The 60,948-nt window shown below is 33.4% G+C and overlaps 1 protein-coding gene across 1 annotated transcript; it reads left to right on the forward strand.

Moving 5' to 3' along the window:
• Positions 1–38,036: 38,036 nt before the first annotated feature.
• Positions 38,037–52,070, forward strand: LOC133194134 (probable ATP-dependent RNA helicase DDX23). Its single transcript, XM_061330115.1, has 15 exons — positions 38,037–38,153; positions 39,788–39,913; positions 40,225–40,330; positions 40,933–41,065; positions 42,994–43,130; positions 45,591–45,767; positions 46,338–46,417; positions 46,916–47,144; positions 48,463–48,608; positions 48,986–49,163; positions 49,619–49,858; positions 50,139–50,290; positions 50,578–50,686; positions 51,135–51,309; positions 51,663–52,070. Exons 1-15 carry the CDS (start codon positions 38,050–38,052, stop codon positions 51,890–51,892), a joined length of 2,322 nt encoding a protein of 773 aa, XP_061186099.1. The 5' UTR covers positions 38,037–38,049; the 3' UTR covers positions 51,893–52,070.
• Positions 52,071–60,948: the final 8,878 nt, after the last annotated feature.

The following is a 60,948-nucleotide window of genomic DNA, read 5'->3' on the forward strand; positions in this document are numbered from 1 at the left end:
TATGCCTAGTATTTATTTTTATAGCAAACTTTATATAATTCTTCAGGGAGGTAGAGAAGGGGAGGGGTCATTAGAACCCCTACAAGTTTTTTCTGGATTTCCAAAATATACTTAATTGTCAATTCAATGGTCTATCTGTGAATTTGAAAAATATTGGTGTTTGTAATGAAAAAAGTATCAAATGAACATTTCAAGAAGAAAAAAAAATCTTATCCCAAAGGATCCCAGGGTTGTTTAAAAATCCCGAGTTAAAAAAAAAACAGTTAAAAATCTAGAATATATATACATGTAGGGTTCCTTCTACAACCATTAAACTTAGGTCATTCTTGGGCAAAGATCAAAAAACATGTTTTCTAAATATTACCATGCATATTAAAATTTTATTAGCCATTTTTTCCCACTCTATTAAATATTTTGAACCTCTGTTTTGGCCAAACACTGATCACAGCTCCAATGATTACAAGGTTCAATATACATGATATAAAAACACTGTTTAATAATGGCACAGTTTATTTCAACATAATTGATTACTTGTACAGAAGATCGACAGATGCTTAACACAATGAGGAAAGTTAACATATAAATAAATTTTATGCTCTTAAGCTTTTAGCAAAACAGTCATACGTTATTCAGATACTAAAAGATATTTTTCCACTGTGAACGAGGGAAATAACTCTGGGAAGACCAATAATTTGTGTACAATATATGTAAATAGTTTGATTGTAGCAATTCATTTCATCTGTGATATATACTTGAATTAAGGTCATATACTATGCTTGAATTCAAATCAGCAGAATTCAGAACAAAACCTTTCCCACTCTCTGAAATAATATTGACAAAAGATCTATAATCAAGGGTGATAATTCAATAAAAAGCCATATGAGCTGCAATCTTCATGTTAAAATTTTTTGTTGTTGTAAAATTGTAGTTTATCAATGCAGTATTTCAATGACAGAAAACAAGAAAGGATTATAAACTTCTATTTTTCATATTTACATCGGAAAGACTTTTTGGAAATTCTAATTGATGAAAAAATTACAGTTACCCTGTACAAAAACTGACTCCTATATATATAACCTATACATTTGATGCATTAAAAATAAATTTTCTTTTGATTTAATTTCATTACATTTTAATGTTATGCTTTATAAAGTTAATAAGCCATTTAAACAAAATACTTCATATTCATTGTCAACCACTTTTAAAATTGGATCAATATTATTTCAACCAGCCAGAGGATAAAATCATTCAAAATTGATCATGCATCACCATATTCTGGATTCAATTATATCAGTGTCTGTTAGCATGTGTTTCATTCTGTGATTATCCTTTTTTTTATCTTCTGACAGTGTACACAAATAAAGGTCTCAATTGGAATCTTAAAACAGTGCTGAAGCTGTCTTCTTTCATTAATGCATGATCTAGATTTAAAAAAAAACAAAACAAACAAAATCATTACCAATTCAAAGATTACATGTATCACATCAGTCTGTTCTTGTATTACTCAAATCTAATAGCTTAATAATTTCACAATAATTTGTGTAAAATGATTGACTATAGGCCTATGGACCATGACGCTCATCTGAGACAACGTCAAATGCAGATGAAATATGACCATAAATTTAAATTTAAACCAAAAGACCAAGAAATGGCAGGAATTCCACATTTTAATTCACAAATCATGCATATATCCACCCCCTATATACTGATTTGACATTGTCTACATATTGTTTTCCATTCAAGTTGGATAATATATGACTGGTTGACCGTTTCTATTATGTAATTTACTTCATTAGAAACAAATTGTCACAAAATATTGGTATGGATTTGTTTTTAATTTTTATTCGTAGTTACTAAATGGTTCCTTCTTCACATGACCAAAGAACTAGCTGTTCTCATTTGGTTGACCTACCTTTCAGCATCTGTCACATCTTTGCCTTTCCCAGCATAGCTATGGTAAACGACATTGGCTCTCTGTCCCCTGAACACAATGTACAAGAAAGCCATCACTACTTTTCTTTCTTCCTGTATAAATAATTCTATCGTTGAAGGAAGCATATGTGCTTTTGTTTACCTCTGTAACATACATTTTATTGGTTTTCACTGCATTGAGAATTCTACATGGGAGATCACTCAAAGTCACTATTTTATAAGGGAAAAAAAACCATGTATTTAACCTTTTTTCTTTGGAAAACCTTGCCTTGCCAATGTCCTTAAATGAACAAAAAGTGAAGCATTCTGCCATTTAATCCATCATTTCATCCAAACAACCTCTCAAAAAAGATTTTAGAATTTCTTTGTGGACAAAGGGATTAATGCATTAAATAATGCATGTATAGAACCTTTCTCCATATATGCAATATCATCCCATATATTTACATGCATGTTTAAAATCAACAATATTACCATGATTACCTTGTCCAACTTAACATGTACCTTTAAAAGAGTTCTTTTTCCTCATCCTTCAAGTAGTCTTAATATCTACATCCACACTGATTTCAAAGCTTCTTTGTCATAAAAACCTAAATAAATAGAATAGAATATTTAGGCATTTGAAATAGTGTGTATTATAATGATACTTTTAATGCTATGGTGACATCATAAAGTTAATGAGGTCACGTTTATGAAATTAGCAAACATTTGTTAACAGTAGTTAGTTTTGTAATTGTCTGAATTAAAAAGCCATGAAGAGATAGGAAGCATTTACAGTTAAAATGATTCATTTGTGTTTTGTGAATTTTGAATTTTTTATTAGATATACCCGTATACATGTGTACCAGTACTTTACTGTACTAAAAAAATGGATTTTTCTCAAACTATACAATATCTTCTTATTTTTATTGCATTTAGAGATCTAGAGAGAAATGAAAATATTTGAAAGACAAAATCTAACATATGTTTAAACATTTTGAGTAATTATATATCTGTCAAATTTAGAACAATAAAGGGTAAATGATTACACATGACCCATGGCTCACCTGAATCTCCTTGGCCCCTGCCCCTTTTTTATCATAATTTTTTTTTATCCCATATTGTAGTCCACCCTTCCCTCATGGTCTTGATTTGAATAATCTTCAATCTGCACTACTTAAGAATGCTTGTATACATTTTATAACATTCTAATCATGGCCCTGGAGTTCTTGACAGATTTTCATATATTTAAAATCAAATGTAAAAATTGTATTCCTACTGTGTACCTAACCTACATGTAGTAGGCTACTGCCAAACCCGCCAGGGCAATGATAACCAGTCTATGCTATGTAAGGGAGCTTTCATGTCTGGTCTGTGCTTATTGAGAAGTCTCAAGATTCTAAAGTTAAACCAACATGTTTATTCATTATTAGTATCTTCCCCTTGGAAGGGGTCACTGCCCTTCTTCGCAGGTAGGTTAAGGCTTCCCGAAGAATATGACAGTGCACTCTTTGCCTTCACATCTCTGAACTACCAAAATATGACGTCCTAATGGAAAATTACGTCAGGTCACTGCAAACTTGAGGTGTTATGACGGGGAGAGTGTCATGAACTTCACACTTTATTTCAAACTGCATGTAAAATGCTAGATAGATATTGCAAAATTCACGGGTCGTTAAAGGTTCTTAAGTCTTATATGTCCGAATGTTTTAAAAATACAACGCTTACCTACCCTTGATTGAAATTCATCATGTTCAAAATGCTTATGAAAAATACACTTTTGAAATGTACTCTGTTTTATACCCGTGATTGGAGGTAGAATTTATTTTGTGTGTATAAAAGAGTCTGGCGCAGGTGATTATTGAGGATTAATCTGAGAATTTTTGTGGAAATCTGTAAGAAGAGGTTGTTCTCCAACTGAATCTTGCTTGGGAAAAATGTGTGTTGGCTTTGTTTTGATACAGATTACAATATTGTGTGGAAAATACCCTCAAATTTGTAGGTAAGTTGAATTTCTCAGGAAATATTTTGTACCCAAGTAATACTATGACTTTTCCCAAGCACATTTCGGATACACAAGGATACATTGAGTTTATTTATATAACAAAATGTTAATAATTATTGTGTTAATCAGCTGTGCCGAAGCGATTTATATGAAACACTTCCAAAAATTATAAATGACCGTCACGTGATCAACAAAGTCATGTGATATCATAACAAATATGTTAATATATAGCTGAGGAAACCCTTTATATATAAATTGGAAGTACTAAAGTTCAATACTTATAAATTAAAACAAAAACCGACCTCGAAATGACATATTATGTTTTGAGCGCATTTTAAAGCTTCGGGAAGCCTTAACATAGCTGCGTTTTGAACTTTTTTAAAACTTTACCGTAATTCCCTTTATTCAAGAGTACTTTGTGCCAATTAAATTGGTTGAAATTGGCAAATGGATCTGAAGAAGAGAATGTGAAAAGTTTACAAAGATGACACCAAGGACAACAATACTCACAATGAATACACCAATACACAACAGACACATATTTCAATCAGAAACTTCTCTGAGCCTCTGGACCTATGGGCTTACACTTTTGACAAATCCTTCATATGTAAAACATTGAATTGTCACTTGAAATAAGGGTTCCCTCCCTGACTTGTGCTGAGGGATCTTGCAGATAACTGATTGTCCAATCCCATGCCTCCACTGTGTTTCAACATAGAGGTATGGGGCGATGGAAGTACAGTTCTAGAACTCTGTGAAATAACATTGCTGCAGAGACCTGAAAGTTATATTAAAACGTTTATCAACATGAATGCATGCAAACATTGTACAAGATTGCATAAAACCCTATCCCGTACCAAACATTCTAACAAATGCTCATGAGACTCACATGAGAATCTAGTAAGAAATGTATGCAAATTAGGTAGAATTGGATTTTGCTCATGTGCAGATTGTTAGTCTCTGTTAGGGAGGAAAATACTAACCAAAATGTACATGTGCAAATTTATGCTCACTTGGATGCTCATGAGCAAAAGTCTATTCATTTGCTCACGTATGAACAGCCTTATATAGAGAATTATAGCATTGGTAGTAATTTTTCTAAGTTCAGTTTTTCTCACGTGAGCAAGAGGTTAGGAAATTGGACATAGTCCAAATTCAGTATTACAGGTAGAACCAAAACCAAAGAATTACAAGTCTCATTTCCTCATGTGAGCATTTCAAATGCTCACGTGAGGAAATACAATACTTTGTCACTCTATGTTGTCCAAGCTTTTACAAGCCTTCATTACAATTGCCCAAGTGTTTACTGTTAATGCTTCCTGATGATAGCATCACAAATAATTGGGGGCCAGGCAGGAATTTCTTAATTTCTTGAGCTTCTAATCTTCATCCCATCATTTTGCAAATGCTTTCCTCTACCTAAACAACCTGTTGTGTCCCCCACAGTTGCTTAAAACTAGGGCAGTATCCAATGAGGGGAGCCAGTCAGGATTTGTGCGCCTTTCAGACTAGTTAAAAATTTCAATCCAAAATGTTTGTGAGGGACATGAAAGTATATACCGGTAGATTTATGCAGTAAAGAAGTGAAATATGCTTTGGGAAATACATGTCATCACCATATTGAACTGGATGTCAACATTTTAAAAGCTACAAATGTATCTTATGTCCGTGAGATGAGGAAATATTAAAGATCCATTACGAATGACCATAAAGCCACAATGAAAAAGAACTGTGATATTTCAAAGATTTGCTGGTACTAAAGAATGCTGAGAAAAGGGTAAGTGCATGGGCTTTATAATCTCCCTCTCATTTCAGATTACTAATTATAAAACATAATATGTTTGTGTGTTATTAATCAATACTTAATTTAGATAGAAATGCAGTACATGTTATCAGTCATTACAGTTTAATATTATGAACATGAATTTACATCAGTACATAATGTAATTAATGTTTATATAGTTCTGAATATAGGATCAAACATAAAATCCTTTATGTATTGCAAATTCTCTATAGATTCTTTTAAGAACTATAAATATGGTAAGTTAGATTAGGTCAAAGTGTATATAACAGCTCAGTGCAGTAATCTATAATTTATCTATGATAAGATAAGTTGCTTAATATTGATGCATATGATTTTTTATTGACTGGCCTTTCATGACCGACTGAACCATGAAAAATATAATAACTATAAATACAAATTTTTTGCAGATAAAAGTTGCTGATCAAGGGATCTGCAGATTAACCCCGGCCCCTTACATATAGACGGAGTTCTGAAGTTGGCACTCATTTATAAAGGAAATGCAAGGAAAGGAACTTGATGAAATGATTATGATTCTTATGACTGCTGGAATATTTATTTCACACCCAAGTATGATTGCCACGCATTAAGGAATTGAAGAAAAAAATCTACATAGCCTGACATGTCAGAGACAACTTTAATCCATTTAGTGCAGTCCAAAACTGTTGACTGAACATTTACATTGGATGTTCTAGTGTAAATCTACTGGAAATCTAACTTTTTGATAATTTATACAAATATGTATTGTACGTAATTATACATATATAATTAAGATTAATACAGAGAGATGTGTTTAATGTAGTATATACTAGTTGTTCATTTAATTTAATTTTAATTTTTATTTCATTTTAAGTTTGAAAAATGAAGTTCACTGAACATCATGCATGTATTTACATGTTGCTCAAGAATATTTAAAATGTTCAATATTGTTGACAAATCATATTTTAAATATACATTTATATATTATATTTGTAATCTAAATTTTATTCTATTGTTGTTTGTTCAAGTGAGCAATTGCTGCACATGAGACTAATGAGCCTCATGTGAGCAATATTCTAGGTGAGCAAAATGATTCCTCACATGAGCAAAAAATGCTCATGTGTAGAATCTTGCTCACGTGAGCATTTCACCTAATTTGCATGTTAAATTGCACATGAGACTCACATGAGCAACTCACGTGAGGAAATCTGGTTAGTCCTCACGTGAGCTGCTCATGAGCAAATTGTGAGAATGGTTTGGTATGGGATGGTATATATTACAGTCAAGATCTAGTAAATACTGTCATTTTGGTGCAAGGTCCATTATGACATCCTAATTAATTTAAGGTAGTACACAATAGATAGGCCAAAATTTTCCTCAAATTCAATTTTTTTGAAACTTTGATATTTTGTTCTAGGATACAAAATCTCTCTTTATATGTATAATATGAAAGAAATTCATCCGCACATTTTTTGCCCACATAGTTTGAAATATGGCCTATCAGACCCCAGTAAGAAGATTGTGAAATCAGACATTCGACTTGTGAATGTGCCTTATTTGAGTAAAATATGATGTGAAACGAGAACATACACAGCCCCAGAATTGAAAATTCACATATAAATATGCTACACTTTAAGTTCTCTGAAGAGAAAATGTATAATTTAATTTTTATAAAAAGTCAACAGATTGATTGAAATGGATCATAGATTTAAATGTGTCAAAATAAGGAAAATTGAACCAATAGTTTCGGATATTTTGGTGATTAAAAAAAATTTCAATAGCAAAAAAGTGAAAAATTCAGTAGATGACGTCACAATATTTGACCTTTGACCTTTTAATATGACTTTGACCTTTATCTACATAAAGAATGGAGACTCTTTATATAAATGTCCAAATGTCAGCCCTCTACTATTTATGGATCAAAAGTTACACTGCATTTAATTGTGTATTTTAACTTTAAGACAGCACAAACACATTCTAAGCTTCCAAGAGACCAATATATTGGATGTCTCTAATTTTTTTAAGAAAATATGACAAAAACATGTCACGCAGCACTGTTAAGGCGTACTTCGAAGAAATCAACAGAATATAAACGTGCATAAATACATACCTTATTAAAATGAATTTTAATTTTGTAAAAGTACTATATTATCTTATGACTTTAACATTCTTTGAAATAACATTGTATACCCCGCTCTGTAGTGAATTTGGTTTGGTCACGTTATTTGATAGTCACGTGATAAATGCATGTAATGTGTACTGTATGTAGGTCACAAACAAATTTCAATATCGCAAGGGCATACCCTAGTTAAAATTAAAAATTAAAGTATTAGATTGTTTCTACATAACTTGTAGTTTATGGAAAGTGCTGCTGCTTTAAATAGAATTCGCATTTTATTAGTTTAAATTTCAAGTTATCTTGCTAATGTCGAAATATGTGTGACCTTTACCAAGTATTTTATGTATTTATTAACTTATGCTATCGATTTCAGGAAAGCAGCAGCACTTTTCAAGTTAAGGATATGTCCATTATGTGTATTCAAAAAAATGGTCAAGATCTATTAAGTGTATGCCCTTGCGAAAAGGCGATTTAATGAGGCACCTCGGCGTGAAACACGCACACCCTGTATACAAAAACACGGTAGATTTAATTCAGTACATTCTCTCGATATTTTTTAAATAATGGCACTAAACAAACGTTTCAGATTTGTATTAATGGTCTACCTAAGATTTTCAAATAATATTCTGCTTGATAATAAAATGCATTTTTCACTGTGAAAAAATTACTCGATCCGCCTCTCACTGCACATAAAATGCGTCAAACTTTACCATGATGACGTCATGTCGACAAGTGCATTGCTATCAGTGACTTGTTTATATCTTGCTGTGTGGGATTTAACTAGCGACAAAAAAGAATGCATTGGTAAGTTTTGATGTAGTTCATTACTCTAATATGCAGTTTAGATTCGCAAATTATTTCATTTTCTGTTATTGTGAGGAATTGCTATATTTGTGTGATGTCACAGTAAACTTTTCCCGTATAAACTAGGCCCCGCCCCCTTTATGCAGCCTTAACAGAGCTGCGCATAGCTTATCATTTTACTTACAAAGATCACTGATTATTGACAATACAGGGATATTTTCTTTTTTCACATGTAATTTTTAAGAAATTAGATAAAATAGATTTTATGGGTGTTTTGTACTACCTTGAACTTACTTTTTCCTTTACTTTATGGATAACTATGTAGAAAATGAAGCGTTTTCATGGAATTCAATTTAAATCATGTCAAAAGTAACCAAGATTCCTATATTTAGTTTAATTAATATCATTTTAAAGTAGAGGTGATTCAGAAGAAGATATGAAAAAAATGCTTTCTGAGAGACTGTCAGCAATATTTATATATTTTAAAATATATAGTTCCTTGATCTGGAGATGGAATTTAGAAAACTCCCATATTTTAAAATATCTGGTTTTCTTCATTTGTCATTGAAAATGGCAGTCTGAAATATGTTTTTTCATGGAGTTTACCTAAAAATTATGCCTCAATACACCTTAAATTACTAAACTATAGTTATAAAGGATGAATAAAAGAATACATTCAATTTGCAAATTCAAGAAATCTGTAGGAACCTTTCATTTACTAGATCTTGGCCTTAATAATTTAAAAATGTGTGAAATAGCACATAAAAAATTCAGTAGTCAGTACCAGACCAGACAAACAGCTTGCCTATAAATTTGAAAAGATGACACATGTATTAATTTGGTGCAGATTTTTATTAATCATTACAATTAAAATCTTTGAAATTAGTTCCTCTGTCTATAAACTTGCTCTGCATGCAGTATATTGCTACAAAACACTTACACAATTTAAGAAATGTCTTCATTTATATTTAGTTTTGTTAAAATTGACTTCAGAGATGATAGTTTTTAAAAACAATTAAATTTTATAAAATTGTACATGTATTTATATCGAAATTGAACACATTGAAAGTAATTAATCTATTGGTCGTAATCTTGTGTTGTTCAGTGCTGCATAAAAGATTATTTTCCCTCTTTTTTACTTTTTAACATGTTTAAATAACTATACAAGCACATACATATATATTTATCACCTAAATCATAAAAAAGGCACACGCACAGATTCAGGTGGGGGCACTCCTGGCACTAGCCCCTTCTAACCCCCCCCCCCCCCAAAAGTGTTTCAGATTTATATTGTTTTCTCTGTCATATTATACAGATTTAAAAAAATTGAAATTAGAGTCATTTTAAGGTTCTAGATCTCTAATTGCTGATTCTCATGAATTTCAGGGGCTTTACCTCCCACCTAACACTGTCCTTGATCCTTCAAGGACATTGGTGGTACCTGGAGACCCCTCCCTAAGTAATTAAAGAGTGTGTGCCCTCTTTAATGCAAAATCCTGCATCCGTCCCCGTAAAAGTCAGTTATTTTAAAGTAAACTTAGACTATGATAAGTAATATTACGGATTGTAACAGCCTGTTAGATACATCTTTCGTATTCAGGTACCAAAATCATATTCTCTACATTATTTTGCATGTTCACCTTTGTCTGCTTCTGATTACATGCAAAGATGTCATTATTATTGTAAATATAGGTGCATAGGCTAATTAAAATGGTATTTGATATAGATGGGGTATGAAATTTCCAAAATCTTAAACCTTACCCCTCGATCAACAAAGAATTACTATAAAAATATCAAATATAAAAAGCTCAGTGTCTGCATAATGTTTCAGGTTTGGAAATAAAAGTGATAACAATAAACAGTTAATTAATCAGAACATGAATTTTATACTTTAATACATGAGTATGGTATAGTTTTGAGTTTAACCTTTATCAAGTTTATAATATATACAGTGTATGTTCACTGCATGATGATCTCTCGATCTCTACTGATCATTCATCATGTGGACACATGGGCAAAGTCTGGAGTAAGCTTTAGGGCTGTGTATAGAGCAAAATATTTCGATACAAAAATTTTATTAAGCGATATATTGGATTCTTCAACAAGTCTATCAAAAAAGTCTTATAAATCATTTAATGCATGAATTTTATTAAAACTAATTGTTTTGCAACTTATTTTAAAGTTATTGTCTCAAAGTCATTACAAATTACACTTCAAATTCAAACTTTAAACGACTGCATGTAATTGTCAAATACAGTTGTCTATGTATTTTGTAATAATTATCTAAGATGTGCTACATCCTCAATGATTATATCATTATTCATTGATCAATTTTAATTCAAAACAGTTAAATATAATCTAATTGGTGATTGAAATTCCCAACTTTTTCACAAAGTTATATGAAAAACTGCCTTCCCAATACGTATTGGAAGTTATTTTTTACAATAAGATATATTCTTGAATACCAATAGGTATTGATATATCGATATATTGATACGGCCCTAGTAAGCTATAGCTATGCAATTAAAATATTAGAGAAGTTGAGATTTCATACGTGTAGGGTACGTCTAGTAGGGGAATTTTTCTAAATTTCTCGCGAATTACGTACATCATTAGTTTTGGTGTTGATGAGTTTTCTACACGTTCCTACAACTTGTAAAAAGGCGGATGATCTACATGTAGGTGTAAACTTGTAGCTTTTTCAATAAAAACGAGTCAATTTATGTGTGAAACTGTTATTGCTGTTCATTATTAAGGATGTTAAGTTTCATGAACACTTATTTTAACCATGTTTTGTTCACTACCTAAGTCAAACTAATGTCACAAAACTACTAATTAGTTGAAACAGAGACGCCGACTGCAATCTACACGTTCATGTTACACCTCATTAAAATCTCAACAAACAAATTACAAAAAACATGTAAGTCAAAGTTTGTGCACACGTGTGTGAGAGAGAGATGGAGACAGAAAGACACGTTTATAAAGAACTGCGAACGATAGCATTGTTCTCCCGCCTACCTCCAAGTCAATTATCAAAAGTACGCAGGTATGTTAAGGCAGTACACAGATCATATTTCGGCGAATTAAGACTTTTTTCGTAAAATGTAACATTGATAAATCGGAAAAGCCATAGATAAAACATTTACTATAATTATCCATTGTATAGACGTCATTGAGTTCTAGGCTAAAAGAAGAACTCCACTACGTCATCACGTGACGTCTATAAATAGAAAAATTGCCTTAATGAAAAAGTAAAAAGTTCAACACTACCCCAGGGATAATTCAATTCTTTTTGTGAAAATAATTATGTAAAAACATCACTGGGTCATGAAAAGTGCTGCTAGAATCCTACTCTCCAAACACAGAAAAAATTATTCCAAAGTTTCGCATGAAACCTTTCCAAAATTATTACATTTTGTACAAACGATCAAGGAATTGTCATCAATTCATGTTAATCACACGATTCTAGCAGCACTTTCCAAGTACTATAGAATACAAGCTTTCGATACAAACAAAAATTATGTCTCAAAGTATGCGGCGTAGTGTTGAACTTTTGCAACTTTGTTGGTATAGAACGACAGAGGAAAGGCTGATCGGGATTTTAAAGCACTGCCTGTGTTCATTATAAGAAAACTTGATTAGAATATATCAGCGTACCTGATTCTTAATCTTTAATTCCTTATGAATCACACATAACATTCATGGTATATGCTTGAAAACTCCCATTTTGCATATTTGTTTACATGAATTCTCGTCACGTTTAATTTTCACTCGGCAAATATTTGATCAATAGTTATGACGTCATGAGTTTGGTATTTAACCCCCATGATAAATACTTAGCTGTTTATACCACCCAAAAACGACATGATTTTGATTATATTATGTTTTTGAATGATTCCATTCATTTCTTGGACTTGAAATTAAACTTTGAATATAGATATTAAGAAATCCTTATTTCTAAACTTCACGTCATACAGCTTACTATGACGTCATATTGTAGAGGCAAGTAGTATATCTCTGGGTGTAGCCTTAACATACCCGCGTAAAAACATTTGAATGATTTTTCATATCTATATAGATATTTATATGAATTTTCATAAAACATTACTTCTTTGGGAAAACAAAGAGAGATAACTCTATAATTTTGGTAAAACTTGTGCTTTTCACTATAGAAATCAACGGAAAACAGAAAATATTTTTAAAATATCTCCCCCACCCCCACCCCCCCCCCCACCCCCCATGAAACAAAAATTCCTTTTTACGGGTAAAATAGACTGTCATTTCACAAATTCATACCAAAGCTTTTTGTGTTTCATGGGGGGGGGGGGGGGACATATGTTTACACACAAAAAACTACAAAAATGCTTATATTTTCACCAATTTCAAAGGGGTTTACAGCTAAAACATTGTATTTTATTAATAATATATGTTTAATTTTATGTGAGTAAAACATAAGAAAAGATTTAAGGAACATTTAGTCATATCCAAGAATATTTTAAAATGTGGTGATGCTTTAAAGCCCGATTTCAATGAAAAATATCGTATACTCCCCTTATTTAAAGAGCTGGAATTAGGGGTAATTAACTATTTAACACTGAAATTAAAAAAAATAGTCAATTACAATTGAACTCTTCATTGCATTCAACAAAGATTTTACAGCCAAATTGCCATTAGTATTGAATTAAATGGGTGTAAAATGAAGGCAGGAATCGAGAGTTAGCGTGCGTAGTTCTTTAGTTGTATGATCACCAGCTGATCACTTGACAGATGTACACTGACCACCTCTTATATTTTTAATGTCACACTCATTTTATATTCATTTAAGCATTTCTTCACAATGTTATTCATATCACTTGCAATCAGCTGAGAAATTACCAGTATGATTGTGTGTATCAGCTCTTGTAAAAAGTAAAACAGACTATAACATTTTCTGCACATTGAATCATTTTTCCCTTTTTTAATACTATGGTAAAATATTTCACAACACCAAGAACAATATCAATTATTTTGTATAATATTTTAAAAACGCTGACAAACCCAAAGTATTTTTATAGCTTCAAAAGATTTTTCTTTTTCCACCACGTGGAGGCATGTAAACAAAGGACGATAACTATAAATGTATATGATTAACCGTTTTTCATTGCAAGTGTTCGAGGCGATAGAATTCGAGAAATAATGACTAAATGAATAAATTTTTATGTGCAAAAGAATGTTTAAGTGAATAAAGGTAAATAAAATGAGCTACACTTACGTTAAACGCATAAACTAAATCTTACAGGAACTGGTGCAGATCTCGTACAGTCTCGAGGCTGGTCTCGTTAGAGGTCAAATCGCCCCCTCGGATGTTATGCTACACTTAATAACGATAAAGAATATCATCCGAACACATTGGTAGGGGTGTTTAAGGTCTCATCCAAAAGTCTCATCCAAAGGACCCGCAACTTTCACTTCAAAGTGCAGAGAGCTTGGCAGAGGAACAGTTGGTACTGATTTTTATCGACTTAGGTCAGTTGTGGCCGTGAATCGAAAACATGACCTTTCAAATATGGAGCGAGCGTTCTACCGACTGACCGTGATGGCGACAAAACAGAGATCATACTCCAAATGTTGAATTGTGAAGTGTTTGAGAGAAGTTTTGTTAAGATGAAGAACCTGATAAAACAAAAATGTGCTAGAAAAACATTTCTAAATTTAGTTTGTTTTCATGGAGGTTTTTCTCACAGATTACTCAAGTAGAGTGAAATCAGAGGACCTACACAACAGGCACATTTATTACTGACACACTAACAGTCAGGGTGCTAAAGTCAGTACAGAGTCAAGAACATTAGCTTCACTTTTTTTGTAGTTTAACGTCTCTCTCGAGAATTTTTCACTCATATGGAGACTCCACCACTTGCTGGTGGAGAGCTACAATTTTTTTACCTATACTCGGCACTCAAGGCCATTGAGCAGTGAGGGATCTTTTTCGTGCCAGCACCTACTGCGACACCGGTTTATACGGTATCATTCGAAGGACCGGCGCTTCACTTGTTGAATTGCATTAAATTTTGTAACTTTTGTAATTTTAAAAAAGCAACATAAAATGAAGCTGATTGCTGGATAGTGACGTCAACAAAACTACTAAGAATCCCTGAAATGCGGGTAGTGCTTCGCAGCTTACGATGCATACTTTGAACTTTGAAGAGCTGGAAAAATTAGGTTGAAGTAACGTCAAAATTCATATGTTAATATGTCTGCGGAGAGCTCCAGTTCCATGGACATTTTAAAAATATTAAATATTTTTAAGGTGAATTGATATTGCTACGAAACTATTGCAAAACTTATTCTTGAACGAGAAAAGCTGAGGTCAGCAATGGTTATCAAGAGGTAATAATTCCACATATTACCCTAAAATTAAGCTGATAAAAGATAAGCATTATAACAGAAATGAGAAAATCATTAGTAATTATCACAGAAATAACATTTCCATGATGATCATATTCAACAAAAACAAATATATATTTGTAGATACATGTACAAGGTACAACTATATCATCATGTTTACAACATAGTTGCTTCGGTTTTTTTTTCAACTGACAACTGAAGCAACTTTTTTTTCCGAAGACTGTTGATTTTGTTGTCTCTGTTGCTGGTTGCGGATTTTTTTTTTTTAACAGATGTTAAAGTTTCACCTAAAGAATCTGAAATCAGTCGCTTTTTCGTTTTGGTTTGCTCATGATCAGCCCCCACGCCAGCCTATCAAGAGCAGTGAAAGCAGGGATTGCATGGCTGGTATTCATCTTTGACAGGTGTTCACGGTCTGATATCATAATAACCGTGTTTTTAAAAGTGTTTTCCCAAGTGATGATCTGCAATACAATAAACTTCTTGCGATTCTGTGAAATTGTCTAGAGACTTCAGTCACAACATGCATTTTTCCAATGTACTTCTTGTGCAATGAAACTGGTTACGGAGCGAGCCCTCTAGTCCGACTGAGCTACCATGACGGTCACTGGTATCGAAACTGGCTTCATATAAACTTAAACTTGTGAACTATACTATGAGATATGAATATGTCAACTTCCATTACATTTCCGTTAAGTTGTATTCTTAAATTTGGTGACTATGTGTCATTTTCGTGAGCATCGACATTTACTAGTATGTGCTTTTCGTGTGTCTACAGTAAAGTCAGCATATTAAGCATGTTTACCCAATAAGGTTACTCTTTGTCGAATAAAAGAACATTATATGATATGTCAGTTATTCCGTAATTTCAACTTACTTAAAACATTGCTGTGACGTCATGCCTTTGTTCTTGCAGTCTAAAAATTTACCTGTAGCCGTCCGATAATAATAATTAGCAGTCCAATAATATATTATCGGACGGCAGTGATAACAAAATTGGACAGTAGTTAAAAAACAACAACTAGAGTGAAATCAAGGTTTAATTTGTCCAGAAACCCCAAACGGGCCTCAAACAGTCTGATAATTTTACATATAGAACAGTATTCGGCATATATCCATTACTTATTAAGGTGACTCTAAATTACATGCACAATAATTTCTCTCGGACTATGACAAATTGCTTACGAGAATAAATAAATAGAGATTGTAGCCAAAGACGATTAGAATCCGTCTACGCCTATGCGAAGAATTAGTATACATATACATGTAAATTTAATCAGCAGATAAATTACATTGACTTTCATTTCATCAATAAGACATTATCGGCCTTGAAAGTTATTACACTCTATGAATATTGCAGCACTCCAGATGTTTAAATGTGAAAGAGATTTGTCTGAACAAATTCATCATTGAAGAAATAGATGGATTGATTGATTGTATGTTATTTTACGTCCCATTCCAGAATTTTTCACTCATATAGAGAGGTCACCGTATGCCGGTGAAGGGCTTCAAATTTAGATCTATAGTCGGCACTCGGGGTCATTGGGCAGTGAGGGTTCTTTATCGTGCCAACGCCTACCGTGACACAAGGCCTTGGTTTTTAAGGTCTCATCCTAAAGATCCGTGACTTTCACCTCTTATGACGGACGTTTTCCGAAGGAACAGTCACTACCTATGTGTACGTCTTAGATTTGACGCGGTTCGGTGAACGAAAATCGACCCCCCCCCCCCCGGCCTCCCGATCACGAAGCGAACGCCCTGCCACTAGGCTAACGTGATCGGTAGAAATAGATGGAAGGAGGGTCGTCATAGATTCTGAAAGATATTAACATCTGAAGTACATGAAACGAATATGTGCAGACAAATATATATTCATTAAAGTACGAATATGGTTCGACAAAAAAAAATTTGTCAATTGCAAAGGACTAATCATGATATTTAAAGATGGCAGTTCATATTATGCCGTCAAGTGACTAAACTTGAAAGTCATATCTAAAGGATTTTTCAAGCTTCACAATTGTCAGTGTTGGAGGGAAAAAAAGGAAATTTACGGAAGAAGAAATGCATCATTTATTTGTATTACCAATCTATCTATATATAAGAGAGGAGAGAGAGAGGAAGAAAGAAAGAGATTGAAATTTTTTTTAAAAAAAATCAAATTTATATTGCCAACAAATTTCAAGAATTCTAGTTCATAAATAATTTATAATACATCAAAAGAATTTTTAAATTTCTTGAAAATGAACGTGAAATTTTTTTCTAAAATGTTAAAGACAAGAGATATTTACATTCAGAAAGTGTATTTTTCTGAAGGATTAACACATGAATTTATGTCATGAAGATCACCTGCTTAGTATATATTCTAAACGTGGATATACACCAATTTTCCTACTCGCATTGTATGGCAAGTCAAACGTTGCAATATTCGATCTTTTCCTTTTGTATTGTATAACTTTCCATTTGTATTGTATAATTTTTATTTGTATTGTATAATTTTCTATTTGTATTGTATAATTTATCATTTGTATTGTATAATCTTTATTTGTATTCTATAATTTTTATTTGTATTGTATAATTTTTATTTGTATTCTATAATTTTCCATTTGCATTGTATAATTTCTTATTTGTATTCTAAAATTTCTTATTTGTATGCGATATTTTTTCCTTTGTATTGTATCCGCGAATTGTTTATTTGTTTCGTTACGCAGGATTTCATTGGTCAAGTTTCAGCCTGTATCGGGTTGAAGATGTTTCGGGTGCTCAAAGCAAACTGGGCTCATATGTATTTGCTTGCTTGCTTGCTTGATTATTGTTTAACGCCGAGTCGGCAATATTTCAGCCATATTTCGGCGGCATATGTATTTGCGTGCATGTTAGACGGTCATTGGATTCTAAAAAGGGAGCGCTGGCAGATGGCAAATAAATGATATGTCCTTAGAAATGTTGACTGAGAAAATAAATAAATTGACCATGAGTGGTGGTACCTCCCCCCCCCCCCCAAAAAAAAAAAAAAAAAAAACCAACTGAGTTTTCAGGTTTGGGCAGATTTTCTTCTTTTCCTTTTTCTCCTTGTCTCTGGTTATATTGGAAATAAATATTCTCTCCTGCGAGAGAAGGAAAATAATTAATCGAATTCGACACCACCCCCACCCCCACCCCCCGAGAATCAAATGGTCGTCCCTTAGCATGCACACAAATAGAGGAGCCGAGCTTGTATTTGTAGAGAGTGCGCGATCGGAATTGTGGAAAGGGTACCAGACTAAGTTTGTCCTGAGAACTTTATACAGACTAATGACCAATGACATCCTTCGTAACGAAATAAATAAACAATCTTCGGATACAATATAAATGAAAAATTATCGCAAACAAATAAGAAATTATCGCATACAAATAAGAAATTATACAATGCAAATGGAAAATATAGAATACAAATGGAAAATTATACAATACAAATGATTTTTTTTACAATACAAATGTAAAATATAGAATACCAATAAACTTTATACAATCCAAATGTAAAATATATAGAATCCAAATGGAATATTATAGAATACAAATAAAAATTATACAATACAAATGGAAAGTTATACAATACAAATTGAAAAAGATCGAATATTGCAACATTTGACATGCCATAGCATTGATTCATAACAATTGCACTTGAAGAATACTAAATTTCTTGGGTTTCCCCTTTCAGATTGCAAGCATAACTATAGTAGAGTCCAATACTAGTATTTGTTGTGGGAAGGGGGCTGCAAATTGAAAGATGACAAGATTGTAGGAAAACCAAAGTCCTGTCAAATTGAAATGGCAAAATATTAAGGTAAAATTTTCATTCTACAAGAAGTAATACATTTTCACATTTGGTTTATCTTTCTTATCCGATTTTCAAGAAAATGATATGTTGAAACTATCAGTATAAATCTTAGATAATTTTATGTGCATCTTATAAAGATTGATTGATTGTATGTAGTTTTACGTCCCATTCGAGAATTTTTCATCCATATAGAGACGTCACTACATACCGGTGAAGGGCTTCAAATTTAAACCTTTACTCGGCATTCAGACTCATTGAGCAGTAAGAGATCTTTATCGTAGCAACCCGTGCCGTGACACGGGGCCTCGGTTTTTAAGGTCTCATCCAAAGGACCCGCAACTTTCACTTCAAAGTGCCGAGCGCATGACCAAGGAACTGGAAATATACGGATATAGATACGAAATAACGGAAAATTCCGTCGACAATTCATTGTGTAAATAATGGCCTAACAATTTGTATGAAAAAATTCTATTTGCTGAAAAGGTCATTATATTGACCAATATTTACATTTGCATATATTTTCTTTTATATAGCACTATTGAAAGCAACGCGTATCTATATCCGTATAAACACTGATTTCCCAAGTCATAATTGTTCGACGTAATTTCTCAGTGACGATCAAACTTATAGATCAAACTTGTGCCGTTGAGTTTGAAAAATAAAACATTTCACGCGCTAAAGATTATAATCAGGCAAATATAAAATATGAATAAGTCACAAATGTAAATATAAGTAATAAGGTATCATTTTTAAACATCTATCGGGATATAAATACGGGTTGGTACGAGATCAAATTTACCATAAAGCCCTTCGGGCTTTATGGAATTTGATCTCGTGACCTACCCGTATTTATATCCCGATAGATGTTTTAAAATGATATCTTATTTTTTAATAGAATTTAATGGCAGTCTTTTAAACAAGACTGTTGAAACTTTATTTATTTTTTTTTTCATCAAGGGGCTCCTCCATGGATTTTTTCTTGTAATATTTTATATATCACTCAAGAATTTCTATATATACAAGTATTACTATAATAAGAGAGAAAAAGTTTGATTTCAACAGGATGTAAATTTTTTCTTGATGACAAAATAAATGAGATATATAACTAGTCAATAACATCCTAAGTAATCAGCATTTCAAGGGTGGCATCCAAACGACAAACTGTTTTACGGGTATTTTGTTCTTTGAAGGAGAATAAGATATAGTGTTTTCAGTGAAGAGAAGATTAGAGAAAGAAATAAGCAATTTTATGCGTTTGTGGCTGTCAAAGTACTAATTACGTTAATATAAATAAATTTGTGTACTTAAGATTTCTAACTGGTAATTTTGTTTCCTGTCTTAGGAGAGGCAGAGTTTGATCAATCAAAATCTAACAATCAAACTTCAGACCACGCAGTGCTACACTCTGCCTCTTCTCCAGCTCCCGCCGACATCTTGGAGGACGGACTTTTTTCAAGTTTGTGAATTACCTCCTTCCGCCCCGCCTCCGCCAATTTTTTGTTCTTATTTAGACTTGTAAAAAAAATTCTCATGTTTTTTGTTAAGTCTAAGTTTTAATTACTGAAATTTTTTCATCATCTCTCTTTACAAAATTGGTTTGTTTCTTATATTCATATTTTGTTTAAATTATCTGACATTGTTAATAATACTTTTGAGAATTTCAAACAAATTACTCAACGTCAATAGGTGGCAATACACAAAAACTGTTTTACAAGCTTTTTATTCAGTAAAGGGGGATAATACATGGTGTGTTTAGTAATAAGTTTGCTGTTCGATGAAATAAGAAATTAAATGGAATATTGGGCTATCAAACTACTTATTGCATTAATTTAAAATATAAATGTCCCTTAATTACAATGTAGTTATGGAATACGCTTACATCATGGTTTCATAACTTGAAATGAAATACATTTCAATGAATGATGAAATGAATTAATATTGCATTAGTGACGGGGGTGTTGTGTTGGCGAAAATGACGTCATTTCGAATTGTTTAATAATTTAGAGTTAAAAAACACATTAGCTCTGAACATTTATTATGCGGGTAGGTAGAGGTACAATGATTCAAAGATTTAGAGCTTAGAGCATTCAGGATAAGAAAGAAAATGACATTATAATATTTATGTTAGGTAATATCTTTTTTTTTATGATGGAGTGTAAATGACATACTTCCTCTGTATTTTAATGATGGGGGTTATCTTTTGTTTTGATGAGGGGGGAAAATGACATGCTATCTCTGTATCTTGATGATAGTGAATAAAAGAAAAACTAAATCTGAAAAATAAGATGGAGGTAAAATAATAGCAAGTAGTACCTTTTAATGTTTATGTAAAATGGCTATATATCTCTTTAGGTTTACTATTCTAGACCTTAAACTTCAATCCCAAATAGGGCCTAATTTTCTATCCTTATATATCCATCACGAATATAATACTAAGCAGTAATTAATTAACAGAAATTGCATTGATGTCTATGGAGACGAGCGATTTTTTAAAATAAAGATTCAAATAGTAAGAATATCAATAAATACTGTGGTGGAAGGATGCATTAAATCATTAGAAATAGAATGGCAATTAAAAACAATTTTTTGACCATATAGATGTTTTAAAATTGATTTTTTATTACTTAAAAAAAAAGAGGGAGATAACTCTTCAACAAAGGTCAAGGTCATACATTATAGGACACGTTCCATTCTTACATGCTAATAGTAATAAATGGGAATTATGTCTAAATATACTAAGTATTCCACCCTCACACATCTGTTATGTATTCAAATTCATTGAATCTGAGGCTATTAGGGATGGAATACCTAAAATGATAATGATGTATAGTAAGATAGCAAAGTAACATTCGATCTTTAATATTTTAATGGATGATTAATGATAAATTATATCTGAATGTCAATGTTAAACGATAACGTGGCATTTTATCTTAAAAAATTATGATGAGGGCAAAATAGCATTATATCTATTAATGGCTTTGATTAAGCAAAAAGAACAACTAAACAACAACGGGAGTGATGAAACACAGTTGAAATGGGAGAATAATCTGATTTTATAATTCATAATTATGATTACATTGTATAATTATAATTTTATAATTTATAATTTAATTTTCATCAATCATGTAATCAAACAATAAAAAGTTTAAAAAAAAAGAAGTAAATGTTTATTTTTTAGATAAGGATTCTAGAGCTTTATGGGAGCCGTATCGAGAGATCGACAAATTGTTGACTGTTTTAAAACTGGAAGCGTAAAAAAAATATGAGATGTATAAAAACACGAAATACTTAGTCAGATTCAATTAAAATCTTTTAAAATTTTAAAATTTTCAAAATCTCCAATAGAGTCAAGAGTTTGTTTGTTTCACTTATAATTGTGTATATAGTAGATAAATGATTATTAGTTAAAGATACTTTATTTTTATTTCAATCAACAATTGTTCAATTCACTTAATTCAAGTGACGGTCCTTTCGTTTATTTTGTAGCAAGTTATCATCAAATGACTGTAGAAAATTGGAAAATCCGATTGTCGCTACCAATGTTATAAAAGTGGGATGTCCCGTTTTAGCTACCGATATTATATAAGTAAACAATATTTAGTTCTCACATTATTAAGTCATTGACTTGAAGGACTATACATTGAAAAATACCTAAGTCATTTCCATGAATTACAAAACACCTCCATGTCACGTTCATTTCCACAAGGTATTTCTTAATGCATTTCAAAAAATGAAGACGAAAAAGCAAGAATTGTGCTGAGAATCCTACATTTGATTGATGAGGTATTAGAATCACTGATGAAGAAAAGAATTGACAAAAGACTGAAACCAACAAAAATTAATGCCCGAATTATGTTTAACGGTAATTTATAATTTACAGTTCACCTAGCTCTGATTAAAGGATCATGTGCATGGTCTTCTCATCAAAAATTTGTCGTTGAGAGGTATAAAATTGTTATTTACAGACTGATCTATCTTCATTTGCATCATAATCAAATAAACTTGTTCTTGATTTCTCAGTTGCTGAAATTTCTGTTTCCAATTTCTACAAACTTTGTTTGTAGACCAAATAGAAGTGAATATAATATCCCTAAAAGCTGAAATGAAAAGTGGATAATTTTTATTGTTTTACCAAGGGATTTGTTAAAAAAGATATATTTTGACAATAGTAAATGCGGTTCCTAATGAAAAGAGATTTAAGATGGCGATTGTCCTTCCTAGACACTGCAGTATCACACTACAACTATTAGGGAAAGTGATACAGCAATCTTTCCGGATATTTTGAACGTAGAAGGTCCATTATAAATATATGCAATATAAACAACTTAGGTAGAGAAATTTGTGCTGACATATCCACATTCAATAAATGACGAATCCGAATCACTGAAAAGGATCAGATTTGTTAAAAGACTGATCACGAATGCCTACAAGACGTGATGATATGTTTAATATATGCATGTTTTATTGATATTTCTATGATCGTGAGTTGTTTCATGTTCGAAATGTAGATAGACCACCTGTAGATTTTAAAATGCCAACGATTTATAAAACATTACAAACATAAGGTTCAAGGGAGTTTGCGCCAGTGTCCATAAAAATTCTTTAAATTATAAATAAATAGAATTTGTAAATATTTTAAGAATTGACAAAAGTTCCCTTAAAATGAAATTAAGAAAATTAATATTTACATCTAGTTTATTTTTTTAATAGATAAAAAGAATAGTTTATGAAGATTATTATATCCACATCTAATGTTTTAGAGGTCCGTGTTTGATTTGCTTCAAAATTTGTATTGTTTAATGGACTTTTGGGCTTAATACTGTCCGTTATCTCCATATATTTCATAATTTTATAACTTTATGTAAAGATCATTGAATTTCACAATGAATGCTCGGCAGTAATGAAAGGGGTGGGTGGAGGGTGTAAAATATTATTATATACAATTAGTATGATACAGCTAACGAAAAATGCAAAGTTATATGGCGGACAAACACATATCTCTGCCATTTAGGAATAGTGTTCAGCTTTGACTGTATCGCTGATACTGTGGAAATAGCCTCCAAACTTGTCGTTTGTTGTTATAGTTATCCCTTCTATCTTGACTTTGATGAGGGAGCTTACTGAAAATTATTGATTTTTTCAATTAAGCATTAAATATTTGATTGCTTCACTGAATTATCAATTTTATTTAACACTGAAAACTGCTTTTAGTTTTACTTTTTAAACCCAGAATTCCTTTGACCGCTGATAAAATATACAACAGATAAATCTCGCAGAAACATCACCACTTTCGAATTCATACATGGATTTCATGTGGATATTATTCAGACTAGCCTATCCTGATCATTACAATTGTCATTGAATCCACAGATTTTCAGAATTTCGTCGCTAACTTCAGTCTACACATTTAAATGAAATATATAGATAACGTAAAGTATTCAGGCTGAAAGTCGATTTAGACAATATAAATCTGGAGCAGAGCAAACACGGACCTCCAAAAATATCACAGGTGGGATCAGGTGCCATGGATGAGTGAGCATCCCTTGTTGACCTGTCACACCGGCCATGTGCTCCTTGTCATGATCGGGAAAAAAAAGGAAAATTAATCCGTAGACAATTCAGTGTGTAAATAATGGCCTAACAATTTGTATGAAAAACGTCAGTCAGCATTTGACTTAATGATAGGTTTTATTTCCTGACAAGGTCATTGTATCGACCATAAAACTTGCGAAATGATGACTTCAGACGAGACTGTTGATATCCTTGTTTTTATCAACTTGTATGTCAATAGCTTGCCTCGCTTTAAAAATTGTTCATACGTAGAGCATACTCTTGCGTATCGAATCAAATGGGAGATAAAATAAACATATTCAGGTGATAAGGGTATATTGCTACATAAGTAAGGGAAGTTGAGGATTGAAAAATTGAAGTCATCACGTTTAACGTAAAGCTTTGTTCTTAGGTTACCATTAACGTCTTTTTTTCTAGTAAAAGATCCAAATATGCTACAGATGCGTCAGACTCCGTGGTAATTTAAGTTTTTCGATCTTACATGACCTGTTAACTACTGAGCAGAGGGCATGCAATGCCAAAGATTTATCATTTGGAATATTAAGTTAGAGTGAAATTTAAATATGCTTTAATTTAAAACGGAACAAAACAGATTTGTTATTGGCTGAATTTGTAAAAATACCCAAATTGCAGATAAACAAAAACCAATTCATAAAAATTCGAAAGAACTATTTTGCAAATTTTTTTTCTAGGTCACAGCCTATTGTGATGGGTCTTTAATATAATATATTTTATTCTTATTGATCGTCTAGTAAAATGTAAGTATTATTACTAAACAATAACCTTCGGGTTTATAAGATTTGATCACGAAACCAACCAAGTTCATTTTCTACTGAACTTTAATCATTGTTGTATATTTCTTAATAAAACATCCAATTTCTGCTTTTTCAATTAATTATCCCCGAGAGGGACTTTAAACAACAAACAAATAATTAATTAATTAATTAATTAATTATGCAATTTGTCCCTGTGTCTCGAAAACGATTTACATCTAAGCTAGATATTTGAGGATCATTACATAATAATTCAATTCCTTTTATTCAGCATGAGGCAGAAAATACGACCTGAAATGACAATTTTCTTACATATTACACATATTGAGATGAAGAAAATTAATAAATTTTAACAGTGTGTCTTGCGTCAGACAATTTATATTATGTTGTTTAACCTTCAGACAGAAGTTAAAAATAATTCACAGCCATCGTAAAGGGTAATTTAAAGGTGTAAATCATTTCGCCCTTCAGACATTCAATTTATTTGAAGAAAAAAAAACTGCACTGTTTTTTCCTAAATATTATTTTTTCACATTTGTGAGAAGATTTTGCTGACACCAAATTGTTCTAAACCAAAAATAAGCACTGTGTAAATCAGTGATAATTATTTAATGGTTTTTTTTTTTTTTTTTTTTTTTTTTTTTGGCAAAAATGTTGTATAAATATAATAGAGATCGTAGCAACAATAATGGAGACAGTATTAAATTTAATTTTTTTTTTGTAATCAATAGGTAAGTGGCCTGCGTGGGGCAGTAATTGGAGATGCGGAGTAAGGAGTTGATCCTTATGTTGCGGGTTCAAAGCCAAACTGCGCGGGGGGAGGGGGGGTGGATGGAGACCTGTCCTTCGGATGAGACTTAATAAACCGTGTTACCTTGTTGCAGTAGATGCTAGCACGAAAAACATCGTTGGTTGTCACATAATGACAAGCCCATTTCTTAAGAAAGAGAAAATTTTATAACAAGCATCATTCGAATACTAGTACCTGTGGAACAGGTATTCTAAAAATAGTTTTAAATACAATAGCCACGATAAATGTATATCTATGTACACATTTAATACAATATGTGAATTTTACAGGAGCGGGAGTCTCTCCTCCTACTTTCATAACATTGCAAAAGACTTGCTTTGACCCAAACGATCCATTTAAAGAAAAAATCTGCTACTTCATTGCGCATCATTGTAAGTGCCGAGTACAAATACAGAAAATATTGACCATCTGAAAAATTCTTCTCGTCTTTCAGCTATAACCCAGGTGGACACATTTTTACTGGTGACGTCATTAATTAATTTGATATTGTTTACGTCCCCTTCGAGAATTTTTCGTTCATATATAAGATCACCATATACCAGTGAAGGGCTTCAAATTTATGCCTACACTAGGCATTAGGGCCATTGAGCAGTGAAGATTATTTATCGGGGCAACGCTACTGTAACACGAGACCGAGAGACCCGTGACTTTCACATCTTATGCTGGGTGCTTCGCAAGGAAGAATCACTACTTATGTTTACGTCTTAGGGCCGGTACACACGATACGGCTTGCCTTATAGGTCTAAAACCTTACGTTTTGCAGATTATCATGGCCTTAGTAACTTAGGGGGGCACGGGGGGCCGTGCCCCCCCCCCAATAATTTTGCCGATATATAGATCACTATAGAAAACATAGATACTATATGTTTGTGCCCCCTCAATCGAAACGCCTGATGACCTTGCTTGTCAAGAATTTTTGCTAGTTGATAGTGCCCCCTCAAACTGAAAATGTAAGGCTGTGTCCCCCCCAAACTGAAATTGCTTCCTACGGGCCTGAGATTATATACATTTCCATAAATCCCACGTGTTTCCAGCCATAAATAGTGCTTTCGATCATTAAAATAGAAGAGTAGATTACAGGACTTTTTAACAATTATATCAAAAATACATTCACACTTCTTAAAAAAGAGGAAGAGGTTGAACAGAAGCATTTGTGGATATTTTCATTAGCTTTTTCGAAAATACTTTGTTTTCACTTCAATATACCCACGTGTATAGTTTGATAAAAATAGAATGACATTTTGCCGAATGATTTTCATTGGTTGAGAAGAAAATTTCAGCTAAATCTTGTATTAAGAAATAGAGCAGTGTTCAATTTGTAAGTCAGACTTGTAAGGCTCGAAAAACCGTGTATTAAGGGTGTACACACGGTAAGGCTAGAACTTAAGTTCCATGACTTATAAGTCAAGCCTTATCGTGTGTACCGGCCCTTAGGTTTGACATGGCATGGCAATTCAAATCGAACTCCCCCCCCCCTCCCCGTCGATGATAAAGTACATAAACTGTAAACATACATTCTTATGGGGTCATAATTCTGCTGAATAACAATTTCTGTTCAATCCGGGGTAGAAAATTATGTAGATTTCTTAGATTGCCATTGTTTGTCTTATATGGACGCTATCACAATATTCCCGCTTACGTCCGCGTAAAACTTGTGACTGCGTACAGAGCCTAAAGAAAAAAAGATGAATATAACGAACTAAAAACTTCGATCTAAAACGAAAAATCTGCAAACAATAAAAATCTATGAATAGGACATAAAACACGGACCCCTGAAAATTCCAGAGGTGGACTCAGCTGCCTAAGAGGAATAAGCATCCCCTGTTGGTCGGGTAACACCCGCGTCGTGAGCTCTATTTATTCATTACATAGAAGAAACATTCTGTAGTCAAATTATTTTAAAAACAAAGGCATAACAATTGGTTTGAAACACGTCAGCCAAAGTAAGACTCACTGATAGGTTATATTTACCAACAAGGGCATTATAACGACCATAGAATTTACGAAATACTGACTTTAAACAGACGATTTAGAGTTCTTAATTATTAGTCTATGCTTTAAAGGAGGTTGTTGAAATCAATGTAATATCAACTTATCTGTCAGTAGGCTGCCTCAGTTTAAAAAAATGATCGTACTCAGCACCCCTTCTAATGTTATTGTGATTCAAATTCAAGGCACGTGGCGTAGGTTGACCCATTCAAAGGTTATAGGGTAGAACCGGTTTTATAAATAAAATTGGCAGTAAACACGAAATTGCTATAATCTGTTTCTTTAAAAAACATGTTCTATAAAAATGTGTTTCCAGACCTTTCTGACAGATTTTCAAGATTTTAAACAGAAATGGGTGGGATTTAAGAAATCACAATCCAATTTTTTTTTGCATTTTGCATTTTTCCTTTTTTTCAGCCCAAATGACACGGAAACACTTAAAAAGGTGGAAAGGCCTCTAATTGTTCTCTGAACAATTAGTTTACTAGTTATTATTAAGGTCTTTCGATATATATGATAAGATATGAATATGAAACTTGCTGAGGTGATAGAGCATCAAATGTAGATATGGTGATCGACCATTATTTTTCGTCGTTCGTACTTCTGGTCGCAATCTTCATTAATCTTAATTCGCTTTTGTGATAATTCACGGCGAAAATTGGACCTTAGTAGTGTTAATTTTTCCAAATTGCCCAACACGCTGGTAGAAAAAAATGTATATGACAAAACTTTGTTTACCTTATTAATGCGCACAGAGGATTTTACCACCAACAATTGACCAATCGATCATTGAATGAATAGCAACGTTAACTTGACACCCATATGTTTATATTTTACTTCAAACACGTGGTTCTACTCAATGTACGATCGATATTAAATGGATTCCAAAAAAAAAAAAAAAACAATTTAAAAAAAATATTTATATGAATAAATACAAATAGTAGAAATTATGAAAGATGTCACGGGGTTCGTAATTTGTTGTTACGATGTCAACTAGAAAATGCATATTAAAAATGTAGTCTGTGCCACGTTCAGAACACTAGCGCCTCAAGGTTAAGGAAAACGAGCAGCATCCCTTAGGCATTTTAACAGTTAAATGGACAACAAAGTTTTTTTTTGCATATCACAATACCGGTGATCATCTGTGCTTTTTGGACAGGGAACCCACCTGACAATTGTATTCACCGATAGTACAATAAAGGAATGCAGACGAAAATCACCTTACAGTATGACTTTGAGAAACCTACATTTCCACGTTTGCTTAACGTGTTACAAAAGAATTGTTTGTAATTGCGAGCATGCATAGCCGTAGGAACGGGGGAGGGGGGGGGCACGGGGCGGTCGTGCCCCCCCCCCCATAAATTTTGCCGATATATAGATTACTATAGAAAACATAGCTGCTATATGCTTCTGCCCCCTCAATAAAAACGTCTGATGACATTTTTTGGCTTGTCAAGGATTTTTTGTAGTTGATATGTGCCCCCTCAACTGAAAATGTATGGCTGTGCCCCCCCCCCTCCCAACTGAAATTGATTCCTACGGACCTGGCATGGAAATAATAGAATATAAATGGACAGCATGGAAATGCATGCAAATGCATGGAAAAAATGTTCTATATGCCTCTCCGATCGCCTTTGTTTTTTTTAAGCGTAATATTCCTGTAGTATCTCTAGTAACCCACAATGCAATTCAACTCATTCAGATTAAGCTATACTGGTACCTCATTTGCTAATCTAACGCCAAAAGATATAGTCCCCGTTCCCATGCAAGCATTTTTGTCCAAAAAGAAAATTTAATACATAAGTGCAGAAAATAATCTCATGAAGAACTCTTATTGACATTTGAAAGAATTCAAGAGAGATTGAAGTCCATTTGTACAGATATTATTCAAGTGGTGAAAAGTGAATCGCAAGATAACGTTTCTGTTTACCATGTCTCCACGTGCTAGTCACTTCGTAGCCACATTTCCGTGAATAATTTACCTTAGGCCTGTTCAACAGCGCTAGCGCTCGTGAACATTTCTATTGGAGGTACATGTATAAGGAATTTTGGCGAGCACTCGCGAACGTTCGCTCTGTTGAGCTGGCCTCTTATCTCGTTGTAGTCTCGCTAGATCTCGCCAGAGCTACTGTGAGAGCTTCTGAGAACTCCGCGGATTTTTTAATTTGCAGAACACCGAAAAATAAAATGATCCGAACACATTAGTAGGGATGCTAGGTGCATGCTCATGAGTATCGAACACGTAGGGAGACGTAAACACCTAATGCAGGTGATTGTGGAAAAATAGTACATAAATAAATAAAGTTGACGATGGAAAGCTGAGGACATCTCGTTTGTCATCCAATTTAGTTGGTAGTTCGTCTATGGTCAGTAAAACATCCAAATATGAAATTAATCACACGCAGAAAAGAGTGCATCTTCAGAAGTTCAAAATGAAAATTTTTAATCGATCATCTACAAGGGGAGACCCTACTTTTTAAATGGATATGGAACTTCATTATGAAGTCTTTTTATCGACTCCATATATTCCATTGAACTCGAAATAGGTGACATCACCTATTTATTTCGAAAAAAGTGATATCATGAATTTGATAAGTCATATCACTTATTCGAATAAGTGATATCACCTATTGAATAGATGATATCACCTATTCGAAATAAAAACGTGTAGGTGATATAACCTTTTTTGAATAGGTGATATCACTAAATGGAAATAGATATCAATTGACGCCTCATAGATGCTCTCTCATCGCTGAATAGTTCCTTTTTAATGTTCAAACGTTTTTAACTGACCCTACAAAAATCATTTAACAGGCCCGTAGAATGTGGAGGCCAGGAGGCCGGAGCCCACTTTTTCTGAGTATACATGTTGTATTCTGCCATGGTAAATTTCCCCTTATATGCCCCCCCCCCCCCATGTTTTGTTGCTGTAAGATCGAGAACTGGGACAGTTAAATTTTGTGTGGGGGGGGGCTTTTTTTTTTTTTTTTTTTTTTTTTTTTTTTTTTTTTTAAATGTTGAACGCACAGCTAGATTTCTTGATTATAATTTTTTGTTATTTTTTTTATTGCATACTACTAGAGTACTTTTTGGAAAATTATAAAATGCATAGTTATAATATCGTGACTCCCTCTCCCTTATATATGTTTACATTTTACTGAGGAGGGGGATTAACTCTTGAGGAAATTGCACTCTAGATATAATAAAAAAGATCAAGATAACGAAAAGTGGTCGGTCTCAGAAAATCCATAAACAATAAAATCTGTTAACACGGGATAAAACATTGACCCCCGGAAATTCCATAGGTGGGATCAGATGTCTTCGAGGGATAAGCATCCCCTTTTAACCGGACCCGCCGTGAGACCTATGTCTTGATCAGGTAGACGGAACATTCCGTAGTCAAACTAAATATAAAAACAAAGGTCTAACACGATAGCCAAAATACGACCCAGTGGTAGGTTATATTTGCCAACAAGGTCATTATAAGGACCACAGAATTTACCATAATGCTGACGTTAAACGTGGTTGTTGAAATCCCTTAACATCATCTTATCTGTCGGTAGCCTGCCTCGGTTTAAAAATTGATCGTAATCATGATCAGAGCATGCTCTTGAGTATCGAATAAGTTGGGAAATGTACACACCATACGCAGGTGATAGTGGGATGTTACTATATCAAAACGGAAAGTTGACGATGGAAAAGCTGAAATAATTTCGTTTGTCATACAATTTAGCTGTTAGAAGGCCCTTATCTCTATAGTACGATGGCCGATATCAGCCATGTCATTCTACAGTTAATTTAAGTGTAGAATGTCAGTGCTATGTACAGTTTGCTTTGTCAGGTTACTCATTGCTTGAGTAAAGTGTACAAGGTGTACACCAATATTTCAACGCTGTCACGACACTCACATTGCTCGGAAGATGTGAATTGTATACATGTGTTATTAATTGACGGTTTACTCCTATCTGCAATTGAAATTCTTCAAAAACATAAAAACGAATTCCTACATCTGGAAACAGCAGCAGGGGCATAAAGTATGGTCAAGGAGGCAATAAAGTTTTAATATGAAAGAGAAAACCTTTGGTAGGATAAACGATATATTAGGTTAAACCTATAATATTTAGAAGAATATTTGTTGCTACTGTCCCCATTCTTCTTTGAAATGAAATATTGACTTTTTAAAATTCCTTAATGACTGACTGACACCCCCCGTCGTAAAAAAAAAAAATCCAGAATTTGCATTTGTTGTAATTTCTGAGAATGATTATTTCTTACGAATATATCATTTTCAATTTTTTTTAATGAGACGTTTAAACTCTTAATGATGTGTTTTTCCCCTAAAATGCAGAGTACGATCATGTACCTTTCAAATATATTAATGTTTGTCAATTAATTAGTTGCTTCTTAAATGTGCAGTAACATTAATGTGAAACAGGTTGTCTGAAAGATTCGATAATTCAGTATACAAGCATACATAAAGTTATCATTTGCTTCTTTGTCATATCACTACATGTATACAAATGTGTATCAATCCTACAAATCTGATTTAATTTCAACACTTTTTTTTTATTTTTAAGAAAAAAGGGAGTGTGCACAAGTTCTAAAAAACTTAATACGACCTTACTCTGCAAGCATATGAAAAGTTTTAATTAAATTTGCTAATCACATAAATTTAAAAGAAAGTGATATATATATATATATATATATATATATATATATATATATATATATATATATATATATATATATATATATATAATTATACTTGTAGGGAAAGTTTGATATATCCTTTTGTTAACCAAAACAAAAACTCAAGATGTTTTATTTTGTTGCACCCTTTGTGTCCTTACCGCTGTTTCCAGATGTAGGAATTTGTTTTTATGTTTTTGAAGAATTTCAATTGCAGATAGGAGTAAACCGTCAATTAAAAACACATGTATACAATTCACATCTTCCGAGCAATGTGAGTGTCGTGACAGCGTTGAAATATTGGTGTACACCTTGTACACTTTACTCAAGCAATGAGTAACCTGACAAAGCAAACTGTACATAGCACTGACATTCTACACTTAATTTAACTGTAGAATGACATGGCTGATATCGGCCATCGTACTATAGTCAGTAAAACATCCAAATATGAAACAGGTGTGGCAGACTTTGTGGTGTCTTTTATTTCAAGTTCAGTGGGATATATCGATTTAACATAAGAATGGAAGTAACTATTGATAATTGATAATAGGCTGTTGATATACCTTAATGCACTTGATTGACAGGGGTACACAGACCAGGTATTTTTTAAGGCGTTGCTTAAAATCTCTGCCTTTAAGGTCGAGTTGATCAAAGGCCACAGCAACTATATAACTATTACAAAGAATAGCTAGGAACACCCCCCTCCCGGGCGTAAATTTTATCGTGGGGGAAATCATACTCTAGAGCATTTTTTCCGGGTGATATCCTACTCTAGAGCCAGTTTTCCGGGTAAGATTTTAGAGGAGAAACCTACTCTACAAGACCGGTACACACAGCAAGATTTTTATTATTATACAAGTATCGCGATAATTATAGTACTGCTCTGTTACAACGCACTTTCAAAAATTACGCACTTTGAAAAAAAAAATTTCAAAGTGCATTAATTTTGGGACCACGTTAACGCACTTTGAAAGAATCGACCATATTAACGCACTTTGAATAAAATGTGCACGGCTTGGTCAATATTCTTGCAAATTTTAGGTATGATAAATAAGTATTTGAACCTGGTTGGATGACTTTTTGGTGATGATGCAGGATCGAGGATATATATGTTTTAAAGATTTTTAGGAGTTGTCTTGTTTCCAAAGGTTCTTGTAACTGTTATAAAAGGGAAATGGGTCTTTTAGAAATAATGGAGGAATGATTGTTTAATAGCACAGTTTCATTTCTTTTTTTCTTTTCTTTTTTAAATTTTATCCAGTCTCTAATAAGTTTGGTAGATGTAGGTGTCGATAAGTGACTTAAAGAATCTCATTTTTCTTAGGGAAAAGGGAGCAATTATGATTTTTCTATACCATGAAAATTCTCTCTCTCTCTCTCTCTCTCTCTCTCTCTCTCTCTCATCTATCTTTCTATCATATTCATCTATCTATCTATTGTGAACATATATGAAACAATGGTTGACTCATTTATTTGACAGTAAGAAAATAAACCTTAGCCAAATTACTCACTCGACTGAAATTTTTACCTCGTTCATTAATAACCTTTTCTCAAAAAAGTTATGCAGTCGGATTACTTCTAAATCAGTAATTTGATATCATAAAAACGCTAGACATGTCAAATTGCATGTTTTAATTACCATGTAAATGCTTTTTCTCTGAGGAATCATTGTGAATACATTTTGAATAAGGGTCTCTCTTCTTTAATAAAATAGGGTGTGTATTTTTCAGGAAAGCTTATCTCAATTTTTTCATCTATTTTACGTTAACTCAAATTTATTGAGAGAAATAATATCAATGTCATACCAGTTATAAGTAAATGCATATGTTTGTGTAGGAAAGATACAGAGTTTGGCTGAGAGACTTTCTACCTGTGTTTTCCTCGTTCTCGATGAGGGTAGATCAATTCATCAGTTTTTCGGAAGAAATATAACAAATGAATGCTGTCTATTACTAAAATCTAAGTCCAGAATTTTTGTTTTATGCGTATTTTTCAAAGTGCATTAAGTGTCTCCATGGTAAACAAGAGGCCCAGGGGCCACATCGCTCACCTGAGCAGTATGGCTAGGAAAAAGCAGAAATCAGTTCAGTCTTGAAAGGCTGAAAAGTTTAAATATAAAAGTGGCTCGGCTCAGGTGAGCTAAAAATGTTGATGTACACTCTTAACGCACTTTGAAAAAAAAAATTCGAAGTGCCTTGTTTTTGTCCCAAATTTAACGCACTTTGAAAAAAAAAATTTCAAAGTGCGTTGCCACACTGCTCTGTACACACTCTAATACATACACAGGAAATGAAACTATGCCACTCAGTTAACTGAAGGATGATTGAAATCTTTTGAAAAGGGACTTAATGACATTCAGTCCAACTTTCAGACCTTTCAGTAGATATTTAGTTTCTTTATGTATACTGTGATATTTTATAAGACTGTAAATAGACGTAAATATTAAACGTGCTTTTTCCCTCGCAATAATTTTCTCAGAACAAAGCAATGTCTGAACAAATAATTTTTTAAAGTACCTTCAACCTTCTTCAGTTCTCTCTACCATATTAACAGCAAAGGCTTTTCGTGATTTTTTGTATTGATCTTAATAGCTGATTTAAAAAAAAAGTAGATTGAGTTGACGATTGTTAATGTGATGTTGAAAATCTATTTTGCATGTAGACTTTTTAGAATGAATTTGATATCATAAACACAATTTTAACAACGGTAATGTAATTAAAGCTAATTTTATTTCTTTTATGGAAGTAATTCAATTAGTTCGCGAACTTTTTGATCACCCCTCGTATCTCTCTAAAAAGAGAGATATCTCTGTAATTTTAAGTGAATTTTTATTTTCCAAATAAATAGCAAAAGGGCTTGCAATAATATTAATGTTCACCTTTTTAAGTATTAGGTGTTCGCTGGTTTATTTATTTAACAGATCAATTAATTTCACGATGGTTAACAGAAATTCAAAAAAATACAAAGAATTGATTTTAAACATCAATGTTTCTTAATTGATAAGAGAAATACAAGAATTTACCTAGGTTAAATAGTTCTTTAGTATTTGTGGAACTCAGTAACTGTACTAATTTAAACACGGATGGTTTTTCAAAATAACAATTCTTGATATATTTAATTCTTAGTTCTTGATATTGAGGACATTTTAATACAAAATGAAATTGCACTTTGGAGATAACCATGACAGATCTAGAAGAGGAGTCAAACCTCCCTGAGACTTTCAGAGTTAATAAATTTCTATGGAAAGTAACGAAAAAATTACCTTGGACCCCCTCCCTTCCCCGGAATCACGGACATCTTGTAAAATAGTAAGGAATATATCTTTCTGAAGAAAACTGACTTAGGAGAGTGACCCCCAACTATAAATAGATTTTTTTCTTCCAAGTTTGAGAAAGTTTTTTCCCTAAAATTTACTTGTCCGATCCACAGGCACTTGTTTCGTATACAGGGCATCCCTACTTATTTTTTACCACTGTGGTAAAAATAAGTAGGGATGCCCTTTATAGGCAACAAGTGCCTGTGGCCCGATCATTACTTTTTTGAGTCTCCTCTTTGGAGAAAAAAATCCTGGATCTTCGCACGGATAACGAAAATCGTGCTCAAAAGTTCTAATTTAACAATACAAATATTGACCCATGGGATGTCAGAGGTGATATCAGGTACCTTGGAAAGGTAAGCAGTCTGTAATATATATTTTTTTTAATCATCGAATTTTTAAGGTACGAATTAATTAAGATTTCAAAAATGGCGGCGCCCATGCAACGAAGTTGATTCGTAGAGTTCGATGTATTAGTGAAAAATTATCATTAAAGAAAGATTAAACTAAAGGTAAGACATTAGAGAAAGAAAATGTTAGATACAAAGTATTTAATATTTGATAAGTCGTGTTCTATTCGCTTTGGTAACACTTAAAAGCATATCCATTACGGACGGAAGTCCAGACAGAATTGTTTCACAGGTATTTTGATTTATAAAAAGTATACCTAATGATAAGTAAGAGGAATTCTCTTTTTTCATATCACTATGTATAGATATTTATAAGCCAAGACCCAACTACATGTTAATTGTTTATTTGGTCATCATATATCCCTCAACAGCCTCATAGAGTCTAGACTACGGGCACTTGAAGTTAATGTACTAAATGAAATAATATTAAGTATGTGCATGTATAATATGTTTTACGGTGTGACCGTTGGGGCGAGCGCAGTTGTACCATCTAAAAACTATAGATAGCAGCTTACACTTGGAACGCTGATCCGCCTCTTGAAACGTCAAACCGCACAAGACACAGTCTAGACTGTGACGTCACATGACGTCGGAATTTACGGAGACAGCCGAGCATCTGGTTGAACGAGACTAAAGATCTTGTGCAATAATAAATGAAATACGTTGTAGAATAGATGTAATTATTTATTTTCTTTTAAGCTCTCTGCAAAGAAAGAAAAGTAAACGTATCTCTCGGTAATGAATAATGATTCTTGATCTTTTGTATGTTTTGTAAGAAATTTGCATGGAACCCTGGTAGCGAAGGAATACTGGGAATGTTGCACCAGAAAATTTGCCTGACGTATGTACAGATTTCATTCCGAATTTTCTCTGTTCTTACACGTTAGTCTATTGAGCTCGCTTCACGAGCGGCGCTTCGCGCCGCTCACTGCGCTCACTATAAACAGGGGGTTGAAAATTTGCCCGATGTCCGGGCTAAATGTTTTAAGACTTGGGCTAACTTATTTAAAAATGATATTCGTCAGTTTACTTTTCTCTATGTAGACTGGTCTCTTTTGGCTCAGAATTAGTTTAATTTGTTTCTGTCACCAAAGTGTTTGAAACTTTTACTTGTGTTATGTTTTCATTTTGCTTAATAAATTGTATGGCTTGTTAGTTTGAGTTTAATGGGCTAGTAAGTTTTTACTGATTAGTCGTTCCTGATGGGCTCTATAGATTTCCTGGAAATTTTCAACCCCTGAAAAAAAGGAAGGGTAAGACAATCTATTGTGGATAGTTTTTTTAACATCCTGAATTGATAAATTGTTTTTCTATAACTTTTACTAACAATTTATATCTTGCTTTGTTCCACTCCAATGCATTTTACATCTGCAAGTGCCTAAGAAATATATACATGTATGTACTCTGCAGTTATGTATCAGAATCTGTGAATAAAAAAAAAGAATTGTCATGTAACCGATACAATATCAATAATAAACTGGCACCTTATCTTCCATGTCGAAGGCAACAGTCAGTAAAAAAGTAGGTGAGTCCAGGTAACATTAAATTAAAGATAGCATATTTACCATGAGTTAAACTACATACATGTATACAAAAGCATCACTTTCCTTTTCATTTTATAAGAAAGTTATGTTACATGTTTGATGGTATATTGCAGACAGTGATTTGCCATGGAAGTAGAAGAGAGTAAAAATCATGAAGCAGATAGAAAGAGGGAGAGGTCAAGGTCTCGAGACAGGAAACGAAAACGACACAGATCTCATAGCAGAGAGAGGTAAAAAGGGATATTGATGTTACTGTGGAATCATCATTGTTCGTGGGGGACCAATGTTCGTGGATTTCGTGGGTCACCTTTACCCACGAATTTACATCCCCACGAACGTTTATTTTTAAACATATTGATTTATTAAATCTACCGCATAAACGATTAACCCACGAAATTACATCCCCACGAACAAGTAAAAATTTGCTTGCCCATGAACATTGGCACCCACGAATTTAAATGATTCCACAGTACCTTGTTACTGATACATGTATTCATAAAATATGAAAAATATAAATTACGCAGGTAGGTTAAGGTTTCCCGTAGAATATGACAGTGCACTCTGTGCCTTCACATCTATGAACTACCAAAATATGACGTCATAATGGAAAATGACGTCAGGTCACTGCATACTTGAGGTGTTATGACGGGGAGAGTGTCATGAACTTTACACTTTATTTCAAACTGCATGTAAAATGCTAGATAGCTATTGCAAAATTCACGGGTCGTTAAAGGTTTTTTAAGTCTCATATGTCCGAATATTTTAAAAATACACCGCTTACCTACCCTTGATTGAAATTCATCATGTTCAAAATGCTTATGAAAAATATACTTTTGAAACGTACTCTGTTTTATACCCGTGGTTGGAGGTAGAATTTATTTTGTGTGTATAAAAGAGTCTGGCGCAGGTGATTAATGAGGATTAATCTGAGAATTTTTGTGGAAATCTGTAAGAAGAGGTTGCTCTATAACTAAATCTTGCTTGGGAAAAATGTGTGTTGGCTTTGTTTTAATACAGATTACGATATTGTGTGGAAAATACCCTCAAATTTGTAGGTAAGTTGAATTTCTCGGGAAATATTTTGTACCCAAGTAAAACTATGACTTTTCCCAAGCACATTTCGGATACACAAGGATACTATAAGTTTATTTATATAACAAAATGTTAATAATTATTGTGTTAATCAGCTGCGCCGAAGCGATTTATATGAAACACTTCAAAAAATTATAAATGACCGTTGATCAACAAAGTCATGTGATATCATTACAAATATGCTAATATATAGCCGAGGAAACCCTTTATATAAATTGGAAGTACTAAAGCTCAATACTTATAAATTAAAACCAAAACCGACCTCGCGATGACATATTATGTTTTGAGCGCATTTTAAAGCTTCGGGAAACCTTAACATAGCTGCGTAGGGTTCTTTTTCACATCTGTACTGTGAAATTGTACAATATTTCAAAATTAAAATTACTATGAAAATGATAAATAATTGAAAATAAAAATTCATTCCTGCAATGTTTTCAAATTCCCACTGGTTCTCTCTCTCTCTCTCTCTCTCTCTCTCTCTCTCTCTCTCTCTCTCTCTCTCTAATGACACATGAAATGAGATAATAATTTTGATTTTTTTTTAATTTGTTTATCCATTCACCTGTACATGTATCAGATAGTGATTGGATGAAATGATACTTTTTGTTTGTTATCAATTATGTATTTAATATTTAATCAATTGAAAAGCTCACACAAGCAGAAAAGAGCTTGGACATAGTGAATATGCATGACATTTCAATATTTATCAAATTAATATTTCAACACTGAGCAGTTGTCTTGTTGAATTAATGTATACAAATCTTTTTAACAGACATCGTTCCAGAAGCCGTGAACGACACAGACATAGGAGTCGTAGTCGAGAGAGAAATCGCAGTAGAAGCAGAGACAGACACAAGAAGAAACGCAAAGACAGGTCGCCCAGTAAATCAGATAAAGGGTGAGGTTGTGTAGGGTCCTTATTTTACTCAAGTACTTGATATCATAAAATAAGGCATAGATGTCAAATCATGAGAACAAGAATTTGCAAGTGGACTTGATCAAGAATTAGCAATATTTAAAATAAATGCAAGTAATTTTATTTGCAAGATGTGCTTCTTGCAAAATTATGCTGCTGCAGTAAATTCTTTGTTTATATAAGGAATCTACATATTATCTAGTGTAAACCAGTCTACAAAAAAAAAACTAGAATTTGTTATGTAGACCCTTTAGGAGGGTTATTGTGTAATACAGCAGCATGTGTTGTTTCAGAGTAAAGAAGGAAAAGGAAGAGAAAAAGGAGGTGGTGAAGAAAGTTCCCCTGTCACTGGAAGAGTTACTGGCAAAGAAGAAGGCAGAAGAGGAGGAACAAAGCAAGGTAAGGAGGGGTGGATCTTATGGAGGTGTAAGGTAGTTATAGAAGTAGTAAATGAAAGAAAAGGAATGTTAAGGAGGACTCAGAAAGAGGAGATGCAGTGTAAGGTAAGGAGGGGTGGATCTTATGGAGGTGTAATACATGTATAGTAGGAGACAGAGATGTTATGAAGGGATAGAGTAGAAAGCTCAGAATGAGGCACATGTAAGACTTTCTCACAGCAGATGATTTGATATCAAAATAAAAAAGCTCAAAGAGCAAAATATGAATTTGACTCATAGTGATGGATTGCAATATTTGTGTAAGGAATCCATTTTATTATTAGAGAGTATGCTGACAAAAAATGTCACTTTATACACGTAGCTATGGCCTCAGAAAACAAACTTTCAAAATTGACATATGACATACATGTATTACATATTAAAATGATACATTATTTTGTAGAACTGGTAAAAAACATGTTCATTCAGGATGTCTTATGCGCTGCAGATGTTTTTAATGTATTAAAACCTTACAGTATACTGATAAGAAAATTGCATGTTTAGTTTGCTTACTGAACACAGACACAGTAATTAATTTTTTAATGCCTGTTTCATTGATATCAGCCCAAGTTCTTGACCAAGGAAGAAAGAGCTGCAGAGGCCTTAAAGAGGAGACAGGAAGCTGTGGCCGAACAGAAGAGGAAACAAGAGGAGGAGAGGAAGAAACAGCTAGAGTTCCTCAACCAAGGCAGGGAGGGTAAGAAAAGACCCCATCCAAGGCAGGGAGGGTAAGACAAGTCCTCAGCCAAGGCAGGGAGGGTAAGAAAAGACCTCAACCAGGGCAGGGAGGGTAAGAAAAGACCTCAACCAGGGCAGGGAGGGTAAGAAAAGACCTCAACCAGGGCAGGGAGGGTAAGAATAGATCTCAACCAAGGCAGGGAGGGTAAGACAAGTCCTTAGCCAAGGCAGGGAGGGTAAGAAAAACCTCAACTAGGGCAGGGAGGGTAAGAAAAGACCTCAAACAAAGCAGGGAGGGTAAGAAAAGAGAAGTGGGTTTGGAATAAAAGCTGAGGTTCCTACAAAGGAGGAAGGGGGGTATGCTGAAGGGCAGGTCCTACAGTGTGTGGGGGTGGGTGGGGGGTGGGGGGGGGGGGTAAGACAAAGCTTGTAGATACATGTACCTAGAGTCCCTCAACCAAGACAGGGAGGAGTGAGTTTGGAATAAAAGCTGAGGTTCCTACAGTGAAGGAAGGAGAAGTGGAAGGGGGATATACTTAAGGGAAGGTCCTTCATAATGTGAATGTGGGAGGGGTTGGGCTTAAGAGAAAGCCTGAAGACAGCTAGAGTTCCTCAACTAAGGAAGGGAGGGTAAGGATAGTCTAAGAGAAATAGGTTTGGAATAAAAGCTGTAGTTCCTACAATGAGGGTAGGATGGGTGCTAATGAGAAGGTCTTACTGTGTGGGGGAGAGGGATGAGGTAGGCTGGGGCTTAAGTGAATAAAAAACCAAGGCAGAGTGTGGATGAAGAGAGAAAAGGGTTTTTAGAACAAACTGTGTTCTACGGGGAGAGGAAAGGGTAAAATGGGCCAGAAAACCAACAGGAGGTACTCCATAAGGTAGACAGGTGAATTAGGGAAATGTTTTTCAAAACAGCAAGAATTTTATTGCAAGGAAGGTAAAGAGAATGTTATGTAAGAAAAAGGTACATGGTAGGTGAGAGGGGAGATGGGTATTTAATGATCCTCAGCTGTGACAGGCAATGTAACAAAGCTGAACACCAAGAACACATAGGTTTAGGTTCTTACTCTAAAAAAACATCATAATCTTTTGTAGGGATGCGCGATTTTATCGGTATACCGGTATATCGCGATTTTTTATTGCGTGATACGTATTGTGATACGGAGACTAAAATACCGGTATTTTGTACATAACTATAAATTCTGGAAATTATTCATTTATTTGTTCAAACTATTGAATGACAATTACAGGAAGTGTAAAAAATATTGAAAACAGTTAAACAATGGCATCAAAACATGCTTTATATTAAATGAATGAAAATTGAAAAAGTAAAGTTATGTTTTTACAGGATATTTTTAAGAAATGTTATGGAAATTCATTTGAAATTGTATTAAAAATTGCGTGTAAAAATATCACGATTTATCGTGATATTTTTGGGAAAAAATCGTGGTATATCACGATACGAAAATTTTGCCGATACCCATCCCTGAGCTTTTGTTCCACTCAAGAAAAAAGTCTGTTTTGGATTTTAGCAGTTATATGTTTACATTTTAGAGAATGTTAAGGCCAAAACATTAATCTTTATTAGTTTTTCAGAAACCATTAGTTCAAATTTTCCCATTGTCTAATTTATGATTTTGTCCAAATGTTGAAAAAGGGAATCACTCAATTTTCTATTTGTCAACTCGAAAAAAGAAAATTGAGTCATTCCCCTTTTCACCATCTTACATTGTAGTATGATCTTAGAACGATTCTGTTGAAATCATCACTTTGTTGACAAGAAAAAAGAGATACACAGTTATGTAACACCCATTTAAAAATGATAATAATGATAAAAAAAAGAACCTGACTGTCATATATTTTTTTTTATTTTTTAGCCTGAGAAACTCCAGATTAATTTTGGGGAATATAATATAAATACCATGTACAGTATAGTTATAATTGTAGATGACAGACATCGGGACAGACGAGACAGAGAACGCCGTGATAGAGAGAGGAGAGAAAGAGAGAGAGAAAGGGAGGATGGAGAGAAAAACAGCATTATAGAATCTAAAGACAAAGAGAAAGAGCAAGCTGCCATCAAGGTATTGTACAAATGTAGAGAAATGGACTACAATGTGACAGATGTCCTGTCTCAATCCTTAGATAATACAGTAATAAATACTGTAAATACAGTAATAAATACTGTAATAAATACTGTAAATACAGTAATAAATACTGTAAATACAGTAATAAATACTGTAATAAATACTGTAAATACAGTAATAAAAGCAGAGCTGCCAATCCTTACAATTTTGGCGTTAGTCTTACAGTTTTTGCTTCTAAAATAGGCCTTACGATCTCTCTGTTTATTCTTCTGATGCCTGTTTTTTCCGTCAAAATTTTGAAATAAGGGAATTTTCATAGCTGTCCACCTTCATTTATTTATTATTATAATAAAAAAGACATAGTAATTGTACTTGTCATTGTCCGTTTCTACTAACTTGCGAGGGAGAGGGTTGGCGGCCCCTGGACCCCCTCCTTATGATTTTTATACGCCCATCTTTAGACGGGACGTATTATTTTACGGCGTTCATGTCCGTCAGTCTGTCCATCTGTCTGTCTGTTAGCTTTTCTCGTGTCCGGCTCATAACTTTAATACTATTAGGCCTAGGATTATCAAACTTTGTCAGCTGATACTTCTTGGGTAGAGGGTGTGTCGCGCAGTAAAAGTAGGTCATTCTGACCTTTAATTAAGATGCTATGGCCAAGTATGGAAAAATCCTGTTCGGCTCATAACTAGAAAACTATTAGACTTAGAATCATCAAACTTGGCCAGTTTATGCATGTTGGGTAGAAGGTGTGTCTCGACCTACTTCAAGGTCACTGACTTTTAATTTAAGTGAAATTTTTAAAAAAAACCTGTCTTTTTACTATTAAATTACACAATCCCAAAAAATGTAAAAGTGTTGCAGTATCCTTATTAAAAAAATGTTAAAATCAAGAAAATACTTATTTTTTTCATTATATACTTTACAGCAATCCATAACAAATATAATGTTACAAGAGAAATTCCACCTCTCCCATGGGTGTAATTATCAAGCACTGGTCAAGGAGAATTTTGATAGCAGAAAATTGCATGTGAAATTAGAGAGAAATTAATGAGTTTAGTGTGAGGAGCTAACTGGTAGAGCATCTCTGATCAAGCAGGTGTTATCTATATCTCTTGGGAACTGGGCATGAGGAATCAGCCATGTTGGATTAAAAAGTTTTTGTGGGCTAGCCTAACTTTAAAAATGAATTTGGTGAAAAGTAATTAAAACTAATTTGATATTGTATAATAAACTAATTTGATATCGTATAATAAACTAATTAATTAAAACTAATTATACTCGGAGGAGATGGGGGGGGGGGGTGATATTGGAATTATCATGCCGGTTGTCCATTTGAATTGCAGCTTAAAACCAGTCTGACATTGAATCTATAAAAAAAAACATCAAGTATTTCAAAAAAAAGTTTTAATTAGGGTAGATAGTCCCTACAAATCTAAGAGTCAAGCAGAAACCTTATTAAAAATGTTGCTTCAAGATTACAATTTTTTTCTTTCTTTTTATAAATCTTTGTAACAAATTGAAAAAAAAATCTTTGTTTTCAAAATTAAATTTCAGAATGACATAAATATGCATTTTAATTGCACTACAAAGCGGATAGCACAGATCCATTCATCCCTTTGGAGTAATGAGTGGACATGAATCCAGTTAAAGATTAATTAATGAGTTCAGTGTAGGAAGGCTAGCTGTCTCATTCATTTCTGTTAGAGCATCTCTGATCAAGCAGTTCTTATCTGTATCCTTTGGGAATTAAACAGAAGAACTGCTGGTCAGTTTATAGCATATGTCATTTGATGGCCAGTCTTTTATTTTAAAATTGATTTGGTATAGATTAAGTTGTTAAGACTAAATTCATATTGTTTAATATGATATTTTTATTTAATTTTTTGAAAATATCAACTAACAAATTTCAGAGCATCATGTCTCACAAATATGAAAGATGTGTGTGAGGGTGTGTGTGTGTGTGTGTGTGTGGGGGGGGGGGGGGGGGGGGGGGGCTGCAGATGGGCATTTGTCAAGCTCTAACACAATCAGTTGTGGATCTATAATGTAATATTTGTTATAATTCATGCCTACACCACAGGAAATGTATAAACAAATATAAGGAATGGAAAAAAATCTTAGAAATCCGTGTATCAAGGTTGACTTGCTTTTCTTGCACTCTAAACGATTAGTGATAATTGAACAATATTTGACGGGCGTATCGTGCTGTGGCGGGGCACTTTATTCATTCCATGATGTTGGCAGCTCTGTAAAAGAATAGATCAAGGGTCCTCTTTACACTTATTAATAATTTTTTATAATAATACTTTATTTAAAGATGGTAACCTGATAAGTGCAAGCACTATTCTTTGTGTAAAGAGTTGAGGTTTATAAGCTAAGCTGGTGTTGATAGATTTTGTTGTAAATATTAATACTCCACTTTTCGATGTTGACTTTTTTTTTGGCTTGTAGGAGAGATATCTGGGAATAACAAAAAAGAAACGTCGAATTCGCCGACTAAATGACAGGAAGTTTGTGTTTGACTGGGATGCTGGGGATGACACGTCACAGGACTACAATGCTCTGTATAAAGAAAGACATGCTGTCCAGTTCTTTGGAAGAGGTCATATAGCAGGCATAGATATCAAGGTAACTACATAGATATCAAGGTAACTACAAAGAAATCAAAGTAATACATGGATATCAAAGTTACTAAACAGATATAAAAGTAATGCATACTAGATATCAAGGTAACAATGTAGATATCAAAGTAATAAATACTAGATGTCAAGGTAACTATGTACCCGGTAGATATCAAGGTAATGCATAGATATGAAGAATGTATGTGCTGAGATAGCAAGGTAACTAAAACACCCTGTACAAAGAAAGACATGCAACCAAGTCAGATGTCAAGGTATCTATCAAATACAGATAAAGTTATTACACACACAGATGTAGCTGCTGTTTACAGGAAAATTTTTATACCCGATTTATTTTCACCCCTTCACCCTTATTGCAGGTGGGCCAATTAAAAGAACACAGTATAAATTCTTAAACAGACCTGTGACTGGCTGAATTTAAAACAGGGCAGAATTGCTCGCAAGTGCAAAAGGGTGAAAATAACATGGGACAAAAATAAACCCTGTATACAGTATCATGATATAACATGAGAATTTTTCTTTTAAAATGGTTTAAATTGTGATAATTTTATTTTAACAGGCTCAGAAAAAAGATCAGTCTATGTTTTATGGTGAGCTGCTGGAGAGGAGAAGAACTAATGAGGAGAAGGAACAAGAAAAGTAAGGAACTGGTTCTGGGGCCATAAAAATTAGACAAGATCACTTTTGATCTCGTCTCACTTTTACAAAAGGAATTAATAGCAGAAAAGTGAAACCGAGACCAAAATTGAGCTTGTCTAAGTTTGATGGTCTCGGAACCTGGTGTAGAATGAGAAGCGAAATATTCAACAGAAAATTATTAACTATTTGTATCTCAAAAATATTTTTTTTCTCCACATTCCTTTGCATTATTGAAGAGATTTGATTTTAAAGTTAATTAATAATTTATTAACTATTTTTATCTAAGAAATATTTTTTTCTCCAAATTCCTTTGCATTGTTGAAGAGATTTGATTTTAAAGTTAATTAATGATTTATTAAATATTTTTATCTCAGAAATATTTTTTTCTCCAAATTCCTTTGCATTGTTCAAGAGATTAGATTTTAAAGTTAATCAATAATGAGGTACAGATTGGGATTTCAAAATACACACAAAAGTATGTAACTTCATCTTTTACAGGAAACATCAGAAGAACATTGCCAAGAAAGAGGCCAAGCAGAAATGGGATGATCGTCACTGGGCGGAGAAGAGCCTAGAAGAGATGACAGAGAGGGACTGGCGAATATTTAAGGAGGATTACAACATCTCCTGTAAGGGAGGGAGAATTCCTAACCCCATGAGGAACTGGAAAGAGTCCGGTCTTCTCGACAAAGAGATTCTGGATGTAATTGAACAAGTTGGCTACAAGGTTCGTGGATTTTGTTTACTAATGTGGACATTGTGTAGATTTGATGGTAGAAATCTAGGGTTTATTGCTCTTGTGGGCAGCCTTATTTGTTCCTAATTTTAAAAAAAATGTCTAAGTTGGTAGATGAAAAGTATTCTGAATGTATTTTGTGAAAATATTAATGAAGAAATTTTGGCTTCTGTAAACCTATTTAAGTCTGTATGGTCATATATACAAAACTACAGGTCCACATCAAAGTGGCAGAGGTCACTCTCTAAGTATGTACATGTATAAATAAAAACTACTGGTCCACATCAAAGTGGCAGAAGTCACTCTCTCAGTATTGTAAAAATCAAAACTACAGGTCCACATCAAAATAACAGAGGTCACTCTCTCAGTATTATAAAAATAACAAGAGGCCCATGGGCCACAACGCTCACCTGAGTAACTTTGGCCTTGCTGTTTTTCACCTGATTTTCCCCCTTGTAGTACTTATTGTGGCCCCGCCCTACCCCCAGGGGTCATGATTTGAACAATTTAGAATCTACACTACCCCAGAATGCTTCCACATAAGTTTCCGCTTTTCTGGCCCAACAGTTCTTGAGAAGATTTTTAAAGATTTTTTCTACATATTTCAATGAAAAACTTGGTTTCCCTATTGTGGTGCCACCCTACCCCCGGGGGTCATGATTTGAACAATTTAGAATTTACACTACCCCAAGATGTTTCCACATAAGTTTCAGCTTTTCTGGCCCAGTGGTTCTTGAGAAGATTTTTTATTGACCCCACCCAATTTTTGTCTTTTCTTGATTATCTCCCCTTGGAAGGGGGCTTGGCCCTTCATTTTAAAATTTAAACTCCCCTTTACCCAAGGAGGCTTTGTACCAAGTTTGGTTAAAATTGGCCCAGTGGTTCTTGAGAAGAAGTTGAAAATGTGAAAAGTTTACAGATGGACGGACAGACAGACGGATGGATGACGGACAACAGGTGATCAGAAAAGCTCACTTGAGCTTTCAGCTCAGGTGAGCTATAAACTACAGGTCCACATCAAAATGGCAGAGGTCACTCTCTCATACTAATATAAATGTGTTTAGGCAGATCTTCAGTGCAAATACAAAGTATTTCAACAAGAGTTTCTATGAATTTACAAAGCAGATACATGTATATTCCTTAAAGTAACTTAGTAGAAAAATATTGTCAGACTGCACATAACATATTCCATTGCTATAATGTAGTGCTTCCTTTGAAACATACATGTATCGTAGTTTATACTTTCCAAAGTATATCTTGAATATTAAGAAAATCTAGATATCTAATCACATGATAAAAATCCTTGTAGGAGCCGACTCCCATTCAGAGACAGGCTATACCTATAGGTCTACAGAACCGTGACATTATAGGAGTGGCTGAAACAGGTAGTGGAAAGACGGCCGCCTTCTTACTGCCGCTACTTAAATGGATTACTTCCCTTCCTAAAATAGAAAGGTTAGTGTGTGTTTTATTCATTACCTCTCAGTTAGACATGGGAGATGGCAGGTGCAAAATGTTAACATGGTTTAATTGAATATGTAAATCTGATACACATGTTTTTTTATGGACAAAAATCTATTGATAGCATTTTAATAGCAATAATTTTTACAAATATTAATATTTGTTTACTATTGTACTCAGTAGGTGCCTCATCTAGCCAATCAAGTGTTAATTCCCCATTTTATATTATTTATCAATTTTTTCTTACATTTCATATGGGAGAAAAAAAAACACTTTGCTGTCAGTGTTAATTCCTTAAAAGTATGTATGGTTAAAACCATTTTATACTGTACATGTATATGAAGTATATAAGGCCTTTGGTTGTCTTTCAGATTTGATGACTATGACCAGGGTCCATACGCCATTATTCTGGCCCCGACTCGTGAGTTGGCCCAGCAGATTGAAGAGGAGACTATCAAGTTTGCCAAGCACCTGAATTTAAGGACGGTCGCCATCATTGGAGGAATCTCGAGAGAAGAGCAGGGATTTAAATTACGGCAGGGATGTGAGGTAGGAAAAAAATAGTGTAGCATCACTGGGAGTGTATCTCTTTCAAATTATTTAGTTTGGAAGTTTGGAGTGTAATACAATGTATTAGGATTCTTTCTATAAGTCTTCAAACATTGAATAATGAAGTAGTAGATTATGTAAGACCGAATTTTAAAGGTAAAAAACTGTAATGGATGAAAATTATAAGATGCATAAACTTTTCTACAAGCAGCCTAAAAATATACATAATTTTTTATAGCAATAAATAGCAGTTTTAAAACATGTATGATTATTCAAACCTCAGCAGGACTTGATCTCCTTGCCCTTTGGTTTTTTTTTTTTTTTAACTTTATACTTCTAGTCCATTTTGTAAGGGGGAATTCAATGTATATTTAAAATGGCTATGTTTGATGTTACTTCAGTCATTATTGTATAATAAGTTATTTTCCCTGAGTTTTAAGTTTTGTACCTTTAAGATTGTCATTGCTACACCTGGTCGGTTGATCGATGTCCTGGAGAACCGATATCTTGTTCTGGCTCAGTGTACGTATGTCGTCATGGACGAAGCTGACAGAATGATTGACATGGGTTTTGAACCAGATGTTCAGAAGATTCTAGAGTATTTACCAGTTTCCAACCAGAAACCAGACACAGAAGATGCTGAAGAGGTGGAGAAAATGTTACAGAATTACACCTCCAAGAAAAAGTACCGTCAGGTAGATCACACATACACGTGTACTTATAAGCAATAAAGTGGCTGTTAATACTTGTAAAGATTTCTTCAATCTTTTTTACAGGCAGTGTAGAGAAATCATCCATTTTACCCTATTCATATGTTAAAATTTTTTCAATCATGAGTTTTTCTTTTAACAAGTATTAAACGGAAAATTAAAACATTATGATGTAAAAAATTCATGTAGAAAAATTAGTAAATGATATGTTTTATTTACGTGATTGGTTTTGTTATAGAGGGAACATATTTATTTTTTTTTTCAGACTGTTATGTTCACAGCTACAATGCCCCCCGCCGTGGAGAGACTCGCCAGATCTTATCTCCGTAGACCGGCTGTAGTATATATAGGTTCTGTTGGTAAACCCACCGAGAGAACTGAACAAATTGTCTACATGGTGTCATCTGCAGAAAAACGGTCAGTCACAGGTGTAGGGAAAAGCTAGTATAATTCTAAAGCAGACATTAAATTCTTTTCTTATACAGACCGTTACTATGGTAGAAAACATCAGATTGTCTCTCTAATATTTTTTTTTTATTTTCTTTGAGAAAAGACTGTTTCTATGTTGAAAACGTCAGACTATTTTGAATTTTCAGCGAGAAAAGCTATTAGGCAATTTTACAGCATGCAAGTTAAAATATTTTTTTAAACATTTACATGGGCTTGTGTGTGATGTAATATGAATTTTGATTGGTTGATTATAGAAAGAAATTGGTTCAGATTCTGGAACAAGGAATTGATCCACCAATCATCATCTTTGTGAACCAAAAGAAAGGAGCTGATGTGTTGGCCAAATCTCTGGAGAAAATGGGAGTAAGTAAAAAAAAAATCTTGACTTGCATCTCTTCTGTCATTTAAATTACTAGGTTTATTTTATGTTTCCCAAAGTGCACAATACAGGCTGGAAAAGTTTCAGATAAGCTTTGCATGTTCAAAGTTGAGAAGAAAAGAAGTTTTACTCTCTTTTCTGCCAAAAATTGTACATTTTCACAGGTCATGTATTACATGTATTTATATTTAAGCTACAGATTAAAGGTTGACTTATTAAATGAATTTTAAGTTCAGCAAGTATAAAATTATTTTTGAAAATCTATTTAAAATACTTCTAATGTATTGATGAATATTTGAAACATTCATTCATGAAAAACATATGGTACAAAGTTGAAAAAATGTGCTCTATTAGAAATATATGTACATGTACCAGTGTACATTCACAATCTGTACATAGTAGGTATTAAATAAAGTACTGTTTTGTTTTCAGTACAATGCCTGTACACTTCATGGAGGGAAGGGTCAGGAACAGAGAGAGTTTGCTCTGGCCAGCCTAAAGGGCGGAACTAAAGATATCCTAGTGGCCACAGACGTGGCGGGTCGTGGTATTGATATCAAAGATGTCTCCCTGGTTATCAATTATGACATGGCTAAATCTATTGAAGGTTTGTCTTGTATTTTAATGCTTATAGCTTTTCCTTGTATGTATATATATTTATATGTTGGTTAATTTCTGAGATATATAATGTTCATATTTGAAAATCCTCCTGTGTATACATTGATAAGATCATCTATATTCGAATAATTTAAAATAATTAAACCTGTTACCCAAAATCAGTAGATATTTTGCCTGCATTTGACACTTTTTGAAAGAATGACTTGAAACTTCTTACAAAAATAACATTAGAAATACCTAATTTTCATAATTAATTAAGTACATTGTGTTATGTACTACATTTAGGTTTTACATGAATCAAGGGAGAAGACTCTTATTCAAATTCTCTGTTTTATCTGTCAGATTACACACATCGTATTGGTCGTACTGGTCGAGCAGGGAAAACTGGTGTAGCGATAACGTTCGTGACCCCCGAGCAGGACTCTGCAGTACTATACGACCTTAAACAGACCATTTTGGCCAGCCCTGTTTCTTCATGTCCCCCAGAGCTGGCTAATCACCCTGACGCTCAGAATAAACCTGGTACAGTGGTACAGAAAAAGCGTAAGGATGAAACCATCTTCCTGCAGTAATTCAACAACACATGGATTTGTGTGGAAAATGAGTGTGGAAATAATCGTCATTTATCTTATTGTCAATGCAGAGATCAGATACAGTGTATGTTATTGTGTTACTGAGGTGAAACTTCATTAGACTTCTTAATGGATACACGTGTACACATTCTAATGAATAAATGTGTAGAATCATCAAGTTTTTTTTACAATAATTTACTGTCAGTTTTGCTTGCAAGTGTTACCATTATGGAAAAGTTGATTTTATTTTAGATGTCAGAGTCTGCAGTAGCCAGCCTACAGATCTGACTGCTTTAAAGGGTTCTAATAGGGACATTTTTTTATGATGATCAATAAAACTTTCAAGCAGAGTGTAATATATGAAAAGTTTTGGCCCAGCTAGTGGATAATGGAGAAAGTTAAATTAGCGTACATACACCGAAATGAAAAGAAGTTTGAATAAAAAAAAAAAGAAGTAAAAAAAAATACATGTATGTATTGCTCAATTTAAGTTCAAATCCCACTGTGGGACGTTGAGACCAGTTTTTCGGATGAGACCATATAAACTGAGGTCCCATGTCGCAGTAGGTGCTGACATGAAAAAATTCCTCACTGCTCAATGGCCGTGAGTGCCGAGTATAGGTAAAAAATTTGCAGCTCTCTACCGGCAAGTGGTGGTGTCTCCATATGAGAAAAATTCTCGAGAGGGACGATAAACAATAAACAAACAATTGAAATCAAATCTTGATGGATTAAACTTCAGGATTTTCTACAAATATAAATAGATCTAGCTACTGCAATAGAAGGTGTTCAAGTGTAAGTACGTCATCCTATTTTGTAGTTACTGAGGAAAAAAAATAGAAAAAGCATTTTTAAATAGACAGATGGATGCCAGACAAAATGTGATGAGAAAAGCTTACTTGAGCTTTCAGCTCAGGTGAGCTAAAACCGAATTTAACCCCATTAAGCTGTTGTAAAGGAATGTGTCAACCCCTTTATTTGAGTTTATAAAACTTAAAATTCGTTAAGATTTTGTAATATAACTATCTCTGAACTATGGAATATTTAATTTTGCAAGATGGCATGAATGGGTTAGCTTTTTAGGTCTCGGGAGTTACTCAGGTGGGCTATTACTGTTTTCAGCTGTTATCATCTTTCATGCCTCCTCTTTTGTAAACTTTTTCAGCTTCTTCTCTTGAACAGTTAAACCATTTTCAACCAAATTTGATATATAGCATCTATGGACAAAGGGAAAGAAAACTTATGAATTTCATAGTTTCCACTTGCAACACCCCTACCCCCCCCCCCCCCCCCCCCACCAGGAGGAGGGGATCTTAAAAACCATCAAAATTAATACAATCTTAAAAAATCTTCTTTACTCCTGGACCTCAAACAGCCAAGCTGTTGGAATGATTGTAATCAGCCTTGAGCTCTCTTCTAAAATTTTAAATTTTATGGTCCCAGGGTCAGGGGTTCTGGTGTTAGCATGGGATCTATTAATCATACAGTGAAAGTAAAAATCATAAATTCTTTCAAAAACCTTCTCCTACCCCCTCCCCCACCCCGTGTATATTTAGCAGACAAAGTAAGTGCAAAGTCATAATGAGCATGGGTGCCTCCTCTATAATTGCAATTTTCATGGCCCCTGAATCAGGATTTCTGGTGCAAGGGTGAGGCTCTTTTGATCATATTAATTATATTAATTCTTTGAAAATTTTCTCTGTCTGCTCCTGGGAACTAAATGTTAGCAGACAATTGAAGTGCATGAATATGATGAGGAAAGGTGCCTCTTCCAAAATTATGAAATCAATGACACCAGGATCAGTTCTGGTGTTAGGGAAAAGATCTGTTAATGCACGAAGTCTTTGAAAATCTTTTTCTCTGCTTCTTGGCATCTAGGAGGCAAACAAAGTTGTAATGAGCAATGGTGTTTTCAACAGATTTTTGAAATTCTTAACCACTTGGGTTAAGGGTTCTGATGCTTAGCAGGGCTCTATTGAAACGTTGGAAAATTTGTACTTTCCTCTTTGAGAAGTTATTTCCCTTTGTTAATCACCTAGGATAATTAAAATAATCGCTGTCAATACTATTGATAATTCAATCTAAGGAGTTCTACAAGAATTGTTATTGTAAAAAATATAAGAAGTGCTTTTATAGTTTTTAATGTTCAAGTTGTTAAAAACAATAAAGAAATGCAATTAAAATACATGTATCTTATATTTATACATTAAATGTTATACGAAAATCAGTGTTTCAGGGATTTTTCTGTGTATTGTTATTTTTTAAAGTTATTTAGTTGGTGAGAATGATACATGTGTAGTGTGTACCGGCACATACAGGCAAGTATTTAATTGATCCCTAATCGTATTTTTTCTCTTGTTTTTGTGCATCATATCTTTATCTATCAGTTTATTTAGTTTTATTAAATACTTAGTAATCTACTATTCCTTGGATCTTTTACAGGGTTGTAATATACATGTACTCACGTGACCATTGAGGCCCTTGGATCTATTGTTTGCCCATAAGATACGAGTTGATAAATGTACGACACGGGTAAGAGTACAGAATATATTGTAATTACGTAACACCTTTATTCTGATGCATTCAAGGATCTCATCACAATAGTCTAGAACTATTTCCCCCCAGTACTGCATAAAAGTACTTCTTAGAACTATTTTTTCCAAGTTCCGCAAAGAACTTCTTTTTTCAAGAACTGAATAGAGCTATATAATATTTCCTAGTACGACAAAGAACTATTTTTCTCAGTTCTGCAACATGCATCAGTGCATCCTGATGAGGTCAATGTGGCTTTTGGACAAAGATGATTTTTTTATCCAGTACATGTTACTGTCTTGTGAAAGGATAAGGTTCATAACCCCTCTGTTCACTCATATAAAATTTTCCTCAACTTAGGCCCGTAGCAACGGTTTCAAAAGCGGAAGACAGGGGGGGGGGGGGCTCAAACAAAAGTGACAAGAACAAAAACCTTTATGATGTCTGACAGTGAAGGAATTGACCAAGTTTAACCGCTGCGCGGGAAAAGGAAATTTACATCCTGGAATCAAGGACAAGATACATGTAGGTCAAAAAAGTAAAACAAAACATTTATTGAGTACGAAAGCCCATTGAGCTCATTTTCGTAGGTAAAAAAAAACCGCGTTCTAAAGCGTAACTTTCCAGTTAAAGCGCGTAACGTTCGCGAATAAAGGCTTAATATTCGCCTTATAACGAGTTCAACGCGTAAATCTCGCGTTATGACGCGAAACTTTCGCGAATAAACGCGCAACTTAAGAGTGTTCCAGGGAACGCATGTGTCGTCATTAAAGGTGTAAATAAATCTAAGGGTGGTCAGCTTTTTATTTACTATAAGCATGATAGACAGTTCATGCATTTGTAATCGATTTTTTTATGCCCGCTCAGTAAAACATTGGAAATGTCAGACTTTTTAGTGTAGATTTATATAGAAACTATAACTTTTAAATGTATAACAAATAATATAGAATAACATGAAAGAAAAAAAAATGAAACAAAAACCAATTAAAATAAATAATTGATTAACAAGTAAACCAGTCAGGCGTACATTTTAACTTAAATGTGACATGTATTAAATGTAAAATGTGATTGCATTTTGTGTAACAATATTTGCTATATTCAGGGTTTTTTATTTTGTTGTATGGAAGTCGAATATCATGAGGCACATGCAGTTTATTTCCCAACTGGAATACCAAGCAATGACACAGTCCATATGACGTCACAAGAGAGCAAATTTAACCAACATTGTAGTGGGAAGGAACTTATAATAGACACATTATCTAAATGAAAACTCAGTTTCCATGAAGTGCATGCTTTGAAAACTACGAATTATAGTACAAATCAATGATCTATGCAACACGGTTCTACAAATAGGTCTTAATCCGTGTTAACTTCCAGACGACATAAAAAATAATTAATAAACATGCAGGGAGAAAAATTCAATCTGTCTCATTTCCTACGCAACTGGGATACCGGGAATTACTTCATGAATACTTTTTACGTCCTTTGTTTTGTTATGGGACAAACAAATTGAGTAAAATGTCGGTCTGATGTCGGTACTTGTGTTCTTGAAAAAGTAGGACACTAACAAGGTAAAAATTAATTTGCATACATACCAATAGTCTATTGCAGCAAAGTAAAAAAAGAAAATTAATTTTGGACTGCTTGATTTCTAAATTATTTAAGCACGACATACATTTTTTGACTGAAGATGATGATGTTTCATGATCCTAGGCCCTGATTTATTGTATTTAGGTTATTGTGATGAGAGTTTTGGATTGTAATGATATTAATGTGTTTCAGATATTAATTCAAACATGATCAAGTATTTTTTAATGAAATGCAAACCTGTTTATAAGCCAGATTGTTTTCATGCTTGTCTTTTCTAAAGAACTAAGCTTTAAGGTTATGATATATATTGCTTTAATACCTTAGATAAAAATCAATTCACAAAAATTCTAAATTTATTGAACAAATATACATCTATACATTGTAGCTAATTTTTTTTTATCATTTATCAAAAAACTTTTAATACTATTCTTTCATTACTTTTAATCACTCCTTCGTTTTCATTGCATTTGTATTTCTTTTATTCCTAATTCATTTTCTTATTGCATTTGCGCTTTAATTTACATTAGATACATTAGATCTATTGGAATTTCCATGGGTATCAGTTACGCTCCGTTACTAGCAGACCTATTTTTTGTATTCATATGAAGCTGAATTTGTTCAAAATCTTATACGTGAAAAGAAGAAACACTTGCTGTGGCCTTCAACTCGACATTTAGATATATCGACGACGTATTGTCAATTAACAATGGTTATTTCCATTCTTATGTCGATCCGAAATATCCCGGGGAGCTTGAAATAAAAGATACCACAGAGTCTGACACATCTGTTTCATATTTGGATATTTTACTAGAAAAAGACGTTAATGGTAATCTAACAACAAAGCTTTATGATAAAAGTGATGACTTCAACTTTTCGATCGTCAACTTCCCTTACTTATGCAGCAATATACCTTTATCCCCTGCATACGGGGTTTATATCTCTCGGTTGATTCGATACGCAAGAGCATGCTCTACGTATGACTAATTTTTAAAACGAGATAGGTTATTGACAAACACGTTGATGAGACAAGAATATCAGCATTCTCGTTTAAAGTCATCATTTCGTAAGTTCTATAGTCGATACAATGACCTTGTCAGCAAATACAATCTATCATTGAGTCAAATGCTGGCTTACGTTTTCATACTATTGTCGACGAATTTCTCCGTTATTTCCCGATCATGACAAGGAGCACACGGCGGGTGTGACTGGTCGGCACGGGATGCTCACTCCTCCATAGCACCTGATCCCACCTCTAATGTTTAAGAGGTCCGTGTTTGCTATCATGTTGTAAATTTTGAATTTACCTCCCCTTAGTAAATTCAAAATTTACAACATGATATTGCCCTGCCCCTGATTTGTATTGTTTAATGGACTTTTGAGCTTGAATACTGTTCGTTATTTCCATATATTTCATGCACAATCACAACACATAAATTCATTTATTCTCTTGAAATTATAAAGTGGTACAAGACGTACATATATTCATAGATACAACAAATTTGAAGAGCAGAGATCGAACAGACAATGTCAAAAGTTTTAGTAGTAAATGTGCATAGTTTCTTGAAAATACAGGATCAGTATTTATTGTGTTATATTTTTATTATAGAATAACATCTGAATGTATATATATTATTTTTGTAACAAAAAAGGGGGTTAAAGAAAGAAGGAAAAGGGGGAACCTTCCCAAAACTACACATTAAATAACCTTCCAGTAAGTAGTAAAATTTATCTGAGGCTCATGAAATTCGATCATGAATGATATACAACATTCCATGTACACTTATCCAAGCAATCTTGAGTAATATCGTTTTAACAAGCATATTACAAAACTAGGTAGCTTCAGCCTTGGGTGTATAATGGTCTAAAAGTTAAGTTAACCGCATTAAATACGCAGTAATTTGATTTTATTTTTAATTTTGTATGATCTGAATCGATTTTATTTCACTTGTGATTTCTTCAATTTGAATTCTGTTCATATTTCGTAGACTTTGCACTTTCATTTCAATTTCATTTTCAAATATGATTCTCTGTTACATGTTTTTCTTCTCTGGAAGTGATTTGTTTCTTAAAGTTTATATACATAGATTTAAAAATAATATTTAGTTCCTTTGCCTGAATTCATTTTTAAAATTAAAAAATCTATCTGACTATTAACAGAAAATTTAAATATCTAAAATTTGAAACCAAAGCTACTTTTCCATTTTTTTGAAAAAGTCATATAAAATAATTCCAGTAAAGTCTTATGTCAATTTTCCAATGGTGAAATTATATTTCAAGAGATACATTAGAGATTCGTTGACTTAAAAAAAATGGTGTGTTAAGCCTCCTTAATTATAGAGAGGAAGATGAAACACTAATTCCCTCCTAATTACGAAAGTTTTGCAGGCTTTGATGAAAAACTGAAATATTGGTATCTATTTACAAACATTTATTGAGTATACATGTATAGTTTTCTTTATTAAAAATATAACTTACCGGGTGCACATATTTAATAACCGTATACAAGTATGAGCATACTATAATGATTCAAAATGTTATTCGTTAAATATTTTCTGCTTATAAACATGATTGCGAACCCAATTTTTCTATTCCCTAGGCCCTACTCCACATTTTCTAGAATTCAATTCCGAATATTGCTCTTATTACGGAGTCATATGCAGTCTGCTTTGATTCCAAAGTTGAAAATGCGAGTTCGTGCCATTCCACTAAAAGGATATGCATGTGTCATATTGTAATTTTTGAATTCATATACCGGGTGGTAGTAAATACAAAAAATACAATATGAGAACTAATATGACACATGGATTGATATCCGATGTAAGGAAATTGACGCGGAAGTTCAAACAAAATATACAAGAAAATCAATAACATGTAATTGTTTTGCAGAAGTCTGATATTCTGATTTTGCTAACTCAGTGGGAAGGGGGTCGCCATCATTTCTTAAATGTTATTTAAAAAAAGTTTGTTTTTCCATTTCTCTGTCATTTTTTTCCCTAAATTTGAAATCCTTACATGTTCAGAAACTAAACCTTTATAAATGCTACTATATGACAGTAGTTCCGAACTGACAATGACACACATTTTTATTCGGAATTTATTAAGTCTTGCTGCTTATTGTGCCGTTCATTTTGAAGCACGCTGCAAGTTAGAATCTTTTCTTTTTCAAAATAATTATGTGGCATTTCCCCTCATTAGAGCACGGTCACTAATTTAACACAATTCCTCAAACCGAATGAAACCGGTTTTTTGATGTCATCTTTTAAATTGGGTCACAGATATGAATTGTTATATGTCCCTTAATGCAAAAACCGTGACAGATCTAGGACTTGTATGAATTCCTAAAAGCTTCAATAATAATTATCAAAGAGCTTCAATACCCAAGACACCGCATAATTAACCATATCTATATTCTGTTCTATTTTTATTACATCTCATGGGTTAGAGACCGGATTACAAAATTACCCAATAATGGTTGATGCTTAGACACCCTTTAATTTTATTATATGTTAATCATCTGAAATCAAGATATTTAAAGAAAAAGGCAAATGGAGGGAATATGTGTGACTATTTCGACAATTTTGAAAGAAACTGGACATATATTTAATAATATCATTAATACTTTATTCACATAGATTTTCCTTTCGAATCATGAATATCGAAAATTCTTCACAATTTCTTCCAGTAATACCGCTTTACTAAGTTTCCCTGATTTAAGGAAATGAATAATTCGAATCAGGTATGTATTTGCATGTGTTTATATCAGTATGTTCTCATGGGTGGTTATGATACATCAAACAATAATTGACTTTGCTACTTTCAAAAACTAACGATACTAGAATTAATAAAAATAAAAAATATGGTGTTTTGCTTTTACTCAGTGCATTTTGTGTGTGTGTGTGTATGTGTTTCTTTGTTTTAATGTATAAGAAGAATCAGAATTAGAGAAAATTTATCACCTTGAAATCCTGTTTCAATCAATAGACATTCTTATTTCTGTGTACAAAGTAAACAATATGGATTTTAAATATCTTGGGACCGATCAATAAAGTTGATGCGGATGTATTCGTAAACAATAAGACATTCCTGTAAATATTGATCAAATAGCTTGGAATCGTGAGGGAAAGACAGTACTTGATTTGAAATTCAAATGAGGAGTTAACTTTAAATTTTTAGATTTTTTAATGATGATGTAAATATTTCCACAATTTCAAGTGACTATGTGTACATGCAGTAACATAAGACAAGGCATTATATATTCTCGTTTGATTTCTATGTTACTGTAAAATAAGTTATTTTCTTTTGGTCACTTTTTTGAGCTTTGAGAAAAAAAAAATATCCCTTTTAGGTGATTTCATTTCGTGTTTGGAGAAAAAAAAACACCAACTGTGGTACTGAAAATAAACATTTTGTTTGGGACATGATATCGTGAGACTCCAAGAAAATAACGAAAATCAAACCCCACGAAAATTAGTGATTTCATATTATAGTGCATTTGTAATTCTTTGTCTACTAGATGAGTTTTCAAACTATCAACTAGAACTACTTCATATTTGCTATTTTTCCTTAAAATAAAAGAAAAGATAGTCAAGAGGAAATATATGACATATGTTTATTTTTTTTTCGTTTTAGCAAACCCCCTCGTGTCCATGTAGTGGCACAGGAGGTGGGAGATTAGTGTCTATAGCCAGAAAATGGTCCACGGTGTTGATAACTGCGCTAGTGTTGATGACGTTGATTATTATAGCCTTTTCAATGTTCGCCATACTGATAGCCACCAATTCCAAGAAAACCACACCAGGTATCATATCTAAAACATTTTATGTTCATTTCATGAACCTATTTTGCAAGGATTTATTCAATCCAAAATGAAGTTTTTCAGTTACAAGTGGTGTTAATATTCATGCTTACCAACAATGCCCCTTTTAAAAAAAAAG

The sequence above is a fragment of the Saccostrea echinata genome, unplaced genomic scaffold, assembly GCF_033153115.1.
Source record: "Saccostrea echinata isolate AGI-Se365-2 ecotype Australia unplaced genomic scaffold, CSIRO_AGI_Sech_v1 ptg000028l, whole genome shotgun sequence".
NCBI lineage: Eukaryota > Metazoa > Mollusca > Bivalvia > Ostreida > Ostreidae > Saccostrea > Saccostrea echinata.

Coding starts and splice junctions, on each gene's coding strand:
- LOC133194134 (XM_061330115.1), top strand. CDS start 38,050: ATGGAAGTAGAAGAGAGTAAAAATCATGAAGCAGATAGAAAGAGGGAG. Junction 40,331..40,932: donor AAGAGGAGGAACAAAGCAAG/GTAAGGAGGGGT, acceptor CATTGATATCAG/CCCAAGTTCTTGACCAAGGA. Junction 45,768..46,337: donor TAGCAGGCATAGATATCAAG/GTAACTACATAG, acceptor TTATTTTAACAG/GCTCAGAAAAAAGATCAGTC.